The 72,089-nt window shown below is 43.9% G+C and overlaps 2 protein-coding genes across 3 annotated transcripts in view; one reads left to right on the forward strand and one right to left on the reverse strand.

Annotated features, from left to right (window-relative positions):
* PCMT1 (protein-L-isoaspartate (D-aspartate) O-methyltransferase) overlaps window positions 1-2,654 on the forward strand; it is a 40,519-nt gene extending 37,865 nt beyond the window's left edge. For both annotated transcript variants that reach the window (XM_040627953.1, XM_008695057.2), the window contains exon 8: window positions 1,851-2,654. Coding sequence is in view for 1 of the 2 variants with exons in the window: in XM_008695057.2 (XP_008693279.2) it covers window positions 1,851-1,863 (13 nt within the window). In the remaining variant the exon portion in view is untranslated. The remainder of the gene's footprint in view (window positions 1-1,850) is intronic.
* Window positions 2,655-9,639: 6,985 nt separating this feature from the next.
* On the reverse strand, window positions 9,640-52,208 carry LRP11 (LDL receptor related protein 11). The gene is made up of 7 exons (XM_008695055.2): window positions 51,581-52,208; window positions 45,223-45,380; window positions 30,218-30,359; window positions 26,068-26,193; window positions 24,945-25,145; window positions 14,183-14,278; window positions 9,640-9,906 (listed from the first exon to the last, which is right to left on the reverse strand). Exons 1-7 carry the CDS (start codon window positions 52,191-52,193, stop codon window positions 9,752-9,754), a joined length of 1,491 nt encoding a protein of 496 aa, XP_008693277.2. The 5' UTR covers window positions 52,194-52,208; the 3' UTR covers window positions 9,640-9,751.
* Window positions 52,209-72,089: the final 19,881 nt, after the last annotated feature.

Here is a 72,089-nt window from a genome sequence, read left to right on the forward strand (position 1 = left end):
TTCTGTATACTGATTTTGTTTCCTGCAACTTTATTGAATTAGTTTATTAGTTTTGACATTTTTTGGTGGTTTTTAGGGTTTTCTGTATATAATATGTTGTCTGCAAAAAGAGACAGTTTTACTTCTTTCTTTCCGATTTTGATGCCTTTTATTTCTTTTTCTTGCCTAATTGCTCTGGCTAGGATTTCCAGTGCTATGTTGAATAAAAGTGGCGAGAGTGGGCATCCTTGTCTTGTTCCTGATCTTAGAGGAAAAGCTTTCAGCTTTTCACCACTGAGTATGATGTTAGCTGTGGGCTTGTCATATATGGCCTTTATTATGTTGAGGTACGTTTCCTCTCTACCCAGTTTATTGAGAGTTTTTATCCTTTTCCTTTTTAAAAAAAATTTTTAATTGAAGAGGATATTTGGAAATGTTTGTACTGTGTTGTTGGGCAATAAGGATATTTCTTTATAATATCCTTAGTGCCTTGCAACAGGCAAGTCAAATATGGTAAATTATTTTACAAAAGCAATAGTATCTTCAATTCACATTTTAAAAAGCACAAGTGAATTTATGAATAGAGCACTTTGCAAGTGAACTCTTTGTAGATTAAATATTTTAATGCTTGCATGAATTTAAGTAAAATCTATTCTATGAGAATTATAGTGCTTAAATTATTTAGAAGAATATATTAAGAGAAACCAGAACTGATAATTTGTCATTTAACAGATAATCCAGTACTCTATGACAATGGCAGCTTATGGGAGAAGTAATCTTTAAAATAATTTCTCACGCAATTTACAAAATTCAGTTTTAAAAAGAAGCATATTATCTGATAGTCCCTTAATTCACCACATACCTGGGAAATTTTAGCTCTTTATTTACTTTCCCTTCGAATTTGTTTTAACTTTTAAAAAACTTTAAAAAATTTTTATTACAAATTGTAAGAATAGTACGAAGACTTCCTGAATCTCTCCATCCAGAGTTACCAATTGTTAACATTTTTCCACATCTGCTTTCTCACTCCCTCTTTCTCTCTATATATACACACAGGTCATATTTTTTCCTGAAATCATTTGACATTTAGTTGCAAACATCATACTTCTTCACCCCTAAAATTCTTGAGTGTTGAACAATGTTTTTGTCACTCAGATTATCCTCACATATGAAGCTTTTTGGCTTTTTTGGTAGCTTGATTTTTTTCACTTTTAGCAGCTTTATTGAGGTGTGGTTTATACGCCGTACAGTTTCTTCAGGCTGCGTTCTCCTCCCTTCCTTTCCTCGCTGGCAGTGGCTCGTACGGTGCTGCACCCAGCTGAGCGAGTGGTTTCCTCTGCAGCTGAGAAACCACCTTCTGAAATCAGCTGACAGACACCTACACAGGATGCTTTTTCTCCCAGAGTTTGGGTGGAGACTGTCCCACTCAGCATTTGCTAGCAGATAGTCTAAGCAAAAGACCACATTTTTGTCCAGTTTTGTCAATGTAACTATAAAAAAGTATTCCAACTCTGAATGCCCTTCGCCATTTTATAAGTAGTCATTTTATGATAAGTAGTGTTAGCAAGATCCTAGATCTAAAAGTTAAAATTTCTCTGAATTTTGGTCTTGAAGGAAGAAAGATACCTTTAGAATGAAAAATAAGGGATCCAGGGCTTTCCGGTCTCATATTTCATTCTGGAGTAGCATGAGAGATGTGTGGATGGCTGACTCCCATTTTTGCTTTGACTTGGGGCTGTTTGCCTTTTTTTTTTTTTAATGCTTGGGGATGGGTGTATTTTTACTTATTTACTAATCGTATCTAAATTATTAGAAAGCCACGTTTTGTAGTATGTAACGCCTACTTACGCATTTCTCTTTTTTACCCCCAGGGATGAACTGTAAAAGCGCCAACCGCTTGAGCAGTATATAATATTACAGTGGATCGCTCATCTCAGTCCTCAAAGCTTTTTGAAAACCAACAGCATCACAGCTTGTTTTGGACTTTGTTACACTATTATTTTCAGCATGAAAATGTGTGGTTTTGTAGGGTTTCTAGTTCTTCAAAGAGGCACAGAAGCCGAATTGGTGAAGGAACGATGCAAAGTATAAATTTGTGTATTATTACTTTAACACGCCCACATTTTACTTTAAAATATTAAAAGACGGGGTTCCACAAAATGGAGGACTTAGTTTGGAATTGATTTCGAGGAGTGGTTTTTCTTAGACACTTAATTCTGTTTCAATATTAATTGATCAGCTTGCTCTTGTGCACCAGATAACACCACCATTCACAAGGTAAGATTCTTGGATTTTGGACGTCTGGTAGGTGCCACTAAGAAACTAGAGATGAGCTTCCTTTTTAAAGCTTTTGATGTGGTGTCATAGAGTAGCATGTTGTAGATACAATCAGCTGCTTTGTTACCGTAAAACTAAGCATTTGTAAATATTAAAACTTCAGAAGGTGGCCAGTGATGTCTTTTACGACACTTAGCTGTTCAGATTGGACATAACTGACATAGTTCTTCCTTTCCCTCTTTAAAATTATAGGAGACTTGTAGCGCAGTATTGTTTTTTCTGTTTCTAATTTGCTGCTGATAATGTACATGAATTTACCATGCTGTGTAAGCTGGGTCCGAGTCACTGAACAGTTTATGCAGTGCTGCTTTGCCAAATAAAGTTAAAAGTCAACGAGGCATTGGTGGTGTTTGAATACACAAGAAAGAACCGCATGTCCACCAGATACGGGGTGCTCACTGAGGTCACAGAGAGAGAGTTGTGTCTCTGATGCTCCGTTTCATGAAATCCGAGTAGCATGGGTTAATCGCATTAATCCAGCTGTGCATTTGTAGAACACGACCACACAAGGACCACGTCACTTTGCTCTGCCTGACACAGGGCCTGCCCTCTTGTAGAGGGACCGTAGACGCTGAGTGAGTGAGTGAATGAATTGACTTCGTGTCAGGGAAGAACAGGGTCAAGGGCACATGTACCAAAACCCATTTCTCATCTATAAATAGATCTATTAGTACAATGACTGGAAAATGAGTTTCTATGAGGGCTTGTTTAAAGATTGTGGTCTCAAACCTTTTATAAAAGGATCTTAGTTTTTCTAGGAGTTCTAGAACCTGAGAAAAATACAAACTAGATCTAGCAGAACTAGTACTCCTAGCAAAGCAAACCCCCTCCTGTGTGCAAATGTGTAGGATTCTGCCACGTCGATCCTTAGAGTGTGAGGCACCTCTCCCCTACCTCTTAAAGTCTTAAGCTTTGTTTAAAAACTGTTTTTTAAAAAATTATGCATAGATCTTTTCCCTGGTGTCTCTTGGGCAGGATCTCAGACATGAGGAACTAGCATCCATTGGCAGCTAAAACTTGTGAGTTTCAGTTCCTTGCTGGCTTCAGTCTGCTGCTCTTGGTACTGCTTCTGGACCCAGGCCATGGACGCTTTGGGGGCAGGACTCCATGTCATTTGAGGTAGTTTCAAAGGTTAAGTTTTCTTTAGGTCTTAAAATTGATTGGGTGCCTGGGTGGTGCAGTCATTAAGCGTCTGCCTCGGGCTCAGGGCGTGATCCCAGCGTCCTGGGATCGAGCCCCACATCAGGCTCCTCTGCTGGGAACCTGCTTTTCCCTCTCCCACTCCCCCTGCTTGTGTTCTCTCTCTCGCTGGCTGTCTCTCTCTGTCAAATAAATAAATAAAATCTTTTAAAAAAATAAAAAAAATTAAATTAAATTAAATAGACTCTTAAACTTATCCACTAGTCTGTATCCTTCATAGCCATTGCCAACATTTTATTATATGTAAATCCCTTAAGTTAGGTCTTAGGGCTAGAATAAAGCGCTTACTCTCAAGTTTACAATCTGGCCGAGGGGACAGTTTATAAATTCAGTAGGACCAAGTGCCACCTGAAATGCCATGCCACACTTTTGGATTTTACACGTTTGTGAATTAAAATTTTTAAATGTTGAATAAACAGGAGTAGATTTTAAGGGAGCATCGATAAGTGGCAGAGATAGCAATAATGGATTTTAACTAGGCCTAAGCTTTCTTTTTAAGAGAGCTGAATTTATGTATGTGCTGGTCAGAGATAAGAAATGTCTCTTTAATCTTTAGTATTCACAATCTCCAAAATATTTTAACATGACATTTTTTCTTAATAGAAGTGATCCCTTCATACAGTTTAAAGAGGGCAATGAAAACATTTTTTAAAGTTCCAGTCTTGCGAGATCCTATTGAAACAAGGTGTTTTTACAGATTTGATTTTATTAAAGGGAAAATCCAGCTCCAGTTAAGAATTGAAATTAAGAATTGCAGTTTCTAGTGAGGGTTTCAACTCTTTCCCAATCAGTAACGTTAGGGAAAAAATGACATTTTAGGAAAATACATTGTATGTGCAAATATTTAAAATCCCATTGCCCTAATTTTTAAAAACGCCATTGCTCAAAAAAAAAAAAGTCAATTACACTTTTTAAGTTGACTATAATGTATCTATCCTAAAGCATCCTAAAAATTCAATGTATTTTACAATAACATTTTTTAGTAATAATCTAATGCTCATGAATTTTTTGAAACCATTCTCAGCATCGGATTGTCAGCCAAGAAATAGAGCTCCTCCCTCATTAGAGAGGGAGGTGTTTCTAGTTTTCAGCTAAATGTTAACACATTTTCCAGTAGTTTGGTATGGCACGAAAAGAGCTCATATGACAATGGTAATTGAATACTCATGTTGTAAGCGGAATAGCAAACATGGGTAATGTTTTAAATGTTCTAAATGGGGTTCAAAAAGCCAGTAACTTAGGTAAGTGCTAAAATTCTTTGAGGGTATAAATCATCACTTCCTACAACTTGCTGAGTTCTTTAAAGAACTACACTAGTAAACAAAAGTGTTGTGATCAAATTTCAATTTCATGTCTCTTGATTTCTCCTACCATTTTTCAGGATGATGACCGTGTTTTGTCCCCATTGTACTTAAAAGGGTGGCTCAAATAGATGGCCGGTAAAAATCCTGTGTGAAGAAAACTGGCTGGCCCACGAGGCCCGCAGAGGTTGGCTGTGTGTGTACTGTAATCTCATAAAGATGAAACAAGCCCAAGAGTCTCCTTATCGTTAATCCTTCTACCAGCGCCTTAGTAGCAGGTGTTACTTTCCCTCCTCGGACTTTGTAACTGCGTTGTCTGAGCCAGGGCTCTATGAAGTGCTCCCTTGCTTGGTGGAAGAGAAAATGACTTTTCGTTCCCGTAGATGCTACCTGGAGCCGGGGAATCCTTTTCTTCCTCTGTCTTTCCTCGTGTTCCTTTCCCTACCCTTGCTTCCCTGATACGCTGTCCGAGGGCTGCCGGAGCTCACTCTTACTCAGTGGTTGTGTCCTAATAGGGTGGCCATCACAAGAATACTTCTTTGTCCCAAGGGCGGGTGATTGCAACACTGAAGACATTTTAACTATGAGAGGGCAGCAACCCAGGGGCCTGGGGCAGCTGAGGACATTGATACTTGTATTCCCACGTCCCAAACACGTCACTGTGCCCCCCCCCAAAAGGATCACATCACATGGAGTCGTGTGTGTGTGTGTTTTTTTTTTACCAGCCCTATTTATTTAGGTTTTTTGGTGATAATCCTGTCAAGATTTAGTTTAGAAATTACATTGTAGATGAAAGAGCCTGCAGAATTTCCATGTTAACACAACTGTGTCAGTTGTAAATAATTTATAAAAAAGGATATTTTCTGGGGAAAAATACCTGCCCTTATTTAGGATCTTCGCTCCTTTATGTGATTAGCTTGTAAGGAACAGAGTTGGATCAAGCAGTCTGGAAGTTACAAATGGGGGTGTCAAGGGGTGTCAGACTATCGGCCCTCAACGGCAAACAGCACTGAAGGCATGATCTCAGACTGCACAGCTCATGGTTCTGATTTCTTCGTTCTTCTATACACACATCTCTAGATCACACATTAGAGATTTTTTTAAATCTCTTTTTTCATCTGCGAAACTGCTTTGTTTAAATATGAGAATATAGCTTTTTGATTTATTTGGAATTCTGGGTCTTCAGTCATGAAATGAATGAAAATAAAAGAACTTTTTTTTTTAAGTCTATATACTCAATACAATTTTCTCTAAGCTTTTCGGTAAAAGTTAAAATAATTTTAAAATGTGTTTTGAGGGGCACCTAGCTGGCTCATAGTAGAGCATGCGACTCTTGGTCTTGGGGTTGTGAGTTTGAGCCCCACATTGGCTGTTGCAATTACTTAAATAAACTTAAAAAAATGTTTAAGTGTGTTTTGAGAAGTTTCCTAAGTTTTGAAATGACTGTATAAAAAGATCCTTAAGCTGCATGATATTGTATGTTGATCTCTTTCCAATTTAGAGTGTGGTAACTCACATACAAGACTCAGAACTGAGGTGATGGGAAAATTAAAATGAGTAGGGATGAAGACACACTGAGAGAGACCTACATGAAACAAAGGGGAAAACCCAAAAAACAAAAAAACTGTTTGCTGTTCAAGTGGCCATGAAATATGCACTTTATTTAGGATTCTAGAATTGAGCAACACCAGAGAGCTGAGAAAAATGGGGCCAGTGCCCAAGAAAAAGTCAGCAACACAATTGCTTAAAAAGCCAGGGAGATGAGAACATTTGTGAGCAGGAAACTGCAAGCTAAGCTTTTCCCTCATTCTATATGGTGTGGGGAGTTTTTCATTAGAAATTGTCATTCAGGGGGCGCCTGGGTGGCACAGCGGTTAAGCGTCTGCCTTCGGCTCAGGGCGTGATCCCGGCGTTATGGGATCGAGCCCCACGTCAGGCTCCTCTGCTATGAGCCTGCTTCTTCCTCTCCCACTCCCCCTGCTTGTGTTCCCTCTCTCGCTGGCTGTCTCTATCTCTGTCGAATAAATAAATAAAATCTTTTTAAAAAAAATTGTCATTCAGTTTTAATGCCAACAGATGCAGAAAACCTAGAGTCCAGAAAAGAAAATAATTGGAATTACTCTGATAGGAACAAAGTGGTGCAATCTGCAAACATGAAACTGGGGACAATATAATTTAACAGAGACCCCAAATGACAATCTCAGGCTGAGACACTTCTGTTCTGTGGCATCACCACTGTGGTATGGATGGAACATGGGAGGACACGGACGGCGCCTGGGCTCCCGGGCACACCACACCACAGGACGTTTCTGTACGTGACGTCCAAGGAAGTCACCAGCAAGGTCTGCCTTGAACCCCAAAACTGAAGAATAGAAATACGCATCTCCGCATTTGGGAGAACACGAAACCACCGTCAGTGGCTGAGGAGGGATGGTAGGCGTGAAACGGAATGGTGGAGCCAAATCACAGATGACGAAAAGGCAGTAGGAGAAGGATGAAGACATTCTGTCGTCTTCCTGGGGAAGAGAACAATCTGATCCTCAAGCGACTTGGAAACACTCAAATGCTTGGGGAGGGGTGGAGGCTGATGTCTACTTGTTCCGTGAATTAGGGCAAAGAAGCTGTATGTTTTCTTTCTTTCTTTTCTTTTTTAAAGATATTTATTTATTTATTTATTTGAGAGAGAGAGCACGAGGTGGGGGAGGGCCAGAGGGAGAAGCAGACTCCCCACTGAGCAGGGAGCCCCACGTGGGACTCGATCCTGGGACTCCGGGATCATGACCTGAGCTAAAGGCAGACGCTTAACCGACTGAGCCAGCCAGGTGCCCAACTGTACATTCTCTGAAAGATGGCTTATGTGGGCCTTTTCTCTCCCAGGAAAAGACACGTGAGACATGTTTGAGCAGTAAGTTGTGGACAAACTTCCCTTGAAAATTATTTTTAAATTATCTTAGCTGCAGAACTCCTCCAATCATATACTCGCAGGTAAGGTGACTTTAAAAAGTCCCATTCAGTCCATCTGACAATATAACTATTTTGTAGACTTTGATTCTCCTTTAATTCTTAATTTCCCCCCTTTGCAAGATAAGGTTGATATGATTAAATCCAGGTGATACAGTAACAGCTCAGTAAGTAATAGCAACTTATGATGATGATTAGATTAAAAGGTTATTTAAAAAGGCATAAGAATAAAATACAATTTATTAAAGGGATATTGTACACATGGATATGGACGTCTTAAGTATTTCAACACCATAGCAATACTAAACCGTGTTTAATTTCTTCATGTATAAAAAGATGTGCTGAAAGATACATGCCTCTTCAGTTTTTATTTTATTGGGTATGGCTATAAGTGACACCCTTCTCTAGAAAAGCAAACGGCAAAGCGTCACACAGAGTACAGATATCCTAAGTTCAATCACATAGGCATTTCTCCAGTCTGCCCTTGAGGAGAACTTCGAATCTTTGCTCAATTCTAAACATTCAACAAAATGCTGGGACCTCTTGGGAAATTAACCAATCCTTTGTTTTCCTAGAACTAACTTTCTGTTTATTAAAGTATTGTTATATTTCAGACAAAAATGAAGCCCTCTGCTAAAAGGACAACTTAGGTTCAGTCTGAAAATAAAGCGTTCTACAGTGTTTTCAAGTATTTTAGAAGATGCGCCACTTTTGATAAAAAGCCGTGTTATATAAACGGTAACATCACGTGAGTGTAGACAGGCAGCACACGACAGATTCCTCTAAGGGGAATGATTTCTAGGATGTGTGTAATCCCGGCATGGAGTGATGATGGGAATAATTTGCCTTTAAAATCCTACCAGTTGATTAAAAGGGAGAAGACGCTAAGCTAGACGCCAGTTTTGTGTAGAGATGAATCTATGCAAGCCTGCTTTCTGCTCGGGGAATTCGGAAGCCCGGCATTAGCTGCTGGCACAGGGTAACATTTTACAGCACTGAACAAATGATGGAGAAACTGGCCTATCCCGTTGGATGCAAGAACGTGCTGATACCTAAACATGGGACATTTTTACAAAAGCTGCACTTAGAAATCCACTCAGTGTTCTGCTTTTCAGTTTGAATGCATTTTTCTCTTCCTGCTGAAAACCAGAGACTATATAAATAAAGCTGCTGTGTTCTGGACCATCAAGCAGGGCTGAGTAGATTCGAGAAAGTACTAATGGGCCTCCTGGCACTTCGCCCTCAGCTAAGTCTGTGTTAAAATGTTTCACCCGCCACCCCTGCTGCCCCCCGGCTTCTGCTCTCCCTCCAAGACCGCGTGACAGCTAGTTGCGATCCAAAGCTGGAGGTTTTCTCCCAAAGGCAAGCCCGAGGAGGCGGCCACCTCAGTGGCCCGAGGTCAGAGGCTCTGGGCTGAACGCACACTCACCTGCCCTGACACCTCTACGTGTTCCCGAGGGCTATCATTTAGACACCCCTGCCCAGGGAGCATCCCAGGGAAGATCTCAACTCACTTGAGAGCCTTTCTCCGAAACAGGTTTGGAAGGGGAGAAGAGAAAGGAGAGCACTGGAACAAGAAGGCCTCCGAACAAGACAAAAGCTGTGTGCAGAGCAGTCCAGGGCTGCCGGGGGCCAGTGGTCAGCTTCTAAAAAGTCAAGGGTTAACGTTGCCATTCGAAGGCCACCCCTCGAGATCCTGAATTTTCTGCCTTGGCTCACTGCAAATCGCTATTTTCAGGGACAGTTTACCTAAGTTGGAATTAGACTTCTGAGTCTTTACTCATATGGACTCCTCTCTAAATTTCAAAACATTTCAGATACTCCCCAAAGAAACTCTTTCTACAATAAATAAAAACAAAGGTTTGGGGTTTGCAGAATTTTCTGGGGCTTCTGTATTTTTCTTAGCCCAGATCAAACCGAAGAGGTTATAAATATCCAGAACTGATCTATGGATAAATTGGAAGTGACACTTATTACAGATACATCCCATTTATGAGGTAGTCCGATTCCTCCGACGTAATGGGACGAGCTTTCTTCAGTTTCTGTTTCACCAGGCGCAGTCGGCAAGCAACCATGAGAAGCAGCAGCGCCGTGATGGCCAAGCCCAGGGCCAGCGGGAGCACCGCACCTGCGAGGCGGGTAGAGACGAACAGGGCAGGTCAGTGATCAGCCGCACTAAAGCTGCGGGCTCCTGTGTGGTAAGCGCCTCGCGGGCACCGTCGTGGTTCATCCGAACGACTCCCCCGCGTAGCACCTGTACTGTCACCATCTTACAGACGAACTCAGTGCCAGATTAAGTCACGGGTCTAAGGGCACACGGTCCGTAAAGGGCAGGTGTAGTCCCCGAGCCACATGCTGCGCCGGGTCCCTACGACGTGTGCGGAGCGTCGGTGGGCCCCCGGTTGTCGCCCGACCCCCTCGGCCCCGCTCTAACAGACTCTGTGAACGGACAGCGGTGAAGCCGTGGCCCCCACAGGATTGGTGTTCCTCGTAGTCCCGGATTACACGGGGGTCCGTCCATGACCATTCTCTCGAAGTAAGTCCGGACTAACTCCCGACTCCTGGTACTGGTTAGGGCTTCAAGAGATTGCTTTTCTTCCTAAATCCAGAGAACCTACCCTCAGCAGGTGAGAGCCGGCTTCGAACCGAGCCGGCTTCGAACCAGGCCGGCGTCAGTCCGGCTAAGGGCCCCCGAAGAGAAAAAGCTCTCTAGTTCACCCTCACAGGTCTCTCCGGGGGTGGGTCCCAGACACCCGGCCGAGGAGCCAGAAGCAGGCTTCCGAGGCCAGCAGAACCTGGAAGGGACAAGGTGTGCCCGGGGGTCTTCCTTATCAGGCGGCAGGCTCTATTCTTAGGCTGAGCTGCTCTGGAGTCAGACCAGGCTTGGAGGCGATACGGTGGAGCTATTTTAGCTGCCAGGGTCTTGCCAACTCGTGCAGTTAGAGGGATAAAAATGCCCATCGTGGGGCGCCTGGGTGGCACAGCGGTTAAGCGTCTGCCTTTGGCTCAGGGCGTGATCCCGGTGTTATGGGATCGAGCCCCACATCAGGCTCCTCCGCTATGAGCCTGCTTCTTCCTCTCCCACTCCCCCTGCTTGTGTTTCCTCTCTCGCTGGCTGTCTCTATCTCTGTCGAATAAATAAATAAAATCTTAAAAAAAAAAATGCCCATCGCATAAGCTGCTCCTGTAACCCTTCATCTCGTTCCTTTCTTCACTCACGCAGCGCTCAGTAAGAGCCACGCGCCCCACGCTGAGCGGGGTGCTGGCGACCCAAGACGATAAGCCACGCGACTGAGTCCCCGCCCTGTTCTAAGTGCCTTTTTTTTTCTTTTAAAGAATGATTTTTTAAAAAAGAGATTGATTTATTTATTTTAGGCAGAGAGAAAGACGAGTCTTAAGCAGACTCCACGCTCAGCGTGGAGCCGACACAGGGCTGGATCCCATGACCCCGAGATCATGACCTGAGCCAAAACCAAGAGGGGGACGCCGAACTGACGAGCCACCCGGGCGCCCGCCCTTCTAAGCGGTTTACGGTATAAATCATTTAATTCTCACAGCCACCATAGGAGTCGGTACCGTCATTAGACCCATTTTGCAAATGAAGGGACTGCAACATCAGGAACGAAGCGACGGGTCTGAGCTTGGAAGGTCAGCAGGGGAATGAGGACAGGGCCCCAGGCCGCGCAGCTCCGCCCCACCCCTACAGAACTTCTCCAGAAGGGAAATGTGATCGTGAGTCTCAACGACTTCAGGTCTGGCAGACAAACACTTAAATGAAAAAACACCATTAAGTATTACAATTACGATAATAGAATTAGATACGAAGTGCAGACGTGAAGGAGCGGCTCCTGTATCCGGTTCGCAGGCTTTTTGCTCCAGTGGTTTAAATGTATGATGGGTGGGTAGGGGAGATAAGTTTACTTTCTGACATTTTTGGATTGAGATGTCTATACGTGATCCAGGTAGAATTTTCTTTAGGTTTCTGGAAATTTTTTTTTTTTTAAAGATTTATTTATTTGCGAGAGAGAGGGCGAGAGAGAGCACGTGCCCAGGGCAGCAGGGGAGGGACAGAGGGAGAGAGAGAGAATCTCAAGCAGACTCCCTGCTGAGTGAGGAGCAGATCTCACAACCCAGAGACCATGACCTGAGCCGACATCAAGAGTCAGATGCTTAACTGACTGAGCCACCCAGACGCCCATAGGTTTCTGGATTATTTGGGCCTAAATAGATGAGTCTTTAGCGTCAAGGTCGTGGGTGCAGCCGCAAAGTGGCTGAGATTGCCAGAGAGAAAGGGAGAAGAGGGAGGGCCAGGAGTGAGGCCCCAGGAAACACCAACATTTCAGAGGGCAGACAAAAGACAACCTAAGAGAACAGAAAGAGAGGGATCGGAGAAGTGGCAGGGCAGCCAAGGGAGAGGGGAGTCTTGGAAGCACCGGGAAGAGACTATTTCCAGGAAGCACTTGGCTGAACCGAATGCTAAGAAGAGGTCAAGTGGGGTGAAGGCCGGAGAGGCCAATGGACTTAGCAATCAGAATTCATTTACAGGGACACTGAAGACTGAGGGATGCTATTTTGTTTCTATGTGTTGGCAGAGATCTGAATGTGTCTGCAGCTGTTGGGGGAATAAGCCAGCAGAGAAACAGATTAAAAACATAGGAGAGTTAATCAATGAAGGAGAATCGGACCTGAGAAGATTAGGGGCTGGTATCAAGCTCAGGGGGAGACTGACCTTGGAAAGAGAGGCACTCCTTCGTTTAGTACTGAAGGAAAGGAAGCGGGGTGGGTGCAAACGGATGAGTGTTCACGTTTGGGGATGAGTAGCTGGGGACGCTCACTCTGCTTGTTCAGGGCAGGGAGAGGACCAGAGGCTGCCGCCCTTCCAAGTGTGTGTGATCTGCGTAAGGATGAGCCCTCGTGCTTAGGCCGGGGGGAAGGGGGCTGTGCCTGAAGACCCCAATCCCAGGTCTGGGGTGCAGATGCAGCTATGGGAACAGCAGAGCAGACATATAATCTTGCGGAATTTTCTATTTGTCAAGTCAGAGATGAGGTGGCTAAACTGTCAAATTGATTCCTGTTTAATGCTTTGAATGCAAGGAAAATGAGATCTCCCATAAAGAACTTGCTAGAATACTGTCAATTATTCCAGACTTCAGTACTCATTTGGCATGGTTTCTTCATTGTCTTTAGATTTAAAATTTTCTAACCCCTTATAAAACACATCATGATATAAGTTTCTCAGGAACCAGCTAAGGAGATGAACTGGGGTATCCTGCTCGTATAAGTGGGAGTGACATTCGTAACACATAACTGGACGGGGCAGGGGCAGGTAGAATGGAGACCCTCTGCATAGAACCAGGCAGGCCTAGTTTCCCTTTATGTGTCCATGGAGGACAGAGCCCTTTCTATTCAAATATCTGGGGACGGGGTAAGTCCAGCAGGCCAGCTGACCGAGCAACATGTAGGTACTCGAGGTCTGGTTTATTCTGGCCATCTGTTGGTTAATGGTTATACTTTGATGTTGTCCAGAGTTTACAAAGAAAGCTCTAGGGTGAAAAGAAAGGCTTCTCCATGTTTAGATCTGTAATTTAAGAATCATCTTTTGTTCTCCTGAATCTTCTTTTACTAATTGTTTGTGGGACTTAGGATTAAAACCTACCTTTCTACAGAACTATGTCGAAAGTGTTTTCTTTCTAGTTAAAAACCACCCAAATCATGGAATTATGGTATTCTTCTGTACTCACTAAATATTCCCTTGACCTCCAACACTGTCCTCACTCCTGCTGTCTTCGGTCTTTACCGCTAGAGCAGCTGGGGAGAACTAGGTGCGCTAAGATCTTTATTCTTATATCATGACTAACTCAAGCATAATGGCCACCATTTATCTGGCTCATTGTATGAGCCACGCAGTGTGCTAAGTGGTTTATATAATTGTCCCATTCATCCTCCCTAACAACTCTGAGGCAGGGATAGCTGTTCCCTCCATCACACAAACGCGGAGACTAGGGTCCAGAGCGAGAAATTCGCCCGCCCCAGGTCACAGGGTTCGTGGTGAAGCAAGGGTTTGAACCTTGGCATCGGATTCTAAAGCTGTGTTCTTAACCCCTGTGCCGTGAGTATTACTCTTCCCACAGAATGTTCCACCCGGGAGGGAATGATAATCTAGTCCAATCAACTTATAAAAGAGGAATCCAAGGTCCAAAGATGTGAGGTTACTAGTTTAAGAGCCCGGCGACGCAGCATGACAGAGGAGGTGAGCCCGACAGAGGAGGTGAGAATCCCATGGTTCTTCTGACCCACAGATCTTGTCGCGGACTCTTGCAGCGTCATCTGATAACTGCAGCTAGAGGATAAGTGATTCTGCCAATGTTCATACTCGGCAATGAATTTCCAAGTTACACATTTACCTGTTTCTGGGGCTGGGTGTTCCCCTCCTCCTCGATCGCTCTTGGACTCAAAAACGTACTTTCCCTCTTTTCTGTTCTTCCCTGAGGGACCACGATCTACAGAAAACAAATAGAACATATGAAGGTACGGCAGAAACTTCAGGAAACAGACATGAAAATACGGCCGTATTTACTTTTTTAGGATGGATTTAAAGGACTTACAGAATTTATTTCTCTAGTAAACCTAGGTCTGTGTGGGATACTAATAGCTAATGTGACCGGTTTAGTAACGCGGAGGACGGGCTCGGAACAAAACCGCCGGCAGAGAAAGGGGAAGAGGCACACAGCACCAGGAGTCCTTCAGGTGCCCTGACTCTGGAGGAGGAAGGAGAGGCCTCAGCTCGAAAAGTCAAGGGTAATGCCTGGACTTCATACCACGGAAAGCAGAAGCAGTCCACAAAGGTTTACAGTGAGCCGGTGCCTGGTGGCTCAGTTGGTTAAGCGACTGCCTTCAGCTCAGGTCATGATCTCAGGGTCCTGGGATCAAGTCCCACATCGGGCTCCCTGCTCAGGGAGGAATCTGCTGCTTCCTCTGAACCTCCCCTCTCTCGTGCTCTCTCTCATTCTCTCTTAAATAGATAAATAAGATCTTAAAAAAAAAAAAAAAGAACAGTGAGCATACATAAGGCACTCAGACATGCTGTCTGACTTTTGCACCTCAACCCTACTTGGCAGGTATTCATTGCTTCATCACATGTTCTGGTTTGGTCAGACAGGCTTGGCACCTGCCCAGGTTCTTTCGAGTAGTAAGTGGGTCATGGGGCTGGGGTTTCTTTCTTTCTTTATATTAATTTCTTGAGAGAGAGAGAGAGAGGGAGAGTGTGCAAGTGAGCGGGGTGGGGGCAGGGGAAGGTAAGTGCTGGGAGGAGCGGAGGGAGAGGAAGAGAGAGAACCTTAACCAGCTGAGCCGCCCGGTGCCCCAGGGCTGGGATTTTAAACTCAGGTGTGTCTAACCGCGTGTTGGCAGAACCCCGCCCTGGTGATGTAATGATGGGCTGTTAATTGCTCACTCTAGTCAGTTCTATTATACGGTTGAGAGCGATAGTGAGAAAGCAGATCTTAGGACTTTTCCGCCAGGTCTGATGAGCCGCAGTCGTACCACGGTATCATCTCCTATCTAGGAACTGACGGCATTTGTGTGCTTATTACAGTGACATACAGTGAGTCGTGACTCGTGGAGCTGCCCTCCTGCTGTGCTGTGACCTCAGGGGAGACTGCGGGATAATATAATTCTCAGTGACAGTATCTTAGAAATGATGAGGGGACATGAGGAATTTTACTGAGAAACAAAAATCAAATTTTGAAGCCTCTTTACTCATAGGTCATCAACAGGTATGTTCGTAACTCCTGCCATTGAAATCTGGCTACTTAAATGTAGTATTTATGAAATTCTTTGTAATTTGTGCTAGGGGGTATGCCTGGATTTGCTAAGGATCGCAAAAATCAAGAGGATAATGGCAAATTGTGAAGTTATTGCAGGAACCTACTGGAAGCCGTGACATCCACCGATCGTAGCCGTCCCGGGCTAACGCCGTTAGAGAGAAGGGGCTGCAAATACTTCTCCTTCTTCACGGCATCCTGGACGATCCTTTTCACTCAGCCCCACAAGCCATCTGTCTGCGTACTGCGCAGACCCTGTCCAGGATACCCTGTGAAATATCCCTGACTGTGGCCCCTCCTCTCTGTCCCCACGGCCACAGCCTCAGGTCTCTGTCACCTTTAACTCAAGCACTGCAATGGCCCACATTTGCTCACAGCCCAGGCTTCAGAGGGCTCCCTGCATTCGCCTGCACTTCTCCATGTTACTCTACGAGGACCCACCCAGGCCACCTGCACACAGCCAGCAATGTGTGGGCTGTCCTCCATAAACTCCCGGCCCAAAGAGAATGAGAAACGTGAGTACGGCGTAAGCAACTTCTTGTAGGCCAGAGAATCAGATTTAGCTTTCAAGTTGATGGCTATCATTGTCCCCTTGGCTGTGGTGTTGGAAGGCCCACTCCCATCCAGAACGGTGACGGGAGGGAAAGGAAGAGGAGCAGCCAGTGAGAGACTATACTCATGGACAAAGGGACAGCTGCCTGGAGCAGCGGGGACCTGTGTCCCAGTGGATGGGGACAGGGACTACTAAATTTAAGCCACTGAGGCTGGCAGAGCACTGAGGCCATTGAGAACCTGGGCTGTCTGTCCTCCACATGGCAAGCTGATTTCAACCCCTTTGGATTTTGTGCACCAAAATTCAAAATGAGTTTTGGGGCCGATATAGGGTTGTCAGTTTTTATTTTGCCAACTAAAGACATTGAAAGAAATGGCCACTTACGAAGGCCATTGCCTTCACTTCGTTATAAAGTGAGAAAATGTGTAAACCCTCAAAACATGGTTTATTTATTTTTTTAAAGATATTATCTATTTATTTGAGAGAGACAACAAGAGTGGAAGGAATAAAGGGGAAGGGAGAGAGAGAACCTCAAGCAGACTTCTCACTGAGCGTGGAGCCCGATGCGGGACTCAACCCCAGAACCCTGAGATCATGACCTGAGCTGAAGCCAAGAGTCGGACGCTTAACCGACTGAGCCACCCACGTGCCCCACATGAAGAGTTGAATACATAAAAAGGACAGCTCTTTAAATTGAATAAATTTAGCCTTATAAAAAACAGGCTGCTTTGTCCTTATTTTTCTCGTTTTGCCATGAATGGACAAACGCTTTATTATGGGCGAGTACTGATCCTTCCTCTACTGGCTTTGGGACTAAATTCGGTTACCCCCCTTCTTGACTCCACCTGTCCGGACACCTCAGCACAGCTTTCGAGGTCCTCCATATTGCCCTCGATTCCCGACAAACACCCTTCCCTTTGGGAAGCTGGGATCCCCTGCTTCAATAATTGTCATTCCCAAACCCATTTGCTCATGCAATTAGTTAGAACCCTTGTTTTCCGTGTATTCAAACTCTTTCTGCCCATTCCACAGAACACAGTGGAACGTCCATGCCTGTCACAGCCGGGGCTGCCTGTCCACAAGGCACAATGGGCACAGAGCCTGCAAAAATGTTTCAATTTGATATCTCAATGGATATGATAATAGTGAATCTAGCCTGTGTTATATTAATCTCTATACCAACACAGTCATAAAGCAAAATGTTTTTTTATGGGCCCAGGAAAGTCATAGTGCAGATCTACAAGTAGCCAACCCCAACTTCTCCAGCACCCACAGATCTCTTCGTTCGGAGCTTCTGATGTCCAAACAGAAAGAACTATACGAACAGGTCTTAAGGGCACGGTAGCTGTTTCCTGTCTCTGCAGCTAAGAGAAAAGGCCCTTGAACTCACTGAGGCTTGCTGCCGAAGCCATCATCCCCCTGGGGCTGGTATTAGACGCTGAGTTCAATTCTGGCTTTATTACCTACTAGCTGCGTGACCTAGTCTAAGTTCTTCATCTCTCTGTGTCTCACTGTCTTCATCCATACAATGTGGCTACGATTTCTGCACATCACCAGGTTGCTATGAAGACCCAAGAAGTGCACAGCGACCAGCACTCAGGATCTGTCTCTCCAATAACAAATCTGCAAGTGGGAAGATCACGTGGCTGAGAACTCGTGTCCTACTTTTTAAAAATAATGAGCCAGGAATAAAAACACCAACATCTACCAGCCTCCAGTTCTTTTCAGAGGATTAACTAATCCATCTTTTACCCAATGGAAAAATATAAAATATCTACACTCACAATCCTCCCACCCCTGTCTCTTTCCAACAAAGAGGAGAGATTGTTCACCCTAATTCTGGGGAGGAACTCGGTATTGGGGCCACCACTGCACTGTTTTTATTTTTTATTTGATTAACTGTCTTACAGGCTTGGCGCTCTCGTCCGAGCATCCTGGTGAATGCCACTGCCCTCGAATGCTCGGGCAAAACTTCATCAGGCGTGAACAGCTACTGAGAGACCTAGGTTATGTTTACATACGATGTCTCACGCTATCCTCGAAGCAACACTGGGAGAAGATACTGTTATCCTCTCTATTCATTACCGGGCACCGAGTAACTGGTGGTGCTGGAATTAGAACGCGGGGCCGATCTCTGGATCAGGAGTGTTGCTACAGAGCCATACTGCTCTTGGAGCCACAGAGCCAAGAACTTAGAGTTGATACTGTATTTATTTACTCATATCTACAGTAATACATATCTACTATATTTATTTACTCAAATCAAAATACCCAGGCAAAATCACAAATTTAAGTATTTCCTTAGGCAGTCTGAGACAAAGGTCTATTAAGGGTGCAGCAGAGAAAGAAGTTACTCGCACTTAGAAAGGGGATCTTGCCTTGGAAATGGGTTCACGTGGAAAACTAAACAAATTCATTCTGCATCTTCAGTTGTCAACATTGAGGAGTATTTTCTTTTCTTTCTTTCTTTTTTTTTTTTTTAGATTATTTATTTATTTATTTGACAGAGACAGCCAATGAGAGAGGGAATACAAGCAGGGGGAGTGGGAGAGGAAGAAGCAGGCTCCTAGTGGAGGAGCCTGACGTGGGGCTCGATCCCAGAACGCTGGGATCACGCCCTGAGCCAAAGGCAGATGCTTAACCACTGCGCCACCCAGGCGCCCCCAGGAGTATTTTCTTAACTGCTCTCACTCCTTGGGGAGAGGAAGCCAGCGCTGCAGGAGGCGGGAGGGATCAGGCATTCAGGAGAGGGCAGTGCACATAGGAGACTTAAGAAGACACCATGGCCACAGACTTCAGAATTTCCAGGGGATTTGCCCTATCCGAGTCAGTATTTGAAATGTGAATTTCTGTTTTCTACATTTCAGGGAGGAATTCGCTGTCATTTCCCAGACTGTCTGATTCACTTTTTCTAGACGTGTATGGAGCAGCAGAGAGAAGTTTCACTTCCACATGCCCTATGGCAGGCTCTAACCAGAGTGGCAAGTCAGAAGAAACAAGGCAAAGTTGGCATTTGCTTTTGCAAATAACTCATTTCTAATGACCCTTTTAGAAAAGTTAATGTCTTAGGAAACTACTTTTCCTCTCTTCTGCATGACCTATTGTGTTATGCGTACGTGCACAGCAATGCATTCACAGGAGCTGGAAGGAGACTGTAAGTTTTTTTAATTTTATTTTCAGTCACCATAGAACAAGCAGGCATGTTCTGGAAGGAAGGTGGAAATACCAGCTGGAAAAGTGGCTATAATAAGGTCCTGCCTTCCGGAATGCTCTATGGCTTCCTGTGACCACCTGCCAACTAATAAAGACAATGTCTTTGTTACTCTTTGTCACTTTGTCACTATTTATCAGTAGTTCACCCTGCAAGACTGCAAAGTAGGTAAGCGGGAGCTCTCTTCAGGAAATGTTCTGGACTCTACTAGGATAAGATCCACCCATTTCAGAAAACAGTTGATTCCTGCTTTCATGTTGGAGCATAACAGGCTATTCAGCTACACTGCTTATCAGGCTTCCACAAATTCAAACTACCTTCCCAGCAATGTTGTTTTATAGTTTCAGGACGTTTCCTCAGTGAGAAAAGAGATAGTCCAGGATAACGAAAAGATGAAATACCCACGAAAAATACAGGGTACATGAAAAAAGCCTTTTGAACATCATTTATAAGGATATCCTGTCTGGATAAAACACCTCTGACAATAATGCAAAGGTCACAGTTGCTCACTGCAGCTACGGCCAGAGAGAAGCTAAAGGGCGAGGCTTCGGCACGTTTAGCGGGGGATGTGAGAGCGTGCAGGCAGAGCCCCTGCAACCGTACAGAAACTGCACATTCCCCCAAGTCTGTGCTCCAGTCTGGATCCTAGGGAATCTGGTTGACCTGCTGCGCTAGACATGAATTCTCAAGTTTCAAAAAACTGTGACTGTGGAAATACCACTTTTCTAGCACTCCGCAGTGCGGGAAGTCGGATTTCTTTCCTCTGGCAGGGTCAGATATTATCATACTATTATTATATTTTTTCACCTTGCTAATGTGACAGATGAAAAACTGCATTTCATCACTTTCTGTACTACATTATCAGTATTAATCCTAGTATCTCTTTAACATATCTTCAATGAGTTAAGTTTCTTTTCTCCTCACTACATGTCTGTGGGGGAAGGAAGTGGCAGAAAACTTAGCTTGTCCATATTTCTTGTACTTGCTGGTGATCCTTGTAAAGCCCGGCACAGCTTGCCAACAGTGATGGGTTTTTAAATCTAAATTTATGTTATGCCGGGTAGAGCATAACTTCACTCACATGAGATCGGAGGCTGGCGTGGTCTTCGGGATGGGGAGGGAGGAGGTAGTTGCTGTCTCAACAAACCACATGTTGTGAGGGCCCTTTCAAACATCTGCAAGGTTCTGTCCTTCTATTCCCACTTTCTCCACCCTGGACTTTCAAATATTATGTCTTCTTTCTTCACCCAGCCCCACCCACCTCCCCTCCAGTACCCATCAGTTTGTTCTCCGTATTTATGGATCTGGTTTTTTGTGTGTTTGCTTTGTTTCTTAAAAAAGTTTTTGTTTTTGATGGATAGGTAATAACACATGAATATACTCCTGAGAAAAATAAAAGTTTCATAAGCATAACATGTTCCTAATTTTGTTAAAAGTGAATAAATGTCCAAAAAACTACTAGAACTGGTAAATGAATTCAGTAAAGTTGCAGGATACCAAATTAATATACAGAAATCTGTTGCATTTCTATATATTAATAATGAAATAGCAGAAAAAGAGATTAAGAAAAAAATCCCATTTATAATTGTACCAAAAAGAATAAAATATCTAGGAATAAATTTAATCCAGGAGGTGAAACACTTGAACTCTGAAAACTATAAAACACTGATGAAAGAAACTGACAGAAACAAATAGAAAAATATACCATGCTCATGAATTGGAAGAACAATATTGTTAGAATATCTATACTGCCTACAGTAATCCACAGATTTAATGCAATCCCTATCAAAATACCAATAGCATTTTTCATAAAACTAGAACAAGTAATCCTAAAATGTATATGGAGCCACGAAAAATCCCAAATAGCCAAAGCAATCTTGAGAAAGAAGAACAGAGCTGGAGGTATCACAATCCCAGATTTCAAGATATACTACAAAGCTGTGGCAATCAAAACAGTATGGTACCTGCAAAAAACAGACACATAAATCAATGGAACAGGATAGAAAATCAAAAAATAAACCCATGAGGGGCGCCTGGGTGGCACAGCGGTTAAGCGTCTGCCTTCGGCTCAGGGCGTGATCCCGGCGTTATGGGATCGAGCCCCACATCAGACTCTTCCACTATGAGCCTGCTTCTTCCTCTCCCACTTCCCCTGCTTGTGTTCCCTCTCTCACTGGCTATCTCTCTCTCTGTCGAGTAAATAAATAAAATCTTTAAAAAATAAATAAATAAATAAACCCATGGGGTGCCTGGGTGGCTCAGTTGGTTAAGAGTCTGCCTTTGACCCAGGTTATGATCCCAGGGTCCTGGGATCAAGCCCCAAGTTGGGCTGCCTGCTCAGCGGGGAGCCTGCTTCTCCCTCTCCCTCTGCCACTCCCCCTGCTTGTGCTCTCTCTCTCTCTGTCAAATGAATAAATAAAATCTTTAATAAAAAAATAAATAAAAAATAAACCCATAACTATATGGTTAAAGGAAGCAAGAATATACAGTAGGGGAAAAGACAGTTTCTTCAATAAATGGGGCTGGGAAAACTAGACAACTACATGAAAAAGAATGAACCTAACCACTTTCTTACCTCATGCACAAAAATAAACTCAAAATGGATTAAGGATATAAACGTGAGACCTGAAACCATAAAACTCCTAGAAGAAAACACAGGCAGTAATTTCTTTAACAGCAGCTATAGAAACATTTTTCTAGATATGTCTCCTCAGGCAAGGGAAACAAAAACAAAATCAAAGTAAAAAGCTTTTTGCACAGCAAATGAAACCATCAATAAAATGACAAGGCAACCTACTGAATGGGAGAAGATATTTGCAAATGATATATCCAGTAATGGGTTAACACCCAAACTATATAAAGAACTTAATAAACCTAACACATACACACACAGGAAAAAACAAAAACCCACAAAAAATAAAAAAGCAAATAATCTGATTAAAAATGGACAGAAGACCTAAAGAGACATTTTTCCAAAGAAGATATATAAATAGCCAACAGACACATGAAAAGATGTTCAACACACTAGTCAGGGAAATGTAAATAAAAACCACAATGGGCTATAACCTCTCACCTGTCAGAATGGCTAAACACAAAATCCAAGTAATAACAAGTATTGACAAGGATGTAGGAAAAAAGGAATCTTCGTAGACGTTGGCGGGAATGTGAACTGGTAAAATCACTGTGGAAAACAGCATGGAGGTTCCTCAAAATATTAAAAATAGAATTACCATATGATCCAGTAATTCTATTACTGGGGTATTTACCCAAAGAAATCAAAACACTAATTCAAAAAGATACATATGCCCCTTTGCTTACAGCAGCATTATTTACAACAGCCAAGACATGGAGGCAACCCAAGGGCCCCTCCATAGATGGATGGAGAAAGAAAAGGTGGTAGATATACACAGTGGGGTATTACTCAGCCATAAAAAAAGAGTGAAATCTTGCCATTTGCAATGATGTGGATGGACCTAAAGGGTATTAGGCTATAGATGAAATACATCAGACAGAGAAGGATAAATACCACACGATTTCACTCTTTGAAATTAAGAAAAAACAAAGAAAAAAAGAAACAAAAACAAAAAACAGATTCTTAAATACAGGGAACAAACTGGTGGTTGCCAGGGGAAGGGGTCTAGGGGGACAGGTGAAACAGGTGAAGGGGATGAAGAGCACACTTATCACGAGGAGCACCGAGTAATGTATAGAATTGTTGAATCACTATACTGTGCACCTGAAACTAGAACACTGTATATTAATTATACTAAAAAAGAGTGAATAAATGTGTGTACGTATGTGTAAATTAAAGTGACCAGAAAGAAATGCAACAAAATATTAATGGTGAGTTTTGTTAGATGGTTCAAATTTTTTTCTTTATATTTTTCTGTACTTTTCAAGTTTTCTACAGTAAATATATATTACTTTAATAATTAGGAAAAACAATATATATATTATAAATAACTGGACATTTAATCTCTCCGCACCTGTGAAACTCCATTCCTTACATTTTTATAGCCAAAGTCAGAGGCTTATTATCAAAAAGGACAAAGCAGAGATTGCAAATACGTTTCAAACTGAGCACCAGCTCCCAACAAGCGGTGGTGCAGCCCGGAGCACTGTTTTCAAAGAAATTCTGAGGCTGAGTTTCACTGCCCAGGAGACAGCACTGGGATCGTGGCGCCGTCTCTGGCCTGGATAAGGGCAGGAGCATCGGGCTATGGACCATTCCTGAAGCACGCTCAGGGCTACACGCGGGCTTAGAGGCCGTCTGGTTGAAATCCCTTACTAACTGGTGAGGAAACAGGTCCAGAGGATGAAGCAGCTTGCTCAAGATTCTAAAGGCAGAGCCAAGACTAGACCCAAATTAAGGAGACGTGGGCTTTGGTCTCCACTCTGCCCTCAGCTAATCCACTCACGCTCGCGTGAGCCTCTCTACCACTGAGACGCAGTGAGAGCCCATCCGTCCCGGCCTCTGAGAACTCCGTCCTGTCGCCAGCTCTTCATCCCTTCAGCCCTCCTGCCCAGAACACCTGGCCTCCCCTGACTCTGGCCTCAGGTGGCTGCCTTCTCCATTCATAACCTTCCATTCGGAGAAAACGGGCTGACACAGATCCCAAGGCTTGGAGGGACTGATTGATTTGCCCAGCAGGTGGCAGTAGGAACAAGGAAGGAACCCAGCCCCTAAATCTAAACCCTTCCGGGAATATTCTGCACACAGCTGCAGAGGCACTTAAAATCTAAATAGTAGATAAACAAAAGATTGGAAAGAAATATACCAAAATATTAAAAGTTGTTTTCAGTAGAGGGGAGGTGTTTTAAGTCATTTTCCTTTTTTATTATTTGCATCTTCTGCAATAAACAAAAATTTTTCATCGAAGTTATTGAAGTAGTGACAGATTATTTCCATCTAAGGCAGGCAGAGTTGGAGTACTGAAAAGACACGTACAAAAGTGGACAGAAAAGTGATATTCTATATTTCTGTCTATGTCATCAACAAATACAAATGTGCAAAAATAAATTTAAGATGATAGAATGCTAACGCTTCAGCAGTGTGAATTTAAAATTCTTATTAGCCTGATTAGAAAAAACGAAAAACTTACAGATTTAGTTAAATTGGGGACCAAACACTGAACTACTGGCACATGTAACCATTTCCATATGACTTTCATATTTTCTTCACATTCGCTTGCTTAGTGGGAAGAGGATTTACACGAATACATAGGGGTTACGCTGCTTCATGTCAAAGCATGTCATGTCATGTCAAAATAACCTACAATTTAACACTTAGGGCATCTGTTTCCTCAATACAGGTGTTGAAATTTCCCAATTCTAACTTACTTACTAATAAATGTACTGGTATCTCTGGAGTATGTATGAATGTATTTAGTAAGTGTTTTTTATTATAAATAATCAGTGCAAATAGATGTTTGGTTTTTTTTTTCCTTTTTGGCCAAATTCTTCATTTTCAACTCTCTTCTTTCTTGTATTTCCTTAACACTCTTCAAATATAACCTGAATTTTGAAGGCAAGTGTCTCTGTAGAAAATGAGGCTGTGGAGCACCTGCTTAGGTCCTTACCTGGCCTCACGGGATCTGTTTGACTCTCTGGTCCCCAAAACATGGAATGATTCCTCTTCTCCGTGTTTGGTAACGCCGGTGGCTGGTTTTGGACAGTGACTTTCTGGGACTTTTCCAAGAAGGAGCTTCCTGCTTTGCTTGGTCCTGTGGTTCTAGGCTGGGCAGTTGCTGTGTGGGTCACTGTCTTCCGGTCAAGGCTCACTGGAACATGGAAGAGCTTCCATGAGTTGTTGGGTTTCTTTTCTGAACTGTAATTAAAACCACTAAATTTGGTGGGGCGGCTGGGTGGCTCAGTTGGTTAAGCAGCCGACTCTTGGTTTCAGCTCAGGTCATGATCTCAAGGTCATGGGATCGAGCCCCCTGTTGGGCTCTGAGCTCAGTAGGGGGTCTACTTACCTCCCTCTCTCTCCATTCCTCCCCCCTTCCTCTCTTACTCTCTCTTTCTCAAATAAATAAATAAATAAATATTTTTTAAAAACCTAAACTTGCAGTACATTTAAAGTCACGGATATTTGGGAATAATAACCATTTAAGGCATGTCAGAACCCCACAAAAAACTTCTCTCTCTTTAAATGGGTTACCTGTTTTCTCTTCTTCCAATAATTGAATTTCTAAATGTCACACATAAATTGACAAAAACAAAGCTTACACCTAAGGTTTTGAGATTCTACATCCTTCTTCGAACCAGCACCTTCATTACACTTTCTGAAGCTTTCATTCTTTCTCACGATGCCCTTTTGTGTATGTAGATGCCATTATAAGATGGGTTTACAGTCCTGACTTAGGCATACCCCAGTACATCTTAAATTTTTTTAAAAAATTTACCAAACAAAATCTTAACTCAACTTAGTTTTTTTAAAAACCATATTCTACACAGCTTTTTAAGAATCTTGTGGAAACCCGAAAGCAATTTTCAAAAAATGTAAGCAATATAGAAAGTTTGACATTTATAACTCAGATTAAGACTCCTAGAAAAGCCTCACTTAATTTAAGGCATAGCTTATTCACATGAAGTTATACCTGAAACTGGGTAGAAAAAGAGCAATAGTGAGTTTGCATTTTATTACGAGAATACAGACATCCCTTCTCCCCCTTGCCTGAAAAGGCCATGCAGCTGACTCACAATTTTGGCAGAAAGCCTCATCAGATCCATCAGGACACTGCTGAACTCCATCGCAAGCCAGTGTGATGTCAATGCAACAGCCATTGTCACAGAAGAAGTGGTAGCGTGAGCAAACCTTCAAGCATCCTGTTTACAAACAGTCTCAGGTCACAGGAGTGTGGGACAGTCAACACTTCACCATGTTCTGATTCACAGAGACTAAATGTATGATGAAATGCTTTGGGGTTTAGAGATGCAGATAATGGGGAAACACTCAGCAGTGCGAGCTGGAGCAACAGGTTTCGAGAAAGTGAAGGGTGTCTCCTTGACCTCCTGGCTTAATTCCGAGGCATCACCATGGGCTCTTGTCTCAGGGCCATTCTCCAGGCCAACACGGCGTAAGAGGTGGGAGCAGAGAAGCAGCAGCTCTGGCCTTCTCCTGCCAACCCTGGGTTTGCTCCCTCAGGGGTCTCCCTCTGCATTCCTTTGTTCATCCTGTCATCTCTGTGGGGTCCCTAACATCCTTACACCCCTGCATGGCACTGGGCTGGCTGGCCATGTTTTATTAGAGAGACCATTTTATACATGCTATGTCTTGCATTCTTGTTTCCTAAGTAATAATTTTTCCTGAGATTAACTAACTTTCTACTGTTGAACCCTATTTGTTGACTACCATACATCCTTGGTGTTATAAAGAATAAATAAAATCTTGAGCTACTAGCTGGTATGAGTTTATTTTCTTCAAATAATGAAATTGTCTCCCTTTTGGAGCCGTTAGGAGTTTTTAACCTATAGGGTAATTCATAGGAGCTACCTGTATTTTCTTGAAAGGCATTCCCCCACTCCAGATTAAGTCAACTTTATCAGACTTAGCTATGTAACAACTGGGGACTTTGACACTGTTAATGCAGAGTAAGGGTTATCAGGCTAGAAGGAGCTCTTATGGAACTCCACAATTTTCCAGGGACAGAAGGAACTAGACAATTTTCTCAGGACATGGGAGAGTAGTAGACGATGATGGTTGAGCATAGTATACAAGCCCGAGTGAGATCCCGGACACATATTCCACCGGAAAGCAGTTAAATCAGGGCCTGGGAAAGGAGTCCCTCTGGGTACGAGGCAGTTTGAAAATACCTTGATCCAGGAGGAAGAAGGGAAGAAATGGTGAAAGAAGCTCCTGAGGAAGAAGAGGAAGCTTCAGTTAAGACTGAGAATTTGGGCCTAGAAAGGGGAATTTGCTTCCGTTCCAGGAAAGGAGCTTAGAGGAAAAGTGAAGGGGAACTGGGTTCCCCTGAATACCAAGCAGGATATAGCTACTGCTCACATTTTTAAGTTCATGACATGAAAATCCCAAATATCTCAAGGTTTTACTTATTCATTGGTAGTTTTGGAGCTAGACTGGTATTTATAACTTATCCATTTATTTCTAGATTAGTGGTCTCTAACTTCTTTTGACCACGCAGCTCATCAATACATACGGTATTATATACTATACATATGGTGTAGTCAACACACATCTCCATCTACAAATAATATGCATGTACCACTATGTTATAGTAAACATGCTCTAAAATATACTAAAAATTTAAAGGAGATTAAAAATTACTAAAAATATAAGTTCAGGTGTCTTCCATCCTAAAAATGTCTGTCTCTGCGGGATCCTCTTCGGAGACTATTAATCTAGATCATACTGGAAGTGTTTGTTGGCTTGGCATTTGAATAGATGATTTTCCCCCAAGCTTGAAAACATGCAGCCTCTACACCCAAAGTCAACCACGTTATTATCACATGAGCAGGGGCACATGTTTGTCTGTTTCCCCCAGAAGGTGCGCCCTTGGTTACCACTACAGCTGGGTTATTAACTGCAAGACCACTACATATATAACAGAGGGGAAAGAAATACCTCTCTATCCCCACTCTGGTTTTCAATGTCTCTACGTGGTGTTTTATTACTTTAATTCATAGTATGCTATTCCAATCTAGCCAGAGAGTGATTCCAGATACCAGTTAATAACACAGCCACTCTTTTTTATTTTCTATATAAAGTTAGATACATAAGACCTACATCCAAGTGGCCTTTCAGTATCAAAAGTGATTCACGTAACTTTCTGCCACTTCCACTACATTTTACTATCATCTCGGAGAAAGGCCAGAAATGTACAACTGGTAATTTACCTTTGGAGCCCTGGAAAACTGGCCAGGCAAATGCCAGGCTGGTGCAGCGTTAGTCACCGGCTTGGACCTGCACTTATATCCCTTTCTCCCTCCCAAGCACCTGGCTGTACAGAAGTGATCCCTTTCCAACTTCTGTAGGGATAGCGGAGTGTTCATGCCTTCTTCCCGTTGAGCTCTTTCCTCCAAGAATCAGCATTTAACTCGCTCCCTGCCCAAGTGAGCCCTGGGTCCCAGGAGGACGGCCGTCTGGGCTCAGCGGTCCTCCACAGGGAGTGAGTGGCTGGAGTCGATGCCGTGTTTCCAATGGTCCTGGTGTGTGCCCAGCACACCAAGGTACCCAAGAATGTGTTCTTTTTTTCAAAGTTTACTTATTTATTTTTTTAGTAATCTCTCTACTCCATGTGGGGCTCAAACCCACGACCTTGAGATCAAGAGTCACACACTCTTCCACCTGAGCCAGCCAGGCGCCCCTCAGAACTGTTCTGAACAGCCATCTGGCTCTCCTTTGCAGCTGCACTAAGTCAGGGGCCTGCCGGCAACTGGGCTCTTACTCGCCGCCACAGCTTCAGAGGGCGGAGGTGGGCAGGACCTTGGTGCCACGCCAGTCCCCGGGCAGTCGCCCTCCTTCCTCACAGGACGCTGGAACCTTGGCTGGATGGGGAGCCAGCCAGCCAGCCAGATTGGGAATGCTGCTTGTGCTCTCTATCCCTGCGGAAGGCAAATTACCAAGGCTGCCAAGTTCTCGGGATTCTAAAATCTTGCTTCGTTTCCAAAATGCATACTGACCTATGTCGTTTGGAAGACAAGATTGGCGACATACAGTCATTTCCCTATCTGTTTACCTTTATTCTTCCAACAGCTGGCTTAATTACCATCTAATTAACTGAGTAACCAGGGATGGCGAAGACATGCTGTGGGCTTACTAGAGCAGTGGCAAGCGACAGGGAAGGCTCACTGCGTGGGGAGGGGCTGGGCTGGGTCTATGGAGCACACCACGGTGCGCCCAGTGCCTAGCACGGCTTCTGCACACCCCGTGTCCCTGCAGACACAGAGTAGCCACGGACCGAAGGACAAGACCCTCAGATACACAGAAGTGCGTTGGGGGGGGGGGTTTCCCTCCACAATACCTCTCTATCTTTAGTGCTCTCAAGTTCCATATACATACATACATACATACATATATATATATATATTTCTAAACTTGATGAGCTAATCTTAGAAATGTAGATGTTTGGGAAAGTAAGAAACATAGATAAATGAGAAGAGTGAGTTTATATTGTGCAACAGAATGTGAGGACCATCACATATACGTAAAGCTATATTATTAGTGTATCTGTGTAATGTGTCCATTAAAAATTTTAAATACTCCTTTTAAATTGGCACATGTACAATTTAAAAGGACTATTAAAATTTAAAATTTTAATTTGTTTTAAATACGTTTCTTAGCTGTGCTCTTGGAACATACATATCAAATAGACAGCCTGCCTTTAAATACGTTCCTCTCCTGGGAAAACTGCATGACTGTCTTTCATGAACGTGAGTCAGGGAAGATGAAGAATCTACAGGGTCCTGTGGCTCACACAGTCTATTCTCATCCTCTGGAACTTTCTCCTCCCCAACCCAGCAGTGCCACGAAGCCCAAAATGTAATGGGGAGAAAAAAATGTAATGGAGCCTATTTTTGTCATCATATTTTTAGAAGACTCTTATTCAACAACAACCAAAAATAGAATGGAAGAGGGGTGCCTGGGGGGCTCAGCTGGTTAAGTGACTGACTCTTGATCTCAGCTCAGGTCTTGATCTCAGTGTGTGAGTTCAAGCCCTGTGTTGAGCTCCATGCTGGGCATGGAGTCTACTTAAAAAAAAAAAAAAAAAAAAAGAATGGAAGAGCCCATGAAATGCAGTCAGAATATAAAATGACAATGTAATACCACCCTTCTGTAAAGAGCTGGTGTCTGTCGGCCACTGTGAATGCAACGGAAGGACTTTCCTCTCACCTCCCGTGGAGAAGGCCATGGGGAGCACTGTCACCGAGACGTTGTCGGAGCTTCTCTGCCCGGCAGTGTCCATCACAGTGAGCTGAAAGGTATATGTTCCCTCTTGTAAGTGGGACAGCTTGAGGGTTCCTGACTGAGGTACCTGATGCCCAAACAGGAAACAGCACAGTTAGTTAAGAGAGCCGAGGCTTGGAGTCCAGCAACATCCATTATCCTTGGAGTCCAGCAACATCCATTATCCTTGGAGTAGTCCCATGACTCGCCTCTCCACTCCTGGTCCGAGGATGTGAAATACTAAATCATATACTATTTTGGCAGTTTGCCCCACCTGGAATTCGCAGTCCTCAGTTTTATCTGGGCTGGCAATATCCTTGACTGACAGTCCCTCACTTGTCCTTAGCAGCCGCTGTTCCAAACCCGTAACTCCTCCAAGCTCCACTCTCATTATCTGGTGTCTTCCCTCTCAGCAGATGACCTCATATGCTTTGGGAAGAAAATCAGGCCCATAATTATGGCCATGAATATGGCTCCCGCACTCACCCTGTGCTGGGAATACACTTGCACCTGTGAGTGTCATCACCTCCTTTCCCCCAACTGTAAGATGAGCTGCCCCTTCTGCACTCAAGCCAATCCTCCGTCTAGGCCCTGACCCCTTCCCTCTCTGACCTCCAGAACACTGACCCATCAAGTAACTTCTCTTTCAAATGGCTCTGCTATCACTCTGCTCAAGTTTCTATTGATCTAAAAACAAACAACAGCAAATAAAAAACCCTACACTCCAAGATCATCTCTAGCCATACAATTGTATCTCCTTTCAATTTATCTTTTCAAAAACCTTGTTCATGCTGCACTTGCTGCTTCCATTCGCTCATTTTCCATTTATTCTTTATCCCACCCATCTGGTTTCTTTCCTCACCATCCCCCTCAAAATGTGGTAAGGCTCACTAACAGATCTAGCAAAGGTCACCAGGTTGTCAAGGTCAACAATACTTGCTAGTCTTGCCTCCTGCCAGCTCCCCCTCCACTGGCCCTCTTACTGTATTTTATAATGTTGGCCCCTCCTGGGTTCTGGAACTCCCGACTTCCCTGGCTTCTGTTTCTGTGCCTGAGTTCCCCCAGCTAGTCCTCGCCTTGCTGATCACCGTCATGGACTTTACTTCTGCTCACTTCCTACACCCAGGGCGCCATCTTGATCCTCTCCTCTCCTCACACCACTTTTCAAGGAGCCCCTTGCTCATGGCAAGAGCAGTAGCTTCGAAGGCTCACGTTGTGATGTGGGAAGTCATTCTTGGATGCTCAATCCAATTACTATATTTTGCAGCCCTCCCAAAGTTACTATAACGGCTTAATATCCTATTTTTCTAGGAAAAACCCTTTTTGCTTAAATGAACTAATCTGGATATTGGCTACAAATGAATTCTGACCATTTCACCATTTATTACAGGGATGCATTAACGGACTTGAAAGTACGGAGAGTTGCTGCCCTGTTAGGACTGTCAGCTGCTGGTTTGTATTCAAGAAATCCTAGAATTGAGATTCCTGAGCGTAACCCTGGCTTGAGGCTTTGTCAGGACTACATTCACACGCGAGCAGAATGCTTCACAAGGACTCAGAGGCAATGTAAGGAGATAGAGCCGTTGCCACACTTCAGGTGCCAGGAATCAATCACCCAGAGCTCCTGTTAAGTATGGGCTTCTCAGCCCAGCCTCAGCGCCTGAGTCAGAGGGTCTGAGTGTGGGATGGGGGCATCTGCATGTAACAGGCACACCCAGATGAGACACCGATCACACCGGGAGAAACATGAGGGAAGTGATTAAGAGCGAAGTCTGGCAGCCAACAGAGCTCGTACAAGTCACTTAACCTACTTAAGCCTCAGTTTCTTCATTTGTGAAATGGAAGTAATAATGGCACCTACCTTATAAGGATCAAATGAGATAGCTATGTAAAAAGACCTTAATATAGGGCTTACATAGAATTATAAACATATATCGAAGGAGCTTGAAACATAGTAAATGCTTAAATACCTCCATTATCTCTCTTGGCTAGTTCTCATCTCAAGCTGAGCCACCCAGTTTTTATAGACAGGGAAATGAAATCTCAATCATGTGACTTTCACTCACTGAGACCTCTAGGTGTAAAGCTGTCTATAAGCGGTCCCACCACTCTCCTTGCAAAAGCTGTAAGCTGGACAGCTGGCAAAGAAGGCCACCAGTCGTTGTGGTTTATTTCAAAGAGATGTTACTAAGTTTCCACTGCCACATGGTTGTATGACCTTCAGGCCCAGTTACACTAAGAGAATTTCATACAGGGGTCACTTCTGTGAAAACGAAAACACTACCCGAGGGGCATTCAGAGAGAAAGCCGAAGATGACTAAGATGACTAAGAGTCTGGAGTGGGCCAGTGACCCTCAGAAACAAGAGGGTGCTGCGAATGTCTGAGAACATCAGAGATTCCGATGAGTAGGATTTAAAATGAGACGAGAACTGTAGTGTGGGACCACAGGGTCGTATTGAATTCCTGTTGTCTCTCACATCCCATATTCAATCCATCAGGAAATCCCATTGGCTCTAATTTAAAAACACATCCAGGGGCATCCGGGTGGCTCAGTAGGTTGGGCGTTGGACTCTTGATTTCGGCTCAGGTCATGATCTCAGGGTCATGAGAGCGAGCCCCACAACGGGCTCCGAGCTCAGTACAGAGTCTGCTTGGGGTTCTCTCCCTCTCCCTCTGCCCAACCCCCACTTACACACTCTAAATAAATTTAAAAAATCTTTTTAAAAAATCCAGAATTTAACCACTTTTCATCATGTCCACTGTCATTGTCACCACCCTGCTCTGAGGCCATTCCGGTCTAAGCCCACCCTGTCTCTTGCCTGAGGCACTGCAGTGGTCAAGAGACTTGCACTCCAGTGGGATTGGGCCCCGGCCTCCCTTTCTTCTGGAAACTTCCCCTCCCACCTTTGCCCACATGATTGTAAGGTAAGTATCAGTTATGACTTCTCCCTATGGCTGCAGGAGTGTGAGGCTGAACCAAGGGGAGCCAGTGACTGCAAGGGGCAGGAGATGGTAAGGCTGGTGCAGGTGGTGAACTCTCACTCTCTCCAGCTCTGGCTCAGAGCCAGGCAGGCCTTGCTAGGTGGCAGCCAGGTAATAGGCCATTACTTATTGCTTCTTGGGACACATGGGTACATGGTGGCAGATGATGACCGCACTGAGTCCTGCAGCCTTGAGTAAGGTGCTGCAAGGGAGGGAAGCTGTCCCAGCTGGTCTGCCTGAATGCAGACAAGACCTAAGACTGCAGAAAGCCAACGACTAAGGGCTTTGCTGCCTAGGTACATGAGAGGAGAGGGTAGACTGTAGGATTGAACAGAATGGGATTTGTAAGGTCAGGGAGACCTGAGTGGGGCCACAGGAGTGAGATGGGGCTGAAGTTAACGGAGATTTTAAGAGACCAGGGAAGCCCTGAGGCAAGGGATCTAGATGGGCCATCTACGTGGACACTGTCATCACCCAGGCCTGTGCCTGAGCTCTCTGGGTGTCAACATTTAACGTGCTAGTATCAAACTGAACCTCTGAGACCTGGGGTTTGTATGGGAAGCTTCTCTTTAATGCTTGGGCTGGAAGGACAGAGCGTCCCCTGAGAGGCCAATTATCCACCTGGGCTTTGGATGCCTCTCTTTGCCTTTCTAGGCACCTCCTTTCTGATGCCAGAAACACTGATCCAGATCCAGACCATGGTGATAACCTTCAAAGTCCTGGGTGGGCTTAAATTTAGATCTATTCAGACTAATATCCCTTCCTTGACCCTTTTTCTTCATTTAGCTAACAAAGAATGTCTTTCCTCGAAATCAGATATTTAGAATATTTAAGATGGATATTTTCCCTTCAAGCCCCCAGGTAATCCTTCCAGACATCTTCTCATATTTATATGACACTGAAAAGGATTTAAAACATTTTACAAACATTTCCTAAGTGTCAGGGTAAAAAATTAATATATAGGAGAAAGAGAATAAGACAAAACTCATTGTTCCCACCGAGAGCAGGACAATATTCCCTGAGAACATGTGTCAATTTTCTTGACACCTGGCCATAATGCAGAGTTTCTACAGACCAAAGATTAGTATTGCTTCTCTCGTTTCTTCTCCTACTACCCTTCTCTCCTCCCTAAACTAGGAAACATCAATATTGATGTCTTGGTTTGGCAAGATGTGGGTAAAGTGCACACAAGATCTCTTTGTATTATTTTTCTTTTCTTCATTTATTTTAGAGAGAGAAAGAGAGCACCAGCTAGGGGAGGGGCAGAAGGGAGAATCTTAAGTAGACTCCTTGATAAGCGATGAGCCCGGAGCCCGCCGAAGGGCTTGATCTCACAACCCTGAGATAATGATCTGAGCCAAAACCGAGAGTAGAATGCTCAACCGACTGAGCCGCCAAGGTGCCCCTCTTTTTTTCTTTTTTTTAAGTAATCCCTATGCAACTTCCAACCCCAAGATCAAGAGTTCAGGCTCTACCAACTGAGCCAGCCAGGCACTCCTCTCTGTATTATTTTTTTGGAAAAGTAAAAATATGTTACTATATAGGCGACTGGGCAAATGGACAATTGTCCTCTGGGCAAAACCAAACCTGATTCTCATTTTTAAATGGATTCTGATTTTACGGCCCTAGGTCACCGTACTCAGAGGATGCACATTGAATTTGAAAGCTATCAGGCGTGTCCAAAATTTTTGCACCATAGAATGTGGATCTTTTCAATCTGCAAAGTTCAAGTCAATGTAAATTTATACGACCTGTTGGTCAGAGTATTAAGATTACCGAGACATGGACCTCAGGGCCCTCATCTGCGAAGCCTTCTCTGACTTCCCTCAACTAGATTACGACCTCTCCTTCTCTGAACTCTAGTCGCACTTTATCTACATTCTTTCACAGCCTTGCCACTTTCTGTTTGCTACTACTGTTATTTAGGTGCACGTCTAATCTCAACTGGTGTCAAGCTACTTGAGGGCAACAGCCCCCACAAATTTTTCAGAGCCTTCCTCCCTTGCTCCTTGAAGAGGCCCTCATAGTTTTTTGTTTATATACAAATGAGTAAATCTATTCTGTTTGTAGTTCGGCTAAACTATCCGCCAAAAGAGACCAATATTTACATCCCAAGATATTTAGAATTCACCATAAGAGTTACAGCTCCTGGAGTGCTCGCGTTAAACTCTGCAGTAGCTAAGCGCTTTATTTGCATTTTCCCACTTTGACCCCTTACTGAAACTCAGGTGGTATTGAGGAGGGAACAGAAGGCAAGCTGAGGACAAAGCAGAAGCTGACACCCTGCAAACCCCCGCCCCCATGGGATGTATGCGACATTCCTCAGGCACTCCTGGCTGCCCTAAAGAAAAAAGAAATAGTTAACCTATAGAGACCACAATCCTGCAAGACGTGAGTCTCCCTCAGTTTACAAACGTCTTAGCGATCTACCAGAACGAAGCATTTCTATCAATAACCTAGCTTCCGGAAGGGAATGTAAATACAATGAAATGCCTTTACAACCTGCAGGCCATAGACAGATACTTCCAGGAATCCCCGAAGTTCCCAACTGTCTACGTGTTAATGCCTTACCAGGGGGAAAAACAACCTTAACCTGACAATGGCAAGGCCTCCGGTATCCTGTGAGTCTTTAACATATGAAAGTTTTTCCCAACCTCCCTTTTTCCTTACCTCCCCCAACCCCGTAGTATATAATCAGCCACCCCTCACAACCCCAGGCAGCAGCTCTTTCTGCCCACGGGTCCTGTCCCCGTGCTTTCATAAACCACCATTTTGCAGCAAAGACGTCTCAGAATTCTTTCTTGGTCGTTGGCTGCGGACTCCACCCCACTGAACCTCACCGACATCCCACAACCTCCTCAGTATTATCCTCTTTACAGAGGAGGAAGCTAAGGCTTACAGAATGAAGTAATTTTCCCATGTTCACCCTGCTAGGGACTTGGCAAAACTGGGTTTGAGTTCAGGTTATTTGATTCCAAATTCCATATGCAAGGCGGTCCCGGAATCCTACCTCTCGGTCAGCAGAGGAAGGCCTTCCAAGGTCCTTACTCCAAGAACCATTTCTTAGAAAGAACCCAGGCACAGTTTACATACAGACTGGCTGATGAGGTTGTGGGATATCGGTGAGGTTCAGCGGGGTGGAGTCTGGAGCCAACGACCAAGAAAGAATTCTTGAGACGTCTTTGGTGCAAACTTGGTGGCTTACTAAAGCCCGGGGACAGTACCCATGGGCAAAAAGAGCTGCTGCCCCGGGTTGTGAGGGGTGGCTGATTATATACCATGGTGTTGGGAGAGGTAAGGAAAAAGGGAGGTTGAGAAAGTACTTTCATATGTTAAAGAAGACTCACAGGATAATAGATATCTGGTCATTGTCAAGCCAAGGCTGTCCCTCCCTCTAATGAGGCATTAACTAGAAGACAGTTGGGAGTCTCCTGGAGGAATGTTACATTCCTCCTATCACAAGTCCTTGTCAATGGGCTTCAGGTTTAAAAAGAAATTTTATTTTGGGGTGCCTGGGTAGCAGTCGTTAAGCGGCTGCCTTCAGAGTCCTGGGATCGAGCCCCACATCAGGCTCCTCCGCTGGGAGCCTGCTTCTTCCTCTCCCACTCCCCCTGCTTGTGTTCCCTCTCTCGCTGGCTGTCTCTCTCTGTTAAATAAATAAATAAATAAAATCTTTAAAAAAATAAAATAAAATAAATTTTATTTTATTTACATTTCCTTCTGCCTCAGCCTCCCTCAATTTTATGGAGGGGATGGTAATGTTAGGGCTTCGGGAAACTGAATTATGGGTCTCTGGAAGTTAGGCTATTGATAAGTAAGCTGCTTCATTGTAAATCACTAGGACATGGGTAAACTGAGGGAGACTCAGGTCTTGCAGGACTGTGATCTCTGTTAACTATTTGTTTTTCCTTTCCTTAGCTTTAGGGCAGCCAGGAGTGCCTGGGCAATGTCCCGTACATCCCATGGCGGGTTTTGCAGGGTGTCAGTTTCTGCTCTGTCCTCAGCTTGCCTTCTGTTCCCTCATCACCGGCCAGCTGTAATGGTCTAAAAAAAAGCAGATACAATCTCTCAGGCTGAAGCCCCATTTGACCGGAAGCGGATTGCAGACTCCTGCGACTCTGGAAGCCCTACCGTGCTGTCAATTTATTGTCTGAGAAGTTGCGTGTTTGTTTCTGAACAGGAGAAGAACTTCAAAGCTTCTGCCCTTACTGGAATAGATCTTTCCTAACTCAATTCACCCAGATTTATTTCTCATGAATTATGTACCTATGTACCCCCCGCCCCGGGAGATTATTTTTCAACATTTCCCCATAAGTAATTTTCTTAAAGAAAAAAAAAATGCAATTAAATATTCAAGGCCTTGAGTATTGTGTAAAAAGAATGTATACTTAAGTGAGGGTAGGCTATATTTAAGCGCATGGTTAATGTTGAAATGCAACAGCTATAAATTATTACCCTATCCTGCATGCTCTAACGTGTCTTCCTGCTTAATTGGAGCCATAAATTCTAGGATTTGCTGGGGGTTTTCTCCTGTCTACACCCTTCATTTGTGAAGAAATCCTCAGAACCACAATGGACTATTCATTCACATGCACCAACGAATCCCCAGATGTTACTTAGGAAATTTGTAGCCCTGGGAATCTTCTTTGTCCTGAAAATGCCCTGTGGGCTGCCATTACTTTCTGTCCTTTATTCAAAGCTTGGAGTGAATGGAAGGACTGAGAGCAGGGATGCTGATAACATTTTGACATTTTGAGTTCTGGTCCTATTGGATGTGGTATATTTTAATTCTCTTCTCCTTCAGCTTTTGCTCTCATTCCCAGGAAATACCAGACCCTCTGGCTTTCTCAGTGTCAAAATTGCTCCTTCTTAAAGTTCTTTTTTGGCCTCAGACCAGAGTCTGAAGGGTTGCCTCTTCCGACATCTGAGGAGTGAGGTTTTGTTTCCTGTTAAAGTCCTTTGTGAGCACCGGTGAGCACATGGGAGTGAGTCTTTGCGATGTGGGCTTCCTTGGGAGAAATCTCTAAAAGACCATTACCCAGGCAGCAACACAGTCTTGCCTGGGGGTAAAGACAAGACTATCAGGAATGGTGTGAATACCATCAAAGGAAAAACGATCTTGTAATAAATTGAATAATATCATCACGTTTGACTGTTTATTGAGTGTGGCTCACAGTTCCAGGGGCCTTACTGCACCACCTCGTTTAACCCCAATAATAATGCCTCGAGAGGAGGGCTCCTCTTATTTTCATCTTACAAATGGCTTAAACCATCTGTCTCACAGACAGAAGTGGTAGAGCTAGGGTTCAAAAACCATAGCAAAGTAGGCGCTCTGTTAGAATCCCCATCTGTTAGTTCTCTTTCATTTATGACAAACTGACTCACTTGAAGGAGGAAGGAAATAGGTTAAGTGTGATATGAAACTTTCTCAGGTACCCAATTACCACTTTTCTCCTCTTCCTTTTTTTTTTTTTTTAAAGATTTTATTTATTTGACAGAGAGAGAGACAGCCAGCGAGAGAGGGAACACAAGCAGGGGGAGTGGGAGAGGAAGAAGCAGGCTCATAGCTGAAGAGCCTGATGTGGGGCTCGATCCCATAACGCCGGGATCACGCCCTGAGCCGAAGGCAGGCGCTTAACCACTGTGCCACCCAGGCGCCCCTCCTCTTCCTTTTTTTTAAATTTAGAAACAGCCTTCTCTACATCACTCCCCCCACCAAAGGCTTAGAATGTCTGGGATAACTTTTATTGAAGTGATTTACATTTTGTTTTTATGAAGACAAGAAGCTGTTCAATAGCTGAGAAATAATAATCGGTTATGTGTGCTTAGGATCTCCTTTGATGAGGTGCAAGGAAATTGTCAGACAATACTCAAGGGCTCTTTGTAATATCTGTATGAGTCCGTGGTGGTGAGCAATGTTGTTCTGTCTACCGTGCTAGGAAGGATGATACAGATTTGGGGGCCAGAAGAACGATTTGGAAAGATTAGCTGAGCAATTACTTAAAAAAAAAATCAATTAATTAGTAGTATTATTAGAATCCTAGTAAGTATAAGCACAGTTCTAAGCTTTGGGAGAGAAAGGGAAAAAAGAGCAAGAAAGGAATAAACGAGGAGGGAGGGAGGAAGGAGAGAAGGGAGATGGGGCCCCTCTGGCAGTGAAATCTCTCTTCAGCTCATCGTTCCTTCCCTCACTGAAAATACTTCTACAGGAATCTTTCATTATTGTTATAAATTCTTTGTGATATTATAGATTTTATGTATTTCTTTAGCCTGTTATCAATGAGGTTGTGTAGAAAACAGAAGACAACAGATACAGTGAGTGTTTAATCCTTAAAGACCATGGTAGGTTCTCTGGAACCTTGCGTCTTGGTTAAACAACCACAGGCTGCCTTGAAAACCCCGCTCATTAAATTTTTCTAAAGTCTTTCAATAGGTTTTTAAATCATCTCCTTACCATGCAATGATTCGTTCCTTTTGTGAGCATTTTCAGTATTGACCCAAATTCCATCCCAGGAAATCTGAGGAGGAGTAAGTGACAAAATGGCTCCTGTACAAGGAGACAGTGCAAATCTGAAATTCAACAATTATTTTGTGCTCTCTTGCCCTATATCAAAAAAGTCAATTATTGTTTCCATTTATGTTCCTTTTCCAGAAACCTCTTCTCTAAGGCTGAATTATGAAATGCCACTTTTAAAAAGATGTATGGGGGGGGCAGAGGGAGAGAATCACGAGCAGACTCCCTGCTGAGTGTAGAGACCCATGTGGGGCTCAATCTCACGACCCTGAGATCGTGACCTGAGATGAAATCAAGAGTCAGAGGCTTGGGGGCGCCTGGATGGCTCAGTTGATTAAGCATCTGCCTTTGGCTCAGGTCATGATCCTGGGGTCCTGGGATCCAGCCCTGCATCAGGTTCCTTGCTTAGTGGGGAGCCTGCTTCTCCCTCTCCCTCTGCTGCTCCCCCTGCTTGTGCTCTCTCCTTCTCTCTAATAAAAAATTAAATCTGAAAAAAAAAAAAAAAAAGAGGTTTAACTGACTAAGCCACCTAGGCACCCCTATAAAATACCATTTTTATCTGCTGGGGGTGGTTTAAAAGATGAGACTAATGGGGAGACCTCATATAGACCATCCATTGCAACTTTTATCAAGGACCCATGTTTCTGTCTGCTCCAGTTTTTCTCTGTGCAGGAGCAGGGGAAGGGGCAGAGCGAGAGGAAGAGGGAGAGAGAATCTTGAGCAGACATCATCGTGTTCTCAGTGGAAAGTCTGACCAGTGAGTGCTCCTGAAGGGTGGGGATGGTCAAGGGGCATAAGAACAAGTGTATCCCACGTTGGGTTTAACTTAATTGCTTTGCCATGCTAGCCTGTAAGTACTCTTCCTCCATTCCCAACAACCTTCCAAATGAGCCCTATTTTACAGCTGGAAGGAGGACAGCATTAATATTCCAGTCAACTGGATCCCATTCTTAGGGGGGGAAAAACACCAAAAAAAAATCCCACACCTGACTTGAGAGTCCCAATTTTCCCGTCAGAAATTTAGGGGGGTAGGGACGCCTGGCTGGCTCAGCTGGAAGAACACCAACCCTTGATCTCAAGGTGGTGAGTGGAGCCCCACGTTGGGTGTAGAGATTAGTAAATAACACAAATAAACTAAAAAAAAAAAAAAGAAGAAGAAGAAGAAAGAAAAAAAGAGGAAATTTTGGGGTGTAAAATCAGGCTGTCTAAGTGAAAAGGATCAGTGAGAAAGCCCCTGAAGGATGTTAATTACTGTTAAAGGGAAATGCTCAAAATGTTAAAACTATGACTCTCAGACAAATCTAATATGAATATGAGTCAAAGATTTTATTTAATTCATTAATTAAAGAGAAAACCAAGACATTCCATAGATTCAAAGGAGAATCTGAGGGGCGCCGGGGTGGCTCAGCAGGTTAAGCATGGGACTCTTGATTTCAGCTCAGGTCATACTCTCAGGGTCCTGAGATGGAGCCCTGCGTTGGGCTGTGCACTCAGGGCAGAATCCGCTTGTCTCACTCCCTCTGTTCCTCCCCCTGCTTGCTCTCTCTCTCTCATAAAAATAAAATCTTTAAACAAACAAACAAAAAACAAAGGAGAATCTGAAAAACAGACAGATATAAGCAGCCGGGAACGCTTAAATGCAGTTGCTAGGAGATGCAAAGCTGAAACAAGTTTCCTCTTAATACCTATTAGGCACCAACACGCATAGATTAATAGATTAATACCTATTAATAGATTAACAGCTAGGTGTCAAAATGTCACGTTGGAAATCCACTTTTCCGTAGGGCGGAAATCAATTGCAGCTCTATGTGAACAATTTATTTGCATTTCTATGGACAAGAATCATTTGCATTACAATCTGTTTCTTACAGTCTATAAACGCTAATCTTGAAGGACCTGCTCCACAACCCCCAGCATTTCATGGAAAGGTACTCAGTAATCTCTTGCCACTTCCAAGTCTTGGACGATGTTCTATCATAATTTTAATCTACAAGAAGGGGATGTGCCTGCTTGTGAGGTTGTTCTGAGGAGATGACAGATAGGTCTAAACCGCCGGGCATTGCATGGGTGGTTCCATCAATGGCAGCCTCATTACGATGAAGTCGTGGCAGGATGAGAGTTAACTTTTGGGGGCATTCCTGAATGTACACCATTATAAGAGTCACAGCTTGGTAGCAAATGGCTCTCTTTTGCAGACTTTGTCACTCAGATTATTTTAGTTGTATAACTTTAGATCTATCTGCCAGCACATTATACACTGGCTGAGGGATTGGTTCCCTCTTGATGCCAGAGCAGTCAGACCTAAAAGCCCATGAGATGCCTAATTTTGTTAGTCCTTTATAAATATCTTCAATAAATTAAATACTGAATCACCAGCATTATTTTTATTCAGTACTCATATATGCAATTCATTGCTTACAGAATAAAGCTTTTAGTGGCAAATACACAAAGCTAGATGATAATGGAGGCAGATTTATAGCTGCTTGAACAAATCTGGCCCAGAAGTGCCAATTACCAGTCAGTGTCCACTCAAGGGAGCTCTCTAGTGGTACGATCAATGGTTTGTCTGTGTACCTTTCCTGATCAACCTTAGTTCTCAAAGACTAAATAAAGATATATTAATTTTACAGCTGACACAATGCACCAAAGGATAATAAATACGCTGGATGCCTCTCAAAGTTCAAACTTATTTCTGTTGTAGATGAAAACCAAAAGCCTGAGATGTAGAAAGGATAAACATAAAGTCCTGCACTCAGGTTCGATAAATCAATGATACAAACGCAGGAGGAAGAGGCGATCAGGGCAGCAGTCCATGCAGAAAGATGAAGCAGGTTTTAGGTAATCCTGCTAATGGAAAATTCAACATGAATCTATTGTGTGAAGCAGCCACTAAAATAGTTTATGTAAATTAAGCTTCATTAGTAGAAGTACAGACAATGTCTGGATCCCAGGAGGTGATAGTCTGTCAGGAAGAACCACAGTTTACATATGGGGTTCATAAGGGTGTCAGATTTTCTTTTTAAAGATTTTATGTATTTATTTGAGAGAGGGAGAGAAACAGAGCACAAGCAGGGGGAAGGGCAGAGGAAGAGGGAGAGGGAGAAGCAGACTCCTCGCTGAGCAGGGAGCCCAATGGGAAACTTGATCCCAGGATGCCAGGATCATGACGTGAGCCAAAGGCAGACTCTTAACTGACCGAGCCACCCAGGTGCCCAGGTGTCAGATTTTTAAGTAGGGCCTAGAAGAATCTGAGAAAATCCAGAGGAGGCAGGATGGTCAATGGGACACTCTGAAAGTCAATTTATGAGGAACATCTGAAAGATTGGATGTGTTGAGTTCTGAGAAGAGCATTCCAAGCGGCTGACATTCATTTTTTTTAAAGATTTTATTTATTTATTTGAGAGAGAGAGAGACAAAGAGAGAGAGCACGAGCGGGGAGGAGAGGGAGAAGCAGGCTCCCCGCTGAGCAGGAAGCCCAACGTGGGGCTTGATCCCAGGACCCCAGGATCATGACCTGAGCCAAAGGCAGATGCTTCACCGACAGACCCACCCAGGTGCCCCTCATTTTTTTTTTCCAAAAAGAAGACCTAGCATCAGTGCACAGAGGTAATAGGAGGCACATCCTGTTGGCCTAGTAATTCGAGCTGATGAAAGCTGTTACAGGACAAGATGTGAGGCAGTGAGTTTTCATATCTGGAAATACCAGGCAGAGAGTGGACAACCACTGCGAGGGGCTCCTCGATGGGTGGGGGCTGGGGAACATGCTGAGCAAGGGTCCAGGCAAGTGGAAGACTATATAATCACTGAGTAAATAATGGGCATAAATCAGTCGTGAAGGACTAGCTGCTTATTGTTTTTGTTCCAAAAGAATATCAATCAGTATTCCCCACAGAGGGAAGACCCTGCGGACACACAGAAGTAGTCGACACCAACTGCAGGGCCTTAGAAGAAACGGGCCCTGCTGACACTTTGACCGTGGACATCCAGCCTCCAGGACGGTGAGGACTTCCTGTTGGCGAAGCCATCCATCTGTGCTAGTTTGTTAGGGCGGCCCTGGCAGACCAATACAGACTTTTTCCACCTCCTCCAGCTAAAGTGGGTAAGCCAGGAAATACTCCTATCTAGGAAGGGTCCCGACAGAGTTAATAAAAAGCCACTTGCCTCACAACTCAAGATACCCTGTGTTGGTCCCTCAATTCCATTTCTGGGTATTTATTTAAAGGAAACAAAACACTAACTTGAAAAGATAGGTGCACTCCCCCATGTTCACTGTAGTATTATTTACAATAGCCAAGATAAAGAAACAATCTAAATGTCCATTGACGGATGAATGGATAAAGAAAAATGGGGCGTGTACATAAAAAGGAATTTTGCCATTTGTGACAACATGGATGGACCCTGAGGGTGTTATGCTGAGTGAAATAACTCAGAGAAAGACAAATGTCGTATGATCTCACTTATATGTGGAATCTAAACAAAAAACTTGAGCTCATATGTACAGAGAATAGATGGGTAGTTGCAAAAGGCAGGATGTGAGCGGCGGGTGAAATTGGTAAAGTGGGGTCAAAAGGTACAAACTTCCAGTTATAAAATAAACAAGTTATGAGCTGTAATGTGAAGCATGGTGGCTGGAGTCAAAAACACTGTACTGTATATTTGAAAGTCCCTGAGAGTAAATCTTTAAAAAAAGTTTTCAAGGCTTCCTCAAAAAAATAAAGTTCTCATCACAAGAAATGTGTTACTATGTGAGGTAACAGATGTTAACTAGGCGTATCGTGGTGATCGCTGCACAATATATACAGATCTCAAGGCATTATGTTGTTCTTCTGAAACTAATATAATGTTTTTTAATAGCTCAATTAAAAAACCAAAAAACAAACCAGAGACTCCCTGGGTGTAGGCAGCCAATGGGAGAGTGACTCATTCCAGATCAGCCCACATAAGCCTGATGAACATCAGCGGGGAGCGTATGAACAGGAACACTGCCCCTCACTGACTAACTCTGTTATCTCAAGCACGCCTCATTGCTACGTGAGGTGGTTGCTTTCTGGATTGTATGAAGAATTTGTTTGTTCTACTGTTATTTTCCTCTTTATATTCCTTTGTATTTTTTCAAATTTTCTACCTGGACCTTGCACTAAGAAAAAAAGAAATACAAAATTTAAAAAGTAATCTGAGTCATTAAAACAAAGCCTGAGTCTTTTCCCTTGAAGGGTTTCGCCAAAAAAGCAGTAAGAACAGTAAGCTTCAAAACAAAGGATCAGAATCACGGTTTACTCAGTAGAAAAGTAAATTCATGTAACAAACCACTTTTTCAACTATCACTTTTACGCATTCTCCATTTTATGGCTCCTCTGCTGGCTTACAGATACTTTGGGAACAGGAGTAGAAGAACATTATGAGAGATCACCTTATGGAAATATTTGCGGTCATTACAGTGACGTCATGAATTACCTTCATGTCCACCGATGGGTCACCCTGCAGCAGTGTCCACTCATACTGGATGATGGCATGGTCATCTGTGCTCTCGCGGCCGTCCAAAACCACTCCATCTGTGGGTAGATGCAACACCACGTCCTGCCCGGCCTTGCTAAGTGGGGGCTCATCCTTTTCTGTGAAAGAAAATCAATAATTCACAAGAGAGATGATCCCCTATTTTTTAAATAATTTATTTAAAGAACTATCTTGTTTGCTAGAATAGATGTAGTCCAGTGAACAACTACAAAGACAATGTACAGCAACTAAAAGTACTTTTCTTATTGATTTTCATTGTATTCTCTTTACATAATAAACAATCAAACAGCAACATATTAGGAATACGGAATTTAACTGTAACGTGAAGAAGAGGAGGTGTGGAGTATCAGCTGGCAGCAGTAGCTAGGAAAGGTTGTGGGTACAAGACAGAGTACTAGGCTATCCAATCTGGAGTAGTACTTTTATTCTCTAGAGTCAGTTTTCATTTAATTCATAAACAATTTAAGTTCAAGCTTCTATGAAATGAATTTACCAAAAAAAAAAAGACTTATGAAACACATTTAAAAAAAAAATCTACCTCTGATATAGATTTTTTTTCTTATCCTCAAGTTTTTAAAGTAGAAGTGATATAAAGTATTCAATGCATAGAAAAGAAATTAAGTTTGGCAAGTTAAGGCAAGTTCTTGGATTCACACAAAATACAGCTCACTTAGAAATTTCCTGGAATATAATTTTTCATCTAGGAAAATAGAAAACATTCACAGGTTCTAACAACTAATTTTTATTTATTTAGTTTTAATTCTTTTTTTTTTTTTTTGAAGATCTTATTTATTTATTTGACAGAGAGAGAGAGAGAGAGAGAGCACATGCAGGGGGAGTGGCAGGCAGAGGGAGAGGGAGAAGCAGGCTCCCCGCGGAGCAGGGAACCCGATCTGCTGGGGCTCGATCCCAGGACTCTGGGATCATAACCTGAGCCAGAGGCAGACGCTTAACCAACTGAGCCACCCAGGCACCCCTAACAACTAATTTTTATAACAGAAGCTGGCACAGAGTTTCTGTATGATAGCAAAACAAGTATGTATTTACCTTTGATCTGGAATGGTACTAAATAATTCAAGGCTAACTTGAAGTAGTGTTCACTAACTACTAATCTTTAACTGGTCGCTGCTTTAGTGCTGACAGATACGAGAAGCTGCGTATGGAAAACATTTCTAAGGGCTGAGTTGTGAATATTTTACTGATTTAAGCTTATTAGTAAACTTACCCAAATGCACTTATATCTTAAAGAAACAGTAATATAACCGGGGAAAAACATCTGCAGGTTCTTATAATTTATCCTTTTTGGCATCACTATTTCCTCCCTCCTCCAGTGCCAAAGCTCTGTCTAAATTCTGGCCTGGATTTGTTCTTCCTTAATTTTCTCTGAATGACATTGCTAAGACACTGCTCTCTTCCTCCAGAACCCCATTTGCTTCCCAAGCAAACATCTAAGGGCCAACCCTGATATCCCAGGACCTGAGGCTAGCAGCAATCCCTATTCCTTTCTCACTAGGCAACAAAGGGTCAGCACTCTTGATACACTACAGCTGAAACAACTTTTCTGAAATTCTAATTTGATTGGGTCATTTCCCTGCTTAAGAAAAACCCTTCAACAAATTACCACGACCATTTAGATGTTCAGAGACCTGCTTGTCCAGCCCTATCTTCTCATCTACTGATCCTTGCAATACCCGGAAACAGAGAATTTCTATAAGGGGCTGGCAGCTCTTAGAGCCGTGGCTTTTCTGAATGAGAATACTGCTGGTAGCCTCGAAAAGAGACGCCTTTTTTACGAGCCTGTTTACAGGGCATAAGCACACTTGTTATTGCCAATGGTTACATTTGTCTATTGAGAAGATGAGTCCCCCCGCCTTTTTTGTTGTTGTTGTTATTGCTTTGTTTAAAAGATTTACTTAGTTGAGAGAGGGAGAGGTTGGGGGAGGAGCAGAGGGAGAGGAAAGAGAGTCTTTACGCAGACTCCACGCAGAGAGTGGAGCTGGATGGAGCTGGACGTGGGACTCAATCCCGTGACCCTGAGATCATGACCTGAGCCAAAATCAAGAGTTGGATGCCTGACTGCACCACTCGGGTGCCTCAAGACGAGTCCCATTTTTATAGTCATTTAAAACAATGAGGACTAATAACTCAGATTTAAATAAGCCACACTAGCAACTTCTGCCAAAGAAGAAATTTGTTCCGCCTTTTCCATCTCTGAGCCAAGTGCTAGTGTCTGAGGTCTTTATTCTGCCTCTCCCAGGTAAGGAGAGGTGACAATTTCATTACTAATACGCCATTTTACAGAGGGTTACAGAGAGCTTTCTTTTGGCTCTGGAAGTTTTCATTGCTTTCCACATAATGGTTTATAGCACTTTATAAGGAAAGCATCTTATAATTCGCAGTAATACATTACAGTTTGCAACTACTTGCATGAAAATTTATTTTCAAATACTTTTTGTAAGTAAACAAACTAAAATATACCTATATGATATAAACAACAATGAATGCTATATTTTTAAGCTCTCAAAGACGTAACCCCAAAGACTTTAAGATGGAAAAACCAGATAAGTTCTGAAATATCCCACATAATTACAAAACTAATTAATCGTACCTCTCCCTGGAGAAGAAAAAAAAAATCACTGTTTTAGTTGTTTACTTTTCTTTAGGTAAGCTTTGAGATATGATTTATGAACACAGCGAAATCCTCGTATCTTCCACATTGATCACTGTTGTAACTGAAATAAGAGAGATATATTTCCTCCTTGGTTCAATCAGGCAAATTATGCTGTGTAACATATTCTGAAATAAGCCAGAGCTTATCTACCTAGGAACGGGTCTTAAAAACAAACAAGAAGAGGAAAGGAGCGTGCTATCATTCAAAAATATTTGACTTGCTGGGGCACCTGGCTGGCTCAGGCGGTTGCATGGGACTCTTGATCTCGGGGTTGTGAGTTTAAGCCCCATGTTGGGTGTGGAGATTACTTAAAATCTTTAAGGGGAGCCTGTGTGTCTCAATCGGTCAAGTGTCTGACTCTTGATTTCGGCTCAGGTCGTGATCTCAGGTCATGAGATGGAGACTGGCATGGGGCTCAGCACAGGGTGTGGAGGCTGCTTGAGATTCTCTCCCTCTGCCCCTTCTCCCCCCCAACTCGGTCTCAAAAAAAAAAATTCTTTAAAAAAATTCGACTTGCTGATAAAGAACAAGATAAAGGTAAATTTAAATTATCATCATAAAAATGTAATAAATCAATGTGAGGTACCTTAGAAACACTGATTTCTTTTGAAAACTAAACATACTTGGTCAGATCTACAGAGGCAAACTAAGATTCATACCAATTTTGATGAAGCAAATCAAGTTAAGATATTTTATACAGATAAGAATATTGTTAAGTAATCTGATTTATAACCCACTGCTATGAACGCAGCCTTAATAACAAGGAGATTCTGGAATCTGGCTCTGTACTGTGTGGGCACAAAGGACATAATGGAGGTTGAGAAATTAGCAGAGACTCCTGAAGTCAGGACACAGAAGTGAGGCCAGACTAAGGGAAGAGGCTTAAATACTGTGTGTCGAAATCCATGTGGCTGGTTTGTTTTTGTGGTTTTCACTTTTTTTGTGCGTTCTTCCTAATTGTAACACTTCAGGAAAAGATTATTCACAACCCCAAACTGATTATCATCATTTTTGGTGTATACCGTTATAGTCTTTCTCTATATGAGCTGATGATAGTAAGAAAGAGGTGGCATTTACTGGGTGATTCCTTTGTACTGGGCACCAGGCTAAGTGCTCATGAGCCTTATAATGTCACTCAACTTTCACAAATCTCCGAGGTAGGTATTATCATCTGCATCAGACTCAGGAGGAAATGAGAGTCAGGGGCTTAGTTGCCTAAGATGATAGAATTGATAAATTTGTCAGTTCAGAGGTCAGCCCAGATCTTTCTAAATATACTTTGGGGGTCCACAAAGTGTATCCCAATTACAGGAAATATAAATCTACATCCTGAATTAGCCTACTAACTTATTAATATGTTGTATTTATTGATATTTATTCATATATTCTAGCATTGCCCATGTTACTACATAAACTTCACAGCTGCCATTTTAATTTTTAACCTCTGGTATTGGACTTTTACTTTATCATTTTTTTTCACCATTATAAATAATGCCACAATAAATTTTCTTGCTCCTACTTTTTCTTTAGCATGGATCACTTTCCTATAAAAATATCCCAGAAGAACAAATGACCATTTTAATGGTCTCTGCTACATATTTCCTGCGAGACACTTGGACACAGCTCCACAACTCACGTGTGGCAAGGCTTTGGGCAGTTTACTTTCTCTCACAGAGCCTTCTGGTACACCGGGGATTATAACAGAACCTAGATCTTTAGCTGTCGTGAGGAGAGTGAGCTCATGTGTCTAAGGACCTTATAATAACGCCTAGCACCAAACTCAATCAGTGGCCACAACAAACACGGCTGATGGGTTCTGCTATAAATTTGTGCCACCCCATTCCACCTGCCCCGTCATCATTTCATGACATTTTTATTCACCTCAAATGGCCCCCTGACAAATTCTCAGCAACAGCTTTCCTAAACGATATTTACGTTCAGTTAGCCTCTGTATACTCTCAAAAGCTAGAAAAAGGCAATTCGAGAAGGGAAAAGGTAGAAGTTTCAGAAGCATAAAGAGCTGCAAGAGGTTAAGCACCTAGGCAAGGCAAACACAGGGCATGTGGGTAGGTAACCTTTGCCTTAGCTGCAAATGAGGGCACCTCAGGATCTGAGCTACACCCTTCTAGTTTCCATGTTGCTGGGTATCTGAAGTGTGTATACAACAGTGTTTTCCAGAATGAAGACCAAGCCCTGTGACCCTGAGGTCACCCATTTGATCCCTAACATCTACATAATTGAATTCCCAGACAAATTCCCTAGGGAAGAGAAGGGCAAAGAAGGAAGCAGGAGAAAAGTGACTCAGAAACTCCTATTAGTAAACCTTTTTTTTCTTCTAATTTCCATGTTTATTTTCCTTTAATTTCCCCTAGCTTATAAGAAAGCTTCCTTTGGTGATGTTGGTTTCTTCCAGATGTGCAGTGAGAACAAGAGAAAGGGAATTTGTTTCTTCGCTGCTGGTATTTTTTAGTCCATGTTTGAGCAAGAGGAAGGATGTGTGTGTAATAGCCACGGGGCAGGCTCAGAGAAGCTGGCGGAGGTCCAAGTGAAAGCGTCTCTTGCTTTTGCTTCAGGGAGAAAACACTGGGGTTCTTCCAAATGTCTGCCTCAGGGCTGAGCAGTCACAGGGTGACCTTTGATGTCAGCTCTCCTGACAAGGGTCCTGAGCTTTCTCTCAGGTGGACGTGGGCCCTTGTGGACGTGGTTTCCCAGACCCTTCTCTTTGGACCTGTGGGTTTTGGAGACTCCAGATTTCCAAAGTGGCTGAAGCTACCCCCCCCCCGGCCCCCAATCTCACTATATCATTATGTTATCATAAATCAAAGAGCAACAGAATGCAATCAAACACACAGCCAACCACACATGGGCCCAATCAAGGTTTTATTCCCTCAACGGCTTTAATCTCCAACTGCCACAATTTTTTTTGTGCCTCCTGTATGTGCCTTGACTGTCATTCAGGGCATCTGCAGCAAGTACAACCATAGAATGAAAAACTTCATTGTTAACTCTTTTAAAAAGAGACGTGCCTTCAACTTTTTTATTTTCAACTAAAATCAAATCCCTTCCTTTCCCTCTTTACAATCAGCCGGACCCACTTCAAAATTCCCAACACCAAGTTTCCCTTCTCATCTCGTCTGATGAAAGCCACTGCACATGGAATCACGAGTGAGTCGTGAGAGCCAAGCTAAGAAACGGGTGTGCTATGAACAGTCTGGCATCTAATTAGATTTTGCTCCTGCGATTACTTGCCACAAACTATGACTTACAAAAATCTGAGCCTAAAATAAACTTTTTTTTTTTTTTTTGCTTCGAGCTTTCCTCCTCCTTTAAATCGAATTTCTGTGAATCCTCTCAGATCAGCCTCCCTCCCCAAGGCTAGAAAAATTCCAGAAGCAGACCATGGTGCCCTCTTCTGCCCAGTCTTCCAGGGTTTCTCAGAAACCACCTATAAAACAGCAATCAAAGCCACTCCTCTGGATGCTCGCGAACTAAAACAACTTGGAACGAGCTGTTCCATTTCCCACTTGGCTGTACTGCCTAAGCGGTCTCCCGGATGCAGCCACCCAACAGGTGCCTGGGCAGCAGGACCCAGAGGTCTGGCCCAGCCTCCTCCCGCGCAGTGCTCACCCTTTCGAGCCGAGGCTTCCAGGTCTTCCCGCCCTCCCTCCAGGGCGCGGCTGAGGCTGTAGCTGCTGTAGCCGCGGTGCAGCGCGAACTTGCAGACGCTGCGGCCGCGGGCGGTGCAGTTGAAGAGGTAGCAGCCGAGCGCGGCGGCGGAGGACGCGGGCCGCCGGGGCAGCTCCACCACGGCCACCGAGCAGCGCGGCTCGGAGCAGCAGGCCGCCACGCACTGCCGCCAGTCTCGCACCGCCGCCGGCGCGGTCAGGAAGCTGGCGCCCGCCGCGAGGGAGTCCTTGGTGCGGATGATGGCGTCCGGCATGGCGCTGTAGCCGCCGCCGCCCGGGCCCGGGCAGCCCTCCTGGGGGGGGCCACCGCCCGCGCGCAGCTCCAGCTCCAGCTCCTCCTGCGGCCGCTCCTGCTGCAGCTGCCGGCGGAACTCCTCCAGCAGCTGCTCCACTCCCGAGAGCTGCGCGTGCAGCTCGGACAACGGCTCGGAGGGCTGGCCGGCCGCGCGGCCGCTCGGCAGCCACAGACAGAGCAGCAGCAGCCCGCGCAGCGCCCGGTGCCGCGGCGGCCGCCCGCGCCCCGAGCCCGCGCTCTCCCGGGCGGCGAAGGCCATGGCGGCCGGTAGCTGAGGCAGCGAGCCTAGGCGGGGCCGCTGAGCGGGAGGAAGGCAGGCGGGCCCTAGGCCCTGGCACCTCACAGCACGGCCTCCCCGGGGCCCGGCTGAGCCCCAGAGGCCGCGGGCGCGCGGTCGCCGGCGGGAACCGCAGCAACCGGAGGCATAGCCGGCCGGGCCTGGCACCGCCGCTCGTGCTTTCTGGAGGTTTCCGGGAAAGCCGGCGCCTCTCTGCCGAGACCCGGACTCACTCTGAGGAAGCAAGACGGCCTCGGCGTGGATCAGCACCCGGCCTGTGAACAGCTGCCTCTGCTGGAGCGGAGGCGCGCCAAGCCCCGCCCAGCGCCCTCCCGCCCCGCGTGCGGCCCCGCCCTACCTCCCACCAGCTCCCTCCCTCCTGCGTGCGGTCCCGCCCCTTGCTCCCGTCGACCCTTGCCACCCACTGCCTTCTTTCGCAGGCTCCTCCCAAGCTGGGAGAGCGCGGGAGGGAGACCTGGAGTGTAGGTGTCTAGTGGTCTGTACTTAGAGTGCATCTGCGACCGCGGCCCTCCGAGTCTGGGCGGTGTTTGTGCCTAAACCCGCTCGGCTTTATTAACACGCGAGACCTGCTCGGGTGTCAGCACAAAGGGGAAGCTCAAATCTTTGTGACTTTAGGGTCTGCTTTAGAAAAGAGACTTGAACTGGGGAACCACCAGACACAGTCTTCAGGCCTCCTCCATCGTCCCCGATTGTTGACACATTGGGTTCCCCAGATGTACTTGAATAGCACAAGGCGGTCGATGCTGTTGAAAAATATAAAAATCAAGTAGTCACATGCAGTCATATTTCTACAGACCTACCAGAAATCTGAACACAGCCAATTATGAGGACCCGATGAGCTCTCTCATATATAGCATGTAAAGAGGCCTTCAGCTTGGATCATGTAAGATGTGAAGATAGTGAAGATATATTTTATTTAATTAAACTTAGCAGATAACCTTTTCCTTTATTGAGATTCCCTTGACATAACATGTTAGTTTTAAGTGTAATGATTCAACATTTGTATACATTGTTGAAGGATCACGACAACATCTGTCACCATACACAGTTCTAAAACTGAGCAGCAGTTTTGTTTTGTTTTTTTTAAAGATTTTATTTATTTATTTGAGAGAGAGCACGAGCGGGAGGGGCAGAGGGATACTAGAGAGAATGTCACGCTGACTTTGCACTGAGCCCAGCGTGGGCTAGATCTCCCACCCTTTGTGGGTGGATCACATGACCTGAGATCTTGTCCTCAGGGGAAACCAGGAGTGGGTGGCTTAGCCGACTGCGCCACCCAGGGGCCCCAAAGCAGTAGTGTTTTAAACGGCCTAATAAGGTTTATGAAAATCCAGTCCAGTGGAAACCACAGCTGAGAGTTGTAAATGCCTGCCAGTGGCTTCTACATCTTTATTAGTTCAGTCTCCACTGATCGTTTTTGTCCTGATTATGGATCACATTTTCTTGCTTTTTGGCATGTCCAGAAGTTTTTTTGATTGGATGCATGAACATTGTAATTTGTACGTGGTTCAATGTCATTTTTAGGAGGGAAAGAGAAAATAATTGGAGAGGAAAATAGCATTTTCTGATATGTATGTATATATATATTTTTTAAATTTTAGAGCTTATATTTAGGAACCCATTGCTTTCAGTTCTAGAACAGAGAAGGACATAGAACTAGAGGGTAAAAATACAAAAGAAGAAACAAGAAAAAAAGTCCAGTATTTCTTGCTATTTCATGGAAAGGACAGTTCATAGAATTCATGAGGTTGTGTATAGGCATGACTCTGAAGTGGAAATACTGGCCTCTTCGCCCTACAGGGAGTGGCCCACTTCGGGTTACAGGTTCTTCCACCTCTGAGATATTCACCCCACACAACGGAACCTACTTAACGATGTCCTCGACAGCATAAAGATGTCACCTTAGACCTCAGAGAGCTCCAGTAGGCTTATGATAAGGAGAAAGTGTCGCTAGTGATAAACATGGATCCTGAAGGTAGCATTCAAATCTTCTAAATACTAGCTACAATAAAAATAATTATTAATATGAAAAATAAACATGTATGATAATAGGAGATAGCATTAATTAATAATTGTAATGATTTCAAAGTTTGGCAAGCACTTTCAGGCACATGATTTCATATGGCCTTCATAGAGATTTTCAGATGGGCACAGGACCATCACTCCTGCCTTTGGGAGAGTGGAAGAGAAGTCAGTACAGAGTGAGACCCAGCTCACATGTTCCATGGGGAAGATAATGAGCGAGATTGGGAGGGACAGCGTTTCTCGGGAGCATTCATTTCCAATCCTGCCAGCACTGCTAAAGATTCCCCCTCTCTAACTTCACCACAGGGTCCTTTTGAGAGAAGTGGAAATGACTGAATGTGTTTACCATTAACAGTAGTTAATGGTTGGTTATTTCTGGGGTGTGAGATGGGAATAGTGGAGGGGGATATGCACTTTTTTACTTCATAAGACTTCATATCAGTTGAAATTTTTATAATGAGCTTCTCATAAAGTATTTTTCATTTAAAAAAAAAAGAGCACGCTCTTTCTTCTGCTGTAGCCATAATAAAGGGGTTGGATTTATCCTACAAAGTTAGATGAAAATTTCAGGAAAAAAAAAAAAAAAAGAAAGAAAAAGAAACAATGTGCTTCAGACATCAGATAACAGGCAGCACAAGACCCAGGAGAAGGGATACTAAGGAAGTGATCCTTCTGATTGCCCTGGCTTCCTGTCCCGAGAGGGATTCCAAACTGCAGGGCGGGGAGGGCAACCCAAAGGGAGCCTGGCAGTCTCTCTGAGCAGAGAAAATGGAATTGAGAATCAGGGGGGCCAGGTGGCTAGAATCCACAGAGCAGAGTACCAGAAGGGAGAGAGCTGTGCAGAGATTCTGGAGGCTTGCAGAGGCCCCCCTCCCCCAACCCAAGCCTTCACCTGAGTACTGGGCAAGTGCAGGCATGTGAGGAAACTATCCAAGGCCAGAGAAAGAACCACTGGGAAAAGAGCGGGCAGAACAATTTCCCAGCTGCACAGGCCTGGAAATAGTTGGTGTTCTGGGCAGCCTGAGTGGAGAAACCTGTAATTCCAGGGTGCAGTGGGAGGGAAGGATTACAAGGAAGTGCAAGGATACTTTAGCTGGCAGGTGATAGATAGATGTTCATGCTTTGACTGTGGTGATGTTTCACTGGTGCGTGCCTATGTGAAGGCTCATCAGATAGTATACTTTAAGCAGATAGAGTTTATTGTCTTCAATTACACTTTAATAAAACTGAAAAAACAGGTCTCATTGCATAGTGTATTAAGAGGGAGATTTGGGCTGATTATGATTTGTGATAGAGGAAACAAATCATTTATCTCCAAGTTCTAGTTTCTCTCCTTTCATTTTTATCAGAAATAAAATACCTTTGTTTTGAAAACCTAAACATCAAAGACTTATCAATGGACGACGAAGAATTTGTATGTGAGGATACGTATGTCAGGACTGTGGGTTGAAAAGATGGAGATGCATTACTGTTTTATAAGATCACTAAGGGTAAAGTCCCGCAAATTGGGATTTGCACATTGTAAGTCCATTCATTGAATGTTGGAACAAGATTGTCACCCTAGTGACCACCATAAATGCTTGACAGGCATTCAACAAGTTCGACTAGTGCATGCAAAGAGCTTAGAATAGAATCTGACACGTGGTAGATGCTCGATAAATGCTAGTTATTATTATTATTATTTCTTTTTTTTTGAGATTTGCATTTTAGGTTTATTAGGGTTCCCAGATACAACAAACTCAACTATAATTTTTAAATCACAGCAGGTTATTTTTATGTTTATATTTCCCTGGCCATTTCAGATTTTTTTTTTAATAGTGAAGTACTTTTTTTTTTTATTTTTGTGGCATGAAATTTGCTTTTTTATTTTTTACTTTTAAATTTTTTTTATTTATTTTTTTGATGTAAAGTTCGATGATTCATTAGTTGCGTATAACACCCAGTGCACCATGCAATATGTGCCCTCCTTACTACCCACCAGCCTATCCCATTCCCCCACCCCCCTCCCCTCTGAAGCCCTCAGTTTGTTTCCCAGAGTCCATAGTCTCTCATGCTTCATTCCCCCTTCTGAGTACCCTCCCTTTCTTTATCCCTTTCTTCTCCTACCGATCTTCCTAGTTCTTATGTTCCATAGATGAGAGAAATCATACGATAATTGTCTTTCTCTGCTTGACTTATTTCACTTAGCATTATCTCCTCTAGTGCCATCCATGTTGCAGCAAATGTTGAGAAATCATTCTTTTTGATAGCTGAATAATATTCCATTGTATATATGGACCACAACTTCTTTTTTTTTTTTTTAATGATTTTTTATTATATTATGTTAGTCACCATACAGTACATCCCCAGTTTCCGATGTAAGGCTCGATGATTCATTAATATTGTATAACGCCCAGTGCACTCATGCATCACGTGCCCTCCTTACTACCATCACCGGTCTATCCCATTCCCCCACCCCTCCCCTCTGAAGTCCTCAGTCTGTTTCTCATAGTCCATAGTCTCTCATGCTTCATTCCCCCTTCTGATTACCCCTTTCTTTATCCCTTTTTTTACTGATCATCCTAGTTCTTATGTTCCATAGATGAGAGAAATCATATGATAGTTGTCTTTCTCTGCTTGACTTATTTCATTTAGCATTATTGGACCACAACTTCTTAATCCAGTCATCTGTTGAAGGGCATCTCGGCTCCTTCCACAATTTAGCTATTGTGGACAATGCTGCTATGAACATTAGGGTAGCATATGGCCACCTTCTCTTCACTAAAGCGTCTGTATCTTTGGGCTAAATACCCATTAGTGCAATGGCTGGATCATAGAATAGCTCAATTTTTAACCTTTAAGGGACCTCCACACTGTTTTCCAGAGTGGCTGTGCACCAAGTGCATTCCCACCAACAATGTAGATAAGAGGGATCCTTTCTCCACACTCCTCTCCAACTATTTGCTTGTTTCTTGCCTTGTCAATTTTTGCCATTCTAACTGAGTAAGGTGGTGGGTGTGATCTTGAGTGTGGTTTTGATTTGAATTTCCCTGATGGCTAATGATTTTGAACATTTTTTCATGTGTCTGATGCCATTTTGTATGTCTTCATTGGGAAGAATTGTTCATATCTTCTGCCCATTTTATGATTTGTTTATTTGTTTCTCATGTATTGAGTTTGAGAAGTTCTTTGTAGATCTTGGATACCAGTCTTTTATCTGTAGTATCATTTGCAAATATATTCTCCCATTCCATGGGCTGCCTCTTAGTTTTTTTAACTGTTTCCTTGGCTGTGCAGAAGCTTTTTATCTTGATGAAGTCCCACAAGTTCATTTTATCTTTTGTTTCTCTTGCCTTTGGAGATGTGTCATGAAAATGTTGCTGTGGCCGATGTCGTAGAGGTTGCTGCCTATGTTCTCCTCTAGGATTTTGATGGATTCCTGTCTCACATCGAGGTCTTTCATCCATTTAGAGTTTATCTTTGTGTATTATTATTATTTCTAGGTCCATTTCTTAATTTTACAGGTACAAAAACTAGGGCTCACAGAAATGAAGGAGATCCCCCAGGATGAGAAGGTGTGCAATGCCCAGAAGCCTGAATCTCCTACAACCTGCCAGCCAGCCAGGGGGTCAATATACTATGATTCCGCCTTGTCCACACCACTTTTGGAGTCTACTTTGCCCACATCCCTGGGAGGGGCAGCCCCAGCGCCCAGGTGCCCCACCCCTGGGAACCAATAATGAGCACCCGGCACAAGCTGAGCCCATCAGGTACTCTCTCCCAGGAATCTAAAATATAGAATTGAGAAACAGATGGAAACAGTGAGAACCGCATAGCTGGAAAGCCAGGTCGGCTCCCGGGCTCCATGGAAGGGGAGGATGGAGCAGAGGACCTGCTCAGCAGAGGGGCACACACGGAGCAGTGAGGAAGGGCAAGCAGAGACAGTGACCACAGCCCTGAGAGAGGAACAGAGCAAAGACAGGAGCTGCCTGACAACTTTAAAGTGCCAGATGGGGGCTCAGTCCTTGGGCGGCTGCCTTCGGCTCAGGGCATGGTCCCGGAGTTCTGGGGTCAAACCCCGCATCAGGCTCTTCCGCTGGGAGCCTGCTTCTTCCTCTCCCGCTCCCCCTGCTTGTGTTCCCTCTCTCGCTGGCTGTGTCTCTCTCTGTCAAATAAATTAATAAAATCTAGAAAGAAAGAAAGAAAGAAAGAAAGAAAGAAAGAAAGATGGCTTCCCTGAGCACCTCCTTGGCCTTGTACTTGGGGTTCTTTGCATGGACTATTTTTATTCCTTGCAGTCAAGTGATCCAGGTTTGGCCTGATTAAATTTCTGTGGGTGGCAAGCAACAGGAACCCAATTCAAACTGCCTTGAGGAAAAAGGGCCACTGTGCCTAAGCATGTGAGATGACTTGCAGGCAGGGCTGGAAGGGCACGTGGGCCTGGAGGAGGGCCAGGGCCCAAAGGTGGAGAGCTCTGAGCCATCAGGCAGCTGGTTTCCAGGGTTACTTCTCCCTTCTAGGACCAAGCAGTCTTGGCTGTCCACCTCTCTCTGTGCCCACGATTCCTGCTTCTCTCAGTCTGGCATTTTCTGCCCTCCTTGTGCAAAGCCTGAGTTTACCTCATCTCAGTTCCAGCAATGCATGGAAACTGAGACCGGCGACTGTCAGTCCCAGGAGGGAGATTCCGTTGAGTCCAGTTTGGTCCTGTGTTGCCCCCAGGTGCTGTTACGGAGGTGCAGAGATCAAGAAGTAAGAACATGGCTTCGGGCCCTGCCTTCCCTCCCCCACTGAGGATGGAGTGAGAGAAAGGCCGCGGTAGGGAGCTGGGGAAAATCCTGAAAAGTCATCTTCTCACTGACTAAGGCAATGCCTAGCATTTGCTTGGACACTTCTTTTGATTTTTACTTTAAATTTAAGAAACAATGATAAGAAGTGTGTTAGGACTGCCAGCAACTGTTCTGAGTTCTGCACAAACACTGACTTCTTGACTTAAAGCAACCGTACGCAGCATATACCGCGACTATCCCCATGGTATAGTGGGTGGGAAAATCCGACTTCACATAGCAAAGCTATTCCATCTTGGGGCAACTCTACTATATCCATTAGAACGCTTTTCCTTATATTCAGTTATAATCGGTTTGTAGCTTCCAAGTATTTGTCCTAGTTCATTTTCATTTGCTCTCTCAGAGCGATCTGTACCTTCTCCCAAGTGACAGGCCTTTAAATCTCTCTCATGCAACTCAGCCTGCTAAATACAGTGCGGTCTTAAGTCATGGACAGCAGAACCTGTGCCAACACTCACTGGTCGTGCAGCCCTGGGGCAAGCCACTTACTCTCTTTAAACCCCAGATTGCTCATCTGTAATACAGAAACAATTGCCTTACCTTACTTCCCACACTTGCAGGGAGGTGGGTAAGTATGGGGTTGGTGGCGCGGAATGGTAGGGGGAGGGAGGGTCTGGGGGCTGTGATGGGGAAGGGACAGGGACAGTGGGTGGGAATTGCCTGGCTCCCAGAGAGAAACCACCAGCAAAGCCCCTCTATTGCTCACTCCCTCACCCTCCCTTTTGCACGTGTTCATTGGTCTGTCAGCTCCACCATTTTCTCCCGTTGACCAGGAATTCCCAGGCTGTTATCTGAAATCACCTTTTGAGACCTTAGTGATACCTGTGCCTTTAGTTGTTTATGTCATGAGCGTTGATTTGAGAGGCTTGCTGTAACAAAGTTCCACTTAAAGGGTTCTGCACTCATCCCAGTGATGGAGGAGGAAAGGGAGCCCCCACACCAACAAGCAATTCTTCAGACACCAGCCGGGGAGCCTCCAATTTAATTCAATTCTGACACTGTCTGTGTGGAGATAACAATAGATCCCACAGGTCAAGGGGTCAGTCCTACAAGGCTCCCTGACTCACCACCCTTGAGATGCCAGCTACAAATTAGGATTGTCACCGGTGCTTCTGATCGACCAGTAATTCCTTCCTTGGCTTTCAGTAATTTGCAAGAGCAGCTCACAGAACTCAGGAAAACATGTTACCCATTACACCACCAGTTTATTGTAAGTGGATAAAATTTAGGAACAGCCAGAGAGAAGAGATGCACAGGGCAATATATGGGGAAGGGCACTGAGCTTCTATACCCTCTTCCAGAACACCAGTCTCCCAACAAGTCCAACAACCCAGAAGTTCTCTGTACCCCATCCTCTTGGGTTTCTATGGAGGCTTCATTACATACATACGATGATTTACATCATTGGCCATCAGTGATTGATTCAACCTCCAACTGGTGTTTCTTTCCTGGATGTCTGGACTGACAGGACATGGGACTGAAAGTTCCAACCCTCCAATTACATGGATGGTTCCTTTGCTGCCCAACCCCCATTCTTTTTTTCTTTTTTTTAAGATTTTATTTATTTATCTGATACAGAGAGAGAGAGTGAGAGAGAGAACAAGTAGGGGGAGTGGCAGGAAGAGGGAGAAGGAGAAGCAGGCTCCCCGCTGAGCAAGAACCCTGACTGGATGCTGGATCCCAGGATCCTGGGATCATGACCTGAGCCAAAGGCAGACCCTTAACTGACTGAGCCACCCAGGTGACCCCCTGCCTTTTTAAAAAACATTTTTAAATTTAAATTCAAGTAATTATCATAAAACGTATTATTGGTTTCAGAGGTACAGGCCTGTGATTCATCAGTCTTATACACCCAGTGCTCATTACATCACATGCCCTCCTTAATGTCCATCACCCAGTTACCCCATCCCGCACTCTCTCCTCCAGCAACCCTCAGTTTGTTTCCTGTGTTTAAGAGTCTCATGGTTTGTCTCCCTCTCTGGTTTCATCTTGCTTTATTTTTTTTCCTCTCTTCCCCTATGATCCTCTGTTTTGTTTCTTAAATTCCACACATCACTGAAATCATATGATACTTGTCTTTCTCTGATTGACTTATTTCGCTTAGCAAATATCCTCTAGTGCCATCCACGTCATTGCAAATGGCAAGACTTCATTTTTTTAATGGCTTCGTAGTATTCCATCTTCTTTATCCATTCATTGATGGACATCTGGGCTCTTTCCATAGTTTGCCTACTGTGGACATTGCTGCTGTAAACACTGGGGTGCAGGTGCCCCTTCGGATCACTATGTTTGTATCTTTGGGGTAGATACCCAGTAGTGCAATTGCTGGGTTGTAGGGTAGCTCTATTTTCAACTTTTTGAGGAAACTCCATAGTGGTTTCCAGAGTCCAGCCCCCATCCTTACAGCGTAGACCTACAGCCCCCTCCGGTATGCCTATGTCCAGGGTGGACCACTAGCAGAAAGAGGCTTAACCTGGGAAGGGATATCAGGGAGAACTTTTTTTTTTTTAAGATTTTATTTATTTATTTGACAGAGAGAGACAGCCAGCGAGAGAGGGAACACAAGCAGGGGGAGTGGGAGAGGAAGAAGCAGGCTCCCAGCAGAGCAGGGAGCCTGATGCAGGGCTTGATCCCAGGACCCTGGGATCATGCCCTGGGCCGAAGGCCAACGCTTAACGACTGAGCCACCCAGGTGCCCCAGGGAGAACTTCTATCCTGAAGTTCACAAATCCTTGAAATGGTTGATTAGTGTGAAGAGACGTTGGGACAGTCATGAGGTATCAAAGGCTTTCTGGATCTCTTGACACTCTGGGGCCACAATGGGAGTGAAAGAACAGGTGAGGCAGCTGCTGTCAGCTCTGGAGAGCCGAGCCTTGCTTTCTGGCACTGGAACTCTCTTCAGACTAAAGAGGAAAAAGGAAAACGTATTTATGCTAGATTCTGGATAGATTTTCTTGGGTCTACCCCTGCGTAGTGTCTCCTGACTTAACACACTTCCCATCAGCTCTTTTCCTCATCATCTGGTTTCGGCTAACCTCCTCTCTCCTCTGCCCCATCAGCAAAAGTAATGCAAAGAGATGCCAGAGACAACGAAGTAGGAATGTGTCGCACCCATCGTGGCACACTCCCTCTGATGGGAAGACCTGTGAGAGGCTGCCTTCCCAGACCAAAGGGGATTGGAGAGCCGGGAGGAAGCATGGGTGGACACGTTTGTACTCCTTATCTCTGACCCACGCTTTCCTGGGCCTGCCCTGCCTCCCATCTCCCTTCAGTTCATCTTGGGCAACATTCACCAGCTGAATCCTGCCCTGTCCCTGTCCAGACCTGTATCCCTTCAACAGCAGACTCATGCAGCCAGAAACAAGTTGGCTGAGTTCAAAACCCCAAGTGTCCATGGACGCCCAGTTTCCTTTAAGCCCTCACTGTTGAGACCTAGTTTCTAAAATGGGTCATCTGCCTTCCTCCCTGTTTACCAGTCCCCTTCATGGCTGGGCATGCGGCCTAAACTCCAGCCTGCTCTGTTGAGGCAGGTAAGTCGTCCTCAGGCACCTTCCACGAGGGGTTAAAGGCAGACCAGTGTTCCTGCAGCTCTGTGCATGGCATCCCCTACCCTGGGAAGAGATCAGCTGGGCCGACCGTGCTACTGTCCCCACTCCAAGTCTTGGTGTACACATAGGCCGGGCTCTTGCTGCTGCCGTACCACTCACAGCATGGGCCCTTTCTGGACAGTGGCCCCTGTCTGCTTATACGTGCCTGGCATGTTTGGTCACTATTATTCAGTAAGCTTACTTTTCATGACAGGGCCCATACTTAAAACAAAGAAGGCTGAACATTAGTGTTCTTTTGAACAGCTAAAGAGTTGAATCATTCCCCACATTAGTAACATTGCTCCTTGTTGAATGGGACTGGTTTATTTTTGTCATCAAAATCTTAACTTTGGAAGGGCCTAGGTGGCTCAATCGGTTAAGCATCTGCCTTCAGCTCCGGTCATGATCCCAGAGTCCTGGGGTAGAGCCCCATGTCGGGCTCCGTGCTCAGCGTGGAGTCTGTTTATCCGTCTGTCCCTCCCTCTGCTCCCGCTCTGTCTCTCTCTCACACACACATGCTCTCTCTCTCTCTCAAACAAAAAAATAAGTAAAATCTAAAAAAAAAAAAAAAAAAGAATCTTAACTTTGGACTCCACAGAGAGCCCCAGGAACTGTGACTTTAACCCCAGAGCTGCCAACTTTTCTAAATTGCTACACTTCAGTTTGGGAGGTCTGGGTGAACCTGGGGAGGACATTTTAAGGATGATGACAGCAATGGGAGAAAGAAAGAAATGTGTAAGGCTAGAGCAGTGATGTAGGTAAGGGATTAGTTAGTGGGGTCTGGTGCTCTCTGTCATGTAATAGTTCTCTCTGGCCATCTGTGTCTCTGTCTCTCACTATATATATATATCTGATTCTATTCAGAAAAAGTGTATAATGTGTTTATAATTTAATTCACCAATGAGGATATTCCTGACAAGAGAACTACCAGTTTATCAAGACATTAATGAAAACTGAAATATCTCCTTAGAATTTTTTTTACACTTTCTTTGTTGAAATGTAATATTCTGGGGCGCGTGGGTGGCACAGCGGTTAAGCGTCTGCCTTCGGCTCAGGGCGTGATCCCGGCGTTATGGGATCGAGGCCCACATCAGGCTCCTCTGCTATGAGCCTGCTTCTTCCTCTCCCACTCCCCCTGCTTGTGTTCCCTCTCTCGCTGGCTGTCTCTATCTCTGTCGAATAAATAAATAAAATCTTAAAAAAAAAAAAATCTACATCCTTCCAAAAAAAAAAAAAAAAGAAATGTAATATTTTCACGCAGTAAAGTGTATAACAGCTTGATGTCTTTTTAAAGGTGAAATGTGCCTGCATAATCACCTGTCAGATCAAGTTATAGATCATTTCCTGATCAGGATCCACTCTTCTGACTTCTACTACCAAGGATCAGTTTTGTCCAGTTTGAAATTTACATAAATAGATTCTAGAGTATATATTCTTCTGGGTCTGACATTTTCCTCTTACCTTCCTATCTATGGGAATCATTCATGTTTTGTGTAGCAGTTTACTCCTTACTGATTTCTATATAGCGTTTCATTGTAAATATATCACATTATTATTTATCCTTGCAACTAAGCCAGGTGCCATAGGGCATATTAGTATGTAAACAGATAAGTTAATTCCCATGTCACTTTGCCGTGTGGCCCTGTACCTTTGTGTTATGACATCTAGTCAGTCAGCATGGTGGACCTGTGGTTTGCACATAGCAATAATTTACCTGCACAGGGAAGTGTGTGTGAACACATAAATATATCTCACTAAACCAAAATAAATCTATTCCTAGCTCATTTTCCTCTCAACTGAATTTAAAAAAAAAAAAATGCCAGCAGCCACTCCAGTTCCACCCGACATGGGGGACATCTGATGGAAACAGCGTCAGAGTTAAACTGACAGGCCTAAATGATCGTGAGCAAATAGCTTACTTTTGCAAATTTTTCAAAATGACCAAGTCAACCCTTTGCAAGGGCCCCTTCAAGGGCCGCGGGAGGAGGCAGAGTAAAGGCAGCTTTCTGAAGTTGCAGCCTCGTTAGCTTCTTAGCAAACCCACCTGCGGGAGAAGACCACGCGTTGGATTGGCGGCCAGACTGTCGTCAATGTCTGTTCCTGCCACTGAGGGCTGGTTTAACATGGTCATCTTTTCGTGGTCTGGACAGAAATGCCAGATAATGGAACAGCTGTTACAACATTACAAAAATTGGTGAGCTAATCATGTTATCCCCAGAGAGCAAAGTTTTTTGTTTTTTCACATCAAAAGTCTAGGGCAACCCTGGGTTAGATTGTGACAAGATGACACCATTCCCCAGGCATAGATCTGAGACCCTGCCCCACCTCTGATGAGGGAACAGAAGGCAAGCTGAGGACAAAGCAGAAACTGACACCCTGCAACCCCCCCCCCCAATGAGATGTACCTGACATTCCTCAGGCACTCCTGGCTGCCCTCAAGGACAAAGAAATAGTTAACCTATAGATACCACAATCCCTCAGTTTACAAATGTTTTAGCAGTTTACAAGAACGAAGCATTTCTACCAATAACCTAGCTTCCGGAAGGGAATGTAGATACAATTAAATGTCCCTATAATCTGCAGCCTCCAGGAAGTGCCCAACTGTCTTCATGTTAATGCCTTACTAGAGGGGTAAACAACCTTAACTTGACAATGGCAAGGCCTCGGGTATCTTGTGAGTCTTCTTTAACATATGAAAGTATTTCTCAACCTCCCTTTTTCCTTACCTTCCCCCAACCCCATAGTATATAATCAGCCATCCCTCACAACCTGGGGCAGCAGCTCTTTCTGCCCTTGGGTCCTGTCCCCGTGCTTAAATAAACCACCAATTTTGCACCAAAGATGCCTCAAGAGTTCTTTCTTGGTCGTCAGCTCCGGACTCCACCCCACTGAATCTCACGTGTATCCCGTGTCCTCATCATTTGGCGCCCATATGTGGGGCTTTGAATCTTTACATCTGGACTCTGAGCTTCGGTGCAAAACTGGTGAGTACTTTCCCTTTTCTCCCTTTACTCTCCTTTCTGGGGCTCTTCAAGGAGTATGGTCTTTTTGGAACACTTTCATGTCGCTAGGTCAGGCTGCAATCCTCTAGCCCATGGCTACTCTATGGGGAGGAAAAAGCCTGCCTTTTGGCTGGAAGTTAGTACCCTGGCCGGGATGGTAATAAGACCCAGAAACTCGATGCCCCCTTTGTACTGCTGTCCTTATACAAAGTCGTCTGTCTTGGGCACGGGACAGCCACCTAAGTGACTAGCACGGCTGCCAATCTTAAGACTCCCGTGTGAGGTTTCCTCCTGATTGATCTAATGCGATCCCCTCCACATTCCTGGTCTAGCTGGTTCTGCCTGCGGGACCTCCACTCAGAGCCGGCCGAAACCAGTACCCGATTGAACTAAAACCCAACCAGGGACGTTTCCCAGGGAAGTTGGCTGTAAGGACCACATGTGTTGGAATGTCGCTTAGAACATGATGGATTTCTGTCTTTACTGTTTTCCATCAATGTCCTCTACTAACTATTTAGGCTACAAAATTTGGTAATTCCCCCTTGTTAAACTTTTCTAGTTTTCTCCATGGGTTAAAAACAGCTGGTTCTTCAAGCCAAGGTAAAATACTTCCAGGGAGTCGGGGGGGATTTGGTAATGGACCTTCTTTACTTTTCTGAGCGTGGCCTCAGTAGGCTGCTTCTTCGGTTCCCAGGGACTCTCCCTTGGGGTGTCTTCTAACCTATTGGAAACAATTCAGATTGCAAAATTTAGGAAAGCACTGAGCTCCTGTAACACTGCTCGGCCTCAGTGGGATCTATTGGTTAGATCTCTTCTGTGAGGAACAGGGCAAACGGACCTAGGGTACCTTCATTGCTCGTACCTAGGCCTTCATTGCTCTACACCAGGACCCCGACCTAAGGGCCTCTTGCAGAATGTGTTTGCCCGAATGGGTCAGCTAGTAAACTTTCTCCTGACGTATTGGATGATAATTATCTAAATAGGCCTCCTCCGAGGAAACCCAGGTTCCTGGAGGAAACACAGGCCATCCCAGACAAAGGGGACTTGACTCTCTTCTCTCACTGTTACTTCTAACAGATGTGGGGGCTTCTCCCTCACTCATTTCCCGGGTTAATGGCTATAACTGGAGCCAACTAGTTAGTCTCCCTCGGGATGGAGACTTTAAGGAATATTCCCAAGCAGCTGCCGAAACTCTCTTTGTTTCGGGGAAATTCCCTGTCTTCTCTGGCCCGACATGGACTGCCTATTTCCCCTTGTTGGTGGGAAAACATGGCGTCTGCTCCTGTTGGAGCTGAAGCTGATGAGCTCTAAAACCGGGAACCCTTTCTCTGCCTTCTGGCAGCACTTTGTCTCCACTGTCTCCCCTTCCCCCTTCTTTCTGCACCACCTGGGTGCGGCCTCCTTGACTGGCTTCTGTACCATCCTCGGTGCCTCAGGCACCATGGCTCTTCCTACCCACACCATCAAGGAGCAAGAAGAGCACCCCCTGGACTTAACACCATGCACTCCAGGTTTCCCCACCAGTGTCTCAGGTAAAAATTGACAATGGGGAGGATCCAGGTGGAACATAATTCAGTATTTAAGTTAAGCTTGTTGGTTTAATTAAAATAGACATGTCTTTAAGTTATCAACACTACATGTAAAACTTCTAATCTATCAAGGTTTACTAAAGGTCAAACTTGTTACCTCTGTTGTGAGTCGTTAGTAAAAATATGACTAAAATGATGGTTAATTGTCTGTCTCAAAGTTTTCATGGGTAATTGTTAAAATAGCTTGCTTTCAAAGTCTTCGGTAACCTGAATCTTTATTGCTTGGATGGTAAATGGAATTGAATTTGTTGGACATCTAGGTCTTTCTAAAATAGGATACAGTGCTAAAGCATTGATTACTGGATGTAGATTTGTGCTTTTGACTTCTTATTGCAAAGAAACAAAGGATATTTAAATCTGTTAGACATGTTTTGTGCTTAATTGATTCATAAATTTGCCATCTAAACGTTTTGGTGTAACAGTTCAGTTGGTTACTACTTTGTTCTCACTGGAGACTAAGGTGTCTAAAGAATGCAAAATTCTACTAAATGTAATGAAGGCTGATGGAAATAAGGGAAGCCACTCTGTATGTACAAAAGTAGGAGATATGTAAGAAGGCAATTTTGTCCTAAATAAGATGGTTGTTTGGAAAGATAGCATGGGATAAAATCTGAATGCAAAAGAAAGTTGTAGAAGGTTTATGATGGGATAACTTTGGAACGGAATTTTATGTGTGGTCAAGACAGACTAAGAGTGAAATGAATGGATTTTTAAAGTACAGTGGTATGATACATAAGTCTGCTTTCTCTCTGTTCAAAAGTTCAAAGGTTTCTCGAATTGTTCATCTGCTCTGGATACGAAAATGTAAACAGTTTTCTCTTTGCCCAGAAAACAAAGTTTCTATGTTTTGTCATTAACAGGTCTTCGATCACTTAGTTAAAACTTCTCAGTATTAAAGGAGCTAAGTTTTGCTAACAACTATAGAACCCTAAATATTTGCCTTTCAAATCTTATTGTCACCTTGGTTAAATAAAAGTAGTTTTGTAGTGATCTGTAATTCTGTTCAGGCATGTGCTATAATTTTAAGGTTTTAACAAACTTTACCAAGATTTAAGTTGTAAATGAAGTCTCTTTAACTCAGTAGGCCTTTTTCTTTGGTGTGCTGAGTTACTCTGGAAGCACTGTTAAACATTAATGATAAGCCTTAGGTTACATTTGGGTAAATGCTGTAACTATTCTAGAGATAATATGCAATTCCTAAAGTTTTAATAAAGGTCATCATCACTCTATTCTGGTTATGGAAGTGTTGTGTGTCACAGAAATAACCTGACTTCCTTGCCAGCTATATTGTAAACTCTCATCTCATCAGATCTCAAACCATGTCCATTCTGCGTTTTTGTTACTTAAATTGTTCTTATTGTCTTGCAAAATGAGTTTCATCTTCAATGAAATTCATGTAAAGGACTTTAGGACAGATACAGGTATTCGATATCTTTATACAACCCTAAAACTGAAATGGGTAAGAATTTCCAGAACTAACTAAAGCTGCATTCGAGCTAAGGAAGAATTAGTAACATAGGACTAAATTAACTAAAAGATTAAAGTGTTGTGACTCTTGTTTAAAACATTATTGGCTCTCTAATGTTTGCTCTTCCAGATTGAGGAAACTTGCTCTTAAGACATCAGTGATATACAGAAATAATAAAGCGAATTAAAGCATTTAACTTTCCTCTCTACCTGAACCCTCTGAAATTAAAAAGGTCTGAGTAAGTATTCTTTCTTCCATGGCAATCATAATCATTTGCATAAGTTCAATAAGTATTGTTCTCCTTGTAACAGGACACCATTGGAAACATTGGTTATTATACCAAAGCTTTGACTGGAATGTCATATTTGAGAGACATACATAGACTCAGATATGACCAAACAGCTTTCAGGAACTAAGGCTGACTGTATGAAGCCTGGAGCCATAAAGCCCCTTGGAAATGCTGGCCTGATACTTTGCTTACAGAGTTCCCAGCAGCCTCACCAGGTGAGTAAAGAATGTCACTTCCCGGCAGGTGCAGGAACCTCAGGATATATTGGGGACCTCATGAAGAGGAATTTGCCCAAATCTACAGGTATTGCAGGCATGTCTGATGGCAAGTACTTGGCTTGGCTTCTGGCCTGGAGAGGCTACTAAAAGTTCAACCCGGAGATTCCTTATAAAAGTTCCAGCAAAGCAGATTCTAAAAGATCTGTGTGATCAGTCACTATTCTTGCTGAGCTTATGTAAATAACTATGCCAGGTCTGTTAAAACTGGACTTGTTTTGCAAACAAATTAGTCCTGATTTGGCTATCTCTGGAAATGAGGGTTATTTTAGAGAGAAAAATTATGTTTAAATAACCCACCTTTGTGGATGTTAAATTCTAGATCTGATTGTCCTTAAATGTTTGCTTAAGCTAGACAACTTGAGGTAAGCTTAAGAGAAATAGCTTTTTTCTATTTCTATACAATAGCTCGTGTATAGATAACCACCATGCTTTTTATTCTGTGGGGCCAATAACAGGACCCCATGGGCATATAATTAATTATTTGAACAGCTGGGAAATAAGATTGATTCCCCAACAAAGCTATCACCTTGACCAGTTCTCTGTGGCTGGGATGATGAAATCACTCCTTAAAAGCCAGAGCATACCCCACTCCATAGGGTTAACTATGGGCTTGTGGAGATAATGCATGACCCCACTTTCCTTGTGATTGGACTGGATGATGACTTGGTGATGCCTTTATCTCTTGACAAATCTTCTCCCCACTCGCCAGTGATTCCTTGTTAAGATATTAAGGCTAGACCTCAAACAAAGAAGGCTTCTTAATGCTTTCATCCTGCATAGTTATATTTAATCCTAGAAGCCACCTCTATGGATGTACAATTATAAGGAGAGGCTTTAACCGAGCATACAACAGCCCTCCTGGTAAAAGGAGCCTCAGAGCTCACTCTGGGACAGTCTCTGACTGTAATGACTTCACATCAGGTCCAAGACCAAAAGCAACCAATGGATAATGGGAAGCCTACTTAATTAAATACCAGACTATGCTTATAGGTATGTCTGGAATAATACTTGAAACCTGTCAGACTTTAAACGCAGCTACCCTTAAGCCTGGACCTGACCACTGTACTTCTATAGAGCATAACTGTTCAGAGGTTATTGATCTTGTCTATTCTAGTCAACCAGATTTAAGATGTCCCTATTGAAAACACAGAGGACAATTGGTTCACCAACGGTAATAGTTTCATGGAAAAGAGGGGTAAGAAAAACTGGGTATGTTACAGTCAAGTCTAACTCAAGACTGTTGAGGGCAAAGCCCTGTCAGCAAACATGTCTGCCCCCAAAGCAGAACGCCTACCTGTGCTTTGCAGTTGGCAAAAGCCTTAAAAATATTTATACTGACTTCAAATATGGTCCTCCATGCTCACGGTGCAATTTGGGAAAAAAAGGGGATTATTATCAAGCCATAACTCCCCAATCAAATAGGGGCCTGAAATCATTGCATGTATGGTCCTCCAAAACCAAGTGGCCCTTGAAATCCTGACTGCAGTTCAAGGAGGCCCAGTGTTACATGACTGGCTCCTGGCTGGGACCCGATGACTATGCAGCTCTGATCTGGCCGTGGCCTCCCCCAGGCTGGATAGGCTACTGTACTCTGGGTTTTGCCTAGACGCATGGATGCATTATTAAAGCCATTACCAACCTTCCAAGTTTAAAACCATAGTGGACATGTTCTGTGTTACATTGGTATGACCACCTAGCATCTCTCTTTGTTACCTTTTTGAGACTGGAGAATGTTGTTTGGCACATGGAAACTCTTAAGTTCATGGTCGAAGCCCTAAATGACACTCAAAATAGCGTTTCTCTATTGAATGCTAGGGTAATACAAACATGTAAAGCAGCTTTAAGAAACAGAATATTAGATGTTTGTAACTGCTACATAAGGTGAAACTTGTGCTAGCATAAAAACAGAATACTGTGTGTACAGTCCAGATTACAACAAAACATATCTGGGTTTCTACCTGACATGAGTAATCAAAATGGTGCTTTAAATGATCCCTTTCCTTTAGTGATTGCTTTAAACTCCTGGACTGGAGGAAAATAATTGAGGTCAACTATCAAAGACCTTTTTATTCAGATCTCTCTTCCTGCTTCAATGTTAACCTTATTTTGTCATTTCTGGTATCTCCCTTCCTAGTGCCAAGACTCCTTCACTGCCGTAACTTCCAGCTAACAGATGATCCCTTCTACTCAAGGAGGTTCATCTATGTTGTCTGCGTTCGATTCAGCTGCCTCCCCCTTTCGTGACTCCCCTATAAATTCCCCAAACTGACCAATATTGACCCATAGGTAGGGACATCTCTACACCCCTATCCAGCAGGAAGACATTACAGAAGATGAGACCTTCCACCTTCAACAACCTTAAAGATTTAAGGGTCAAAATTGTTCAGGGGGGAAATGACGAGGGAACAGAAGCAAGCTGAGGACAAAGCAGAAACTGACACCCTGCAAACCCACCCCCCCACCCCCACCCCCCCAACCCCCTCCATGGGATGTACCTGACATTCCTCAGGCACTCCTGGCTGCCCTCAAGGACAAAGAAATAGTTAACCTATAGATACCACAATCCCTCAGTTTACAAATGTCTTAGCAGTTTACAAGAACGAAGCATTTCTACCAATAACCTAGCTTCCGGAAGGGAATGTAGATACAATTAAATGTCCCTATAATCTGCAGCCTCCAGGAAGTGCCCAGCTGTCTTCATGTTAATGCCCTACTAGAGGGGTAAACAACCTTAACTTGACAATGGCAAGGCCTCGGGTATCTTGTGAGTCTTCTTTAACATATGAAAGTATTTCT

The sequence above is a fragment of the Ursus maritimus genome, unplaced genomic scaffold (genome assembly GCF_017311325.1).
Source record: "Ursus maritimus isolate PB19 unplaced genomic scaffold, ASM1731132v1 scaffold_13, whole genome shotgun sequence".
Lineage (NCBI taxonomy): Eukaryota > Metazoa > Chordata > Mammalia > Carnivora > Ursidae > Ursus > Ursus maritimus.

Bases quoted from the DNA above. Each gene is read 5' to 3' on its own strand.
- LRP11 (XM_008695055.2), bottom strand. From the start codon at position 52,193: ATGGCCTTCGCCGCCCGGGAGAGCGCGGGCTCGGGGCGCGGGCGGCCG. The intron at 26,194-30,217 runs GTGAGAGGAAAG...GTTTGTAAACAG, and splicing joins CATGGCCTTCTCCACGGGAG to GATGCTTGAAGGTTTGCTCA. The intron at 25,146-26,067 runs GTGAGTCAGCTG...TCCATGTTCCAG, and splicing joins TGAGGCTTTCTGCCAAAATT to TGAGCCTTGACCGGAAGACA.